The 70,627-nt window shown below is 46.6% G+C and overlaps 3 protein-coding genes across 4 annotated transcripts; all 3 read right to left on the bottom strand.

Moving 5' to 3' along the window:
* Positions 1 to 21,494: 21,494 nt before the first annotated feature.
* On the bottom strand, positions 21,495 to 25,773 carry RPS21 (ribosomal protein S21). The gene is made up of 6 exons (XM_082065523.1): positions 25,702 to 25,773; positions 25,403 to 25,487; positions 24,082 to 24,145; positions 22,423 to 22,494; positions 21,732 to 21,787; positions 21,495 to 21,557 (listed from the first exon to the last, which is right to left on the bottom strand). The coding sequence occupies exons 2-6, from the start codon at positions 25,450 to 25,452 to the stop codon at positions 21,548 to 21,550; spliced, it is 252 nt and encodes an 83-aa protein (XP_081921649.1). The 5' UTR covers positions 25,453 to 25,487; positions 25,702 to 25,773; the 3' UTR covers positions 21,495 to 21,547.
* Positions 25,774 to 26,576: 803 nt separating this feature from the next.
* CABLES2 (Cdk5 and Abl enzyme substrate 2) lies at positions 26,577 to 48,669 on the bottom strand (the record flags this gene model as incomplete). Of its 2 annotated transcripts, XM_082065085.1 has the most annotated exons (10): positions 26,577 to 29,637; positions 30,141 to 30,345; positions 31,659 to 31,765; positions 32,155 to 32,258; positions 32,956 to 33,121; positions 33,747 to 33,855; positions 35,325 to 35,402; positions 36,095 to 36,187; positions 36,369 to 36,440; positions 48,170 to 48,669. In XM_082065085.1, the coding sequence occupies 10 exons, from the start codon at positions 48,667 to 48,669 to the stop codon at positions 29,497 to 29,499; spliced, it is 1,575 nt and encodes a 524-aa protein (XP_081921211.1). In that variant the 3' UTR covers positions 26,577 to 29,496. The 2 variants fall into 2 exon arrangements, with proteins under 2 accessions (XP_081921211.1, XP_081921212.1); XM_082065086.1 differs by lacking the exon at positions 36,369 to 36,440.
* Positions 48,670 to 54,951: 6,282 nt separating this feature from the next.
* Positions 54,952 to 68,214, bottom strand: RBBP8NL (RBBP8 N-terminal like; the record flags this gene model as incomplete). Its single annotated transcript, XM_082065383.1, has 13 exons — positions 54,952 to 55,733; positions 56,326 to 56,452; positions 56,741 to 56,802; positions 58,753 to 58,861; positions 59,322 to 60,147; positions 61,176 to 61,339; positions 62,769 to 62,851; positions 63,354 to 63,520; positions 64,784 to 64,856; positions 65,933 to 66,045; positions 66,256 to 66,351; positions 66,804 to 66,846; positions 68,148 to 68,214. 13 exons carry the CDS (start codon positions 68,212 to 68,214, stop codon positions 55,615 to 55,617), a joined length of 2,049 nt encoding a protein of 682 aa, XP_081921509.1. The 3' UTR covers positions 54,952 to 55,614.
* Positions 68,215 to 70,627: the final 2,413 nt, after the last annotated feature.

The raw sequence follows: 70,627 nt of genomic DNA, 5'->3' as shown, positions 1-70,627 counted from the left end.
CCTGTGAGACTGCACAAGTCGTACGTCTGGAAACACAACTATTACTGTTAACACAGGTAAACACTAGAAGTTGTTGAAAGGGACATCCAGCTCTTGCTGATTTAAGACAGCAGTTCCTAATATTAAGAGCAATGTTGTAAAGCAAAGTGGAGTGTCACTATGACAGAACTGAAAGTGATCTGTCCATTTCAGGGGAGAGAAAGACAGGTCTGTGCACTTACAGCAGAGCTTTTAATTCTTGGAGCACGCATAAGTTGTGCTGTTTCAGCTAGCCTTACAGATCTTGATAGGGGAAAATCCCACATGTTTTGCTGGAGTAGACTCCAGCCAAATCCAAATTTGCAATAGGGATAGGAGGGTTAATCAGAAAAGACAAATCAGCTGCAGTGATCAGCAGCAAAAGAGAAAAAAAAAATTAAATGCTTATCTGGGTGCTGGATTGAGTCCTTGATTTCCATGAGTTTCCTACATAATCTTGGAGGAATTCTTGCCTGCACCCCAGTTTCCCAGCTGTAAGATGGGTTCAACAGCACTGCAGACACAGCAGTTGAGGCGCTAGATACTGAGGTAAAACACTCTCCTAAGGTAACTGAAGAAAAAGACTCATGTAACAGCACATGGTGTCAGCAGGGGACAGGGAGCTTGTACCCACTGCAGGGACAAGGTGGCCATGGGACCTCCTGACAGGAGTTTCGAAGCACAGCCATGTTCTCAGGGAGAGACCTGGGTGGTCTCTGATGCAGCTCACGCTGGTAATTTGCAATAAAACACTATCTTGGCAACATACCACAAACACCTTCCTACTAAATGAAAGCCCAACTTTGTCCCTGGAGCGTAGTGTTCAACCTGACACAGCTGCTCTGAACACGCTCCAAAGGCCCTGCAGAGGGTGGGAGGCACCTGGGAAAACCCAGCAGAAGTGTAGGTGAAACAACCTCCTCGTTTCTCCCAAATCCCTCGGTTTACAGCACAGCTGTGGCTTCTGCATTGGGGGTTTAACCACACCCCACTTGCTCCATGGGTTCTTCATTGCCAGATCTTCCCTGAGCCACCTGCACCACCTGGACCTGGGACCCTCACCCCCCTACCCATCCCATCCCAAAGGTTGGGAACATCTCTCTTGTTGAGCTGCATCCAAAGCCTCCCCAAAGCTGAGCTCTGTGAGATCACAAGCTTGGTGAAGCAGGAGCCAGCCAGAGGTTTAGTTCTTCTTTACCACCTGCTGTGCATTAGCAACTAATCATTAACCTCCTCCAATCCATCATGAACCTCCAGATACACTCTTACAGATGCATCTCAATATAAAAAATATCCTAACTCACAGGTGTGGGTAAAGACTCATTTGAATGCACTTTACCCTCCTCCAAATTACATTGCTATCACCGGTCAGTAGCTTATTTCAAATACAGCAAATCCCTCATATGTGCAACGGGCTGGACTTTTCAAAGGCTGCAGCCATCATAACCCAGTTCCTAAATATTCTGTTTTTTGGAAGATCAACCTTTGCACTTTTTAACCCCAGAGTAATTCACAAAATGTACTAAAAGATCAAGATTTTTTTTTTGAGAGATATGTGATTTGCAATCCAAATCTGTACACTGTAAAATGGTTACATTTTAAGGTAAGCCATAAACTTCTGAAAATCAGACATGCTACACCAGACACTCAAGATCAATAGCTCTTCAGAAGTGCTGCCCTGCATGCAGAAGATTAGAATAGGATCCTGCATGAATATGCAGAAATGTATAGAATGACAGAGGGTTGCTGTTCTGTCATATAACACTGAAGCTGCGCTGTCAAACTCCTTCCCTGAGAACATCACAGCACCATCAAGACAGTAGTAAATCCCCAATTATTTGACAAGGACATACATCCTGTTACTTTGCTTTACAACTGCAGAAATTAAGGCAAACAACAATCATGCCATTTACACAAGGTCACAGTGAGTCCATGCCAGATTTCCTTAAAAACAGTTGAAAATCCCCCATGAACATCTCCACTGTCTCCAGACAACAAGTTTGAAAGGAGATGAGTTGGGGAATAGCACGAACTCCACCAAAGAAAATGAATCCCTACAGAATTCCTCAAGAATGCAGAAAAACCCTGCAATCCTTCCCAATATTTTTTCTACTCTCTTGGTGATTACTAATCTTTATGGAGTTTACATTCCATCTATCATTTTTATAACCAGAGATCAAAAAGAGATTACGACTGGGGGCTGCAAGCTATTCACACAGGGACCCTGTTTATCTAAGCAAAGAGAGCAGCTCTCCCACTTTAACCATTTATACGGTGGCAGAAACATTACAACCCGGGACATGTGAAGAGGAAATTTGCTGTCCTGCACCAGCAATTTAGGTGGTGCCATTTATATCAGCAGAAAGATCTCTGAATATATAGCAGTCGCAAACAACAAGTGCGTGCCCTGAGCAGATTGCAATTTTTACACCCATTTTACATCCAACTTCTTTTTGAAATTAATATCAATAATTACCTCCCTTCTCCGGCACAGCCGGGAGCGCGCTGGGAGCTGGGAGCGCTCTGACGATGGAGCGCTGTGACCCGGAGACCCCTGGCAGGCATAATTTAGGAAAGTCAAAGCACTGATCTAAATTCATATTAAAGGTTAAATCATCCCCTTGGGGCTCACTGGAGCCAAAGCTCAGCTACAAGAACTCAGCTGCCCAGATTGACCAGAAAGTAACTGAAGTCCAGCCCACGCTGCTGGGTTGAGTGGGTCTCAATCACCAATGCCTACTCCCCTGGATGAAAAGGACGGTTATTTAAGATGTGGCTGAGACCTCTTAACCATAACAAACAATGATGTTGGAAAGAGTTCCTTTGATCCTCAGCAAAAATTACAGCCCTGATATCAGAAATACTTTAGTTTTTTTTTGAAGCAATAAGGGGTGTTACCTGGTTTCCCCTTCCTTTTGAGCTGGAAGGCTAAAAGAGACAAAAAATAACCACCACAACAATAAGGAGCAAGATCTTAAAAAAAAAGACAGTAAAATACCTGTAAATATTCAGTAGCTAAAAATGAAATTGATTCCTTGATGCATGACAGCATCTTCTTAAATACCATGAGGAACAGAGCCTGCTCTAGTCTAGAAAGTTATATATAATAAGAACAAAGCAACAGATGAAGGGAAGGAAAAGGGACCTCAGGAGACTTTCTGGAGCAGGAAGGGGTTTCCAGGTTACAGCAAAAAGAGAGAGTCCCGGATTTAATGCTTGTGAGGTCATTTTGCAGACTTTCTGAGGAGTGGATCCTGCCCTGGTATTTGCTTGCAGAGTGCCTTGGTACCACTGAAGTACTATATAAATTACACAATAACCGAGAGGAGTGGGACTGGCAGGCTTGATAGGCCTTTACCCTGGTTTAAAAACCACTCCCTCTACACAAATCCTTGCATATTACTTCAAAAAAAGCTGGCATCCACTCATTTTTTCCTGCCAGGTGTGTTTTTCATCTCCTGCTCCCATCCTCAGCAAACACCGGCACTGAGAGGGGCTGGGTATCAGCTGTCCTGCCTGTGCACAGCCAGGGAACGGGCACGGGATTCTTTTGTGCTTTGCTGCAAGATAAGCCACACACACAGAGCTGCTATAACAACTGGAAACTAACATTAAAAACACATATGAACATGCACATCCAGGTTTTCCATTGATGGGGAGAGGAAGAGTTAACTTCAAAAAGAAATCTGGCAGCCCCAACCTTTAGACAAGAGCTGTCTGCTTGCAGTAAGTCAGGTCTGGGAGGTGCTGTGCATCCCAGAAAGGTGACCAGTGATCTGCTGAAGCAGCTCTCACCCATCCTCAGCATGAGCAAACCCAGCACAGGGGATCCGTCCCCAAAAATTAATCTTTTGTGGGCTTGGCTTCAGCTAATGCCGGGACCCCCGGCGCAGAGATGGGCTGTGCTGCTCTGTGTACCAGGTGAAAGTCCCTTTGGCTACAGCACACCCCGCAACAGAGGAGCCCAGGCTTTCCAGGGTGCTCTCGGCAGCTCCCCGCTCCCACCCCTGCAGCTCTGAGCGCCCCCCCAAAATCCACAGCCCCTCCCCGCCTCCCCCGCAGCTCACTGCTGCCTTTGCCGTCAAAAGCAAGCCTTGGGGATAACCGCAGACAGCTCTGGGAGGCAAAGGTTACAGGTGTGCCCTGCGCTCCCTCCTGAGTGAACCCACATCGGCGGCAGAACGATGTCCAGGCCCCGGGGTGACAGCTTGACGAATGACATGCCACATCAAGGCTGGCAGCTTCTTTGCCTGGGAGGAGCAGAGAGGTTCATGAGCATTCTTCTCCGCTGAAATCATTCCCCTGCCTGACTGCCATTTCTAGCCCCTGTAGCTCACTTTTTTTTCCCCTAGTAAACTGTTGTAAGATAAAAGGTACCAGGAGGAGGTCCCCTCCTTGAGGTGAGGACAGTCGTCACTGCAGGGATCTCCCTGCTTCATGGCTGGGGGTTTTCTCACTCACCTCCTGCCACCAGGAGGTGGCTGTGGCAAAGGGGACAACTGCCATGGGGGACCTGGCACTTTCTTGTCACCCCTTTCATAGCTGTGCAACATGGAGAGGCAGGACAGATCCTCATCCCACAGGTCACTCCTGGTTCTTCAGAGCGCTGTAGTTAGTGGGTATCTGCTTTGTCTTCTTCCCACCTTGGACACTCTTTTAGCTCTGAAAAGAAGACGCAGGAGCTGTTCTGGAGGCTGGTAACTACCTTTCATCTCCAGAACTGGTGGGAGCAGAAATCACCAAAGCACAAGCCATTAACTCCCATCATTCTCTTACTCCAGGCAAAGCAGAGAGACGCTGCCGTATTAAAATATAACCCTTCAGAGTCCCTTTCTGCTACTTTCTCCCCTTCTCTAAGGTCAGCAGGAGACTCTCCAGCCACACCGGCATCTATGGATCAAACCTAAGGATTTGTTCTTTGTCGGATCCTGCCGCGTGTGTAGTGCAGAGCCATCAGCAGCACCACACAGCATGGCCATGCAGCCTCACAGGTCCTCAGCTCCCTGCTCCCTAAAGAATCTGCAAAAGAGTAAAGTCTGTGAAGAAAAATGTATATTAAAAAAAAAAAAAACCTGAAGATGTAAAACATGTGAGACTGCAGAACTCCTTTTACTAAAAGAAAGCAGGCAAAGCAAGAAATACCAAGGAAGAGCCCCGAGTCCTGAAGCTACAGGCATCGCTGTGTTGTAGCATGGACACCAAATGGATGGGAAAGTACAGCCTGCAGCTCTCCACCACATCCAGGAAGGACCAAGGCCCTTCCCCCTCTGTTTTGGCAGTTTCAAGTGACATATCCGACCATGGCTCATAAATCTCAGCTAACCAGGGCATTTCCTTAGGCCCCCGTATCTTTGTTTAATCACTTTCTCTAGACCTTGCTGACTTTCCAGATCTTGCATGCAACAGCTCAGCAGTTCCAGCAAGTGACATAAATGAATTCAGCGGCCCAAAATACCACCCCCACGGGCTTCGGTAGAGCTATTTCGCAGCAGTGCCCCACACCAAGAGCTGGCCTGGACAAAGGTTTACTGTTAGATATGTCCGCTTGTGAGGTTTAACATGCATCATCTACCATGCTGACAAAGATTAAATGAGTCATCCTTTAGCAAGTGTTCAGCTGGCCAAACTCAATCTCGTGGGGATCTTTGACTGTAACTCAAGCTACTTAAATCTGTTCTACATTAGACTCCTGTCAGCCAAAATGGCTTAATTTAAAACGTATGTTGGGGTGTAATCATGCTTTTCAAAGCAGGCTTGATAAAACCCAAAGGTGCTTGAAAACCCAAAGCGGTACAAATGACTTTTCACAAAAACCTCCTAAATATGTAAGCCAAACATTCTGCTCTTCTGAGAGAGCAGGAATCTGACTCAAAATGCACTTGGGTTACATCATGTCTCCATCTGATCCATGGGAAAAAGCTGGTATTAGTACAAGACACAGTAGCAAAGAGTTTAAATTGTCCATGTCTGGGGACTGTTCTTTGAGTTTTCAGTAAACGCCTGCTATTAAAAATCCCTGTGCTGTAAATGGTCCAAAATCAACTATAATTTTAGCCTGCGACTCAAGCAGATTTCAAAAACAAAAGATGCTTCACTTTCATTTCTGAGCTACAAAACAGCTGAGTTTGGATTGGGGGAGGGGACACTAATTCTCCTACAGAAATAATGAGATAGTGGGTTATATTTCACGGAGTTTTAAATATAATATGTTGGCCACGAAACTCCAGAGAATACAATGTCCCACACATCCTGGCATTTTCTATCATTGGAAGACTCTAGCCTAACATTTGAATATTAGCGGTTGGTATTTGTATGGGATAACAGTTTAATCTTTGTAAGAGTGGAAAGGCCTGGCTGGCAGTGGGGTGAGGATCAGGTATTAAGATGCATTGTTATAAATGGGGACAATCAGCGAGAGCTGTCAGGATGGCTTTTGTTAGGATTACCAAAGTAATATCCAGAAGTGAAGATGCTCATGGGAAACCAGATGCCAAACGCAGCAGTGTTTTGCATTGCACCAATTAGAAAAACTGGTGATGACTTGTTATGAAAGAGACTCACCATGTGCATACAGAGACACGCACATTTTCATAAACAGAAAAAAAAAATCACAAAATATACTGTCCTAATGACACTTTGAGAAAACATCTAGTATAGAACTTACACTTCTCCCAATCCCACCTACCTTAACGTTAGTTGCATATTTATACCAAGGTAAAACCCATTAAAAATTACGCCCTTTATGTTACTGAACCACACTATGATGTGATGAGCTATTTCTACATGCAAAGGACTTATATTTGAGCAATCAGCTGCACAGGCAGTTGTACCACATTTGCTTTTCCAGTTGGTCCCCTCTCGCGTGAATGTGCTTGGAAGGGGCTGTGCCACAGGCAGCAATCTCAGCCAGGACACAGCCACACCAGGATGAGGTGGAGAAGCTTTTGGACTCCAATGATGTCTCCTAGATCAGTTCCCGAAGCTGGCGTGAATTCCTGTGGGCATTTCTCCATTCAGTTCAAAGACATCACACTTGTCTGAGCGCAAGTTAGTTTTCTGAACACTTGGAAAAAAAACCCACCACAGATGGTGCAAAAAGGATACGCTCGCTTGCCTCCATACCAAACACTGAAGCAAAACCATAAAAACACACGAATGGGGTGAAGTCAGCTTACACAGGCAGTCGCTGTCTGTCATCAGCAGAGCAAGTGGCCCCTACAATTAAGAGCGCAGGCTCTGTCTGGTTTTGGCATCATTCATTTCTAATAGCTGCTGCCATATAACATACAGATGCTGTAGGTGAAATTAAACCTGGAACGCCACCACAATATATCATTTTTATCCCAATATCTGAAGTGAAAGGTATGCTCATGCTGGAATGCAACAATTTAAGTGTTGTTCCTGTCAATCTTGAAAAGCATTTGCAGTCAAATTGAGCTGCCCAAACTGCTTTATTCCATTTGAAAAAATATGAGTAATAAAAGTAGTGTTAGATGATGAGCACAGGAGACAGGTGATGCTGAAATGAATTAGCGTGTAAAGTCCCGGGGACTTATCTGTATCTCTTCATCCTGCAGGAACCTGATCCTTGTAATATTTTGATATATGTGGTCCTGCTTCAGGAGCACAGAGGCAAGTGGAAACAGTAGGAAAAAAAGCAGCATCTGAGTAAGTCTGTGTTTAAATAGTGGGAAACACTGGGGTGGAGGCAGAGAACAGCTTTTGTACAGTAGAATCTGATCCCTGCAGATCCTCTCCTCCACAGTGGTAGCCAAACAATTTCTGTTACAAAGGCAAGAGACTTTTCCTTCCGCACCATGGCCTCGATTAACCTGGGCGATGCAGGCAGCAGAGAGCACCCTGTGTTCATAGCCATGCACACTCCCATCCCCACACACCCTTGTCCACATGGGGAGACTGAGGGAGGCCAAACAAAGGGATTTTTCAGATTTCAAGTATGTACTGTTAGTACCACAGCTACAAACAGGATAAAAACAGGACCCAGCCCCTCTCTCCTCTCAAAAGCCACTGCCTGTGCCAGTACAGTTGCAAGTCCTTTATCTGTGCAAACAGTGTCCTCGGCTCCCCATTCAGCCTGTTATATCTAACGCAGGATTTAGTTAATCATATACAGCAAGAACACAGCCCTCTTTGTCAGAGCCCTGCAAGCGTAAAAGACTATTCAGGCAATGGGTGAGCATCACTTGAAATTATGATACTAACAAGGGTCAAACATTCCTTGTTTCCCTTCTGTTAGTCACATCGAGCCTGTGTAACGCAGTGGAAAATCTGCATCTGCCCACCTCTAGGTGCTGACCAGGCCAGTGCCCGTTGAGGGGTCTCCTAATGACCCCCCCACCACGCTGGGGGTGCCCTGCAGACCTGGGCAGGCTGGAAGCACATGGTGGCTACAGCTCCCATCCCCAGAAATGCACATGGCACCAGGAATCATAGAACCATAGAACACCAGGTTGGAAAGGACCACAAGGATCATCTGGTCAAACCTTTCTGGGAGAGGGCTACAGTCACTCTCAGGGCATTTGTCTTGGCAAGTAACTTTATGCACCTGTCACCAACGCTATGAGACTGGCTGCCACTGAAGCTGGTGCCTCAGAAGTACAAAGATCTGTGTACGCCTGCACCCGGTAGTGACCCTCCAGCACACAAGAGATGGAACAATTTGGATTCCTACTACAAGCAAACTGCAGCATTATTTCATCCCTCACTTTCCTGCCATATGTGTGGCCGCCCTGCTTTTGGGATGGGGCTTGAATGCATCAGTATCATACAGTGGGGTTTGATGTAAACTCCACCAACCTCTTCTCAACCAACTACATCATGACATCTCAGCTACTTAACTTGATCTCCACTTGGAAACTTAGAGGATTTGGTCTGCTAGAGTGGCAGCAACTCAAGCAGCAGTTTCCAGAAGCGCTTCTGTTGGGACTGAACCTCAAAACTGACAAAACCATTCCACAGATGCACCTCACACCCAAAATTAGGAATGAGCTTATGTTGTCTTGGGCTGGCAAATGGCCACAGGCTGCCCTGTGTGGGCCGACCTACTGTCATCCCAGGACCTACAACAGCCAGGAGAAATGTGCGTGGGCAGAATTCCTGAGTCCACAACCGGCCTCAAAAAACAGATAATATCATGGGAAAACACAGGGATGACCCCTGGGGGAAGCAATCCTGTATCCCCAACAGCCCTCTTGAGAGCAACTCTAAAGCTGTCTTCACTGTACATAATGCCATTAGCTTCTGTAACTGCAGTAAGTGATTAATGGTTTGAGAGCTGACTACCAAACACACTGCCTGGATCTGAGCAATTATTAAAAATAAAGTATATTCTACCAGCCAACCGCTTAATTATCAAGGGTATTAAGCACAGTGTGAAATTAATAGAAACGCTTCAGATTTTCAGAACGAGCTATTCGCTCTGCTCTGTTTATTGGAAAGAATCAGAGTACATAACAGGACATGAGTGTGGTTTACTCCTGTCCGTACCACCCATACCGTGGGCTGCGATGGAATTGCCGCAGGTCCAGGTACATGCTCTTCGATACACTCCCAAGGGAGAAAGTGGGCTGAACTTCCAAGAATCGGACAAGATTCCCATTATGGAGAGAATTCCCTTGGTAGGTTTGTACTGCTCCATTATCAGAGTCGGCTTTATGTCACCCCTCTGATCTGCAGAGGGGAGTTTCTGGTGGTCTGGAGGAGCGCAGTGCTGAGCTCTGTGGTTTTGGGGGGATCTCACCCTCCTCTGGCGCTGGAAGCTCTCCAGGGAGATAATGCTGTCACTGAGAGATGAGCCCACTAGGACTGCTGGCACAGCATTTCTTTTCAAATGTAAACAGTTGTTCATGGTCCAAGAAAGCATTTCACACTGCCCAGCCCAAACGTTTAGAAAAACCCCTCCTCTCCCTGAGTCTTGCTTAAGAATCTCAATTTAATTTTCATTAAGTTAATGAGCTCTGGTGCTTTTCATCTGCCTTTTGGTTTCTGGACCATCTTTGTGGTGTACTTCAAGTTTTTCCTCACAGACTTCAGGAGCATAAATGCAGCTTTAAATAAAACGAAAGCTAAAAATTAAGCTGCAAGCAAAACATCTGATATTGCAAGACATGATAAAATCACAGGAGCTGGCAGGACTGGCAGGCTGCCCTCTCCTCCTCCATTCCTGGCCTATGTCCCTTTGTGAATTGGCCTTTGTTTGCTACAGATCCACTCTAGCGGTTTCTCACACCAGAAATTAAGCCCTGTTTCATACAAACCTGGCCCAGAGGCCTTTTGGCTTCTAGCCAGAACATACATAGCATTTCATTTTATTTGCTCTTCCCTTCTCAATCTCTCTCCCTTCAGGGTTCTGTTTTTTTTTTTTTTTTTCTTAAAAAAATCCTGATTTTACTGATTAAAGTGCTTACTTTCATGTCGATACATTTGTTTTGTACTGCCTTTGGGGTCATAAGGAAGTACAAATCATTTTGCATTTAAAGGGAGCTGGGAGAAAGCTGAGGAGAAAAAGGGATATTATCAAGCATTCCTTTGGTACTGACACACAGACACTGATATTAGCCTGGTGATGATTCAGGACTGGCAAGGAGGGCAATGGTATTTTCATACAATGAGACGGCCTGTGATGTGCCTGCAGCGGGCTGAGGGAACACGCTGTTATCAGCAGGGCCGTGCCAAAGGACATGCTGCGAGTGTGGCGGGACACGGGGTCCTGTCACAGCTGCTGCACGCCTGGGGACAGGCATCCGAGACAGGGTACATGGCCACACACACCCACTGCAATACACACTGCCGTTTCCCGAAGTGCTGGAGCCTCAAAATTACAGGGAAAATAGCACCCAACAAGCTGGTCTCTCAGCACAAACCCTGCGGTCCAGAAGGGAGCCAGATGCCTGACACCAGAGACAGTCACTCCAGACCATGCCTCTGCCAGATGTAATCGCCTGCATCTGGCACACACGTGCAGCCAGGCAGGGCCAGATTTCTTGTCCTACCAGACGTGTCCGTGCTGCCAGCTGCTTCCCACAGGGCTGCTCCTCTCCTGCTGCAGAACGTTGTTGGTTGCTTGGCTTTGCTCCCAGTGAACTTCTAGGCTGCTGCTGGACACCATCACCTTCCCAGAGGCAGGCACAGAGTCCTTCGCTGTTTTGCTGAGAATTAAGAAAATATCGGGTGAGGAATCTCTAAATGGAGACTGAGCAAAGCTAAACCTGCCCTCGCAGCTCGGTATAAATGTAGGCGGCTTCACAGTGAGATGGAAATCTGCATCTGAGGGCAAATGAATCCTGTCCCTCTTCCAAATGTGGGGGTCTGAGATCAGAGACCTTTCTGGTGCGCAGCTCACAGATGCTGCCACCTTCCTAATTCCCAAGGTTTGCGGGACACAGGACCAGCGGTGACATCCCAGAATTCGTGTGCTGTCCCCTGCACGCTTGCTCTGTGCAAGCACCTGTGCTCCTCAGGGCTGCCAGCACTTTGCTCTGAGACTGGCCTGTCTTTCTGGCTCTGGTTGCTCTCAGAGATCCCAAGACATAGCGTGAAATCTCTGATGAAGGAGAATAACCAGAATCAAATTGGGAAATATTAGAGGACTGTAGGACAAGAAATGTTTTCTTGAAGATTTACAGGTCTTCCTTCCCATTCTCTTCTTTTGTGCTCAGTTTGGATCTAATTACCACTTCCACCTTCAAGTTCTCTTCCCTGATCCTAGAGATCTGTGTGCAGGCCACTTCCAACAGATAACTAGTCCCTACCAAACCTTAACCAGCCCATTTCTTTCTCTCCCTCCTGCCTGTGAGATGAAACTTGTGCAATTCCCTGGTTGCTCCTCCATAAGGGCTGGTTCTACCACCTTGTCAGCTGAGAAGACCTGGACCCCGAAAGCATTTGCTGAAAAACATGGGAAAAACAGTTAAATCTACAAAGACCTCAAGCAGGCTAGAGAATGGTACCTTTATCCAAATCTGGAGTCAACTGTCTTTTTAAATCAATTTAAACTGAAATAAGATCCATTCTTCCCTTGTTCCCTCTCCAAAAATCAGCCGTGATCACAGGACACTCTCAGTTTCACAAAGGCTGGAGACCAGAATGGGCCTCTGGCACAAGTATTGGGCAATTTATTACAGGAGATTACACTCGGCGAGGGTGCTCATGTGGTTAGGATTTAACAGTCAATTAAATAACACCGACATTCCTAACAAAGAAGCTGGGATTAAGGAAGGACTCCAAAACTACTCCTTTTCCTTCCCGACTCTGATGCCAACCTTGGGAATCTCCCTGTTATTAGCCCAGGTGTTCGATTAAAGCCAACCGGAACAAATAAAATTGCTTCTGTAATTTCACTACAATGGTGATCAGACGGTCAGGGCTGCCCTGGGGCAGCCAGGCCCTTTGGAAACGTGCAGAGGAAGCTGTGCTGTGTCTTGGACTTCACCACAAGGATTCCAGCCATGTGTTCAGTGCAAGTGACTACGCTGTTTCTGCTCAGGTCATTTCAAATGAGGAGATAGGGAGGAACTACTTCTTTTCAAAATTAACCACTACCAGACAGTGCAGATGAATGCGGTGCTGCTGGTTAGAAAATGCACATCCAGCTGTGATCACCCATGATTTGCAAAGAACACGTGCAGTGCTTGTGCAGTGATCTGGACATCTGGGTCCTACATAGTGTATAGATACACAAAACCTTTCCCTTGCCAATCCCTTCCAGCAGGCAGCAGTACCTCCCTCCAGATCTCAGTACTGCTCACATCTACATCATTCTTTAACCATAAATCCACAGTTTTCCATAAGAAAGCTGCGTGTTTTGCTTTCTTTTTTTTTTTTTCCAAGCACTAAATATGAATTTTATCCCAAACATCTGTCTCACTTTTATTGAGCCATGATACCTCACTACAAATGCTTGAGGCAAACCCAGAATTGAGACACATAGATTACCATGGTGTGGACTCATGTCCTTCTCCTCAAGTAACCGTCATCTGCCAAGGAGCAGGGCAGCTCTGCATCTACACTGATAACACCAAAAGGGTGACAATGACACAGGAAGGTGATGCTGTCCATGTGTTCATGCTTCAAGGAGCATGGGACTGTTAGGTGTCTAATTACAAATCCCAGGAGAGACACTGGCACTGTGTCTTAATGAAGACTTTTCTTATTCCAACAGACATTTATGATTAGAAAATCAGATCCCAAAGTCAACATTTAAACAACCCCCATATTTCTGACATGTCATTTTTGCCAATATATGTTGTCTTACTCATTAGTGCATTTCCCATCCACCCAAGTGACAGCCAAACAGTAGTTTGAGCTTGTTTATTGGAACAGAAACACATTCTGCTCCTTCTCCCTAAGGCCACACAGAACTAGCACCCCCCCCAAACATTTTCCAGGAAGTAATGACTTTTGGGAACCCAAAAGATAGAATGGAAGGGGTTGCTCAGAACAAGCAGCTGTAGATCCCTTGGGGCAACACACAATGCAGAACGGGATGCTGCCTGACACTCTGTTTAAATTGGGTGGATTTATGAGCTTCTCTGATAACAACTGTTATCTGGAGGTAGAATCAGTTACTGCCGCCCCCTTTTGTTGGAATTTCTCTTGGTTTGTTCTGTTCCCAGCTCTGAGCACTTCTGGAGAGCGTTTGCTGGAGCTTTGTCATTTGCAAATTCACGAAGATGGGAATTGAAGTCTAATGGTATTCTGTGAATTTGCATTAAAGGCTCTATTGACCTCAGAGATCCAAGAAGTCTTTAGACTGGGCCAGAGTAGTAGGACCAAAGGTGGCAGCCACAACCATGTGCCTTGGAGTAGCAGCGGGTTGTACAATGATCCGTCCTTCGTGCCATTTGTGACTCCTGAATCCCAGCTACTGATACAAGAAATGGGTGACTGAGAACAGACTCCCCACAAGCGTTGCTTTTTGCCATTTGGAGTCCCCAGATACCAGAGGCACTATCTCAAGCTGCAGAGTGTTGTAAATCAGAGTCACTATTTCCAGCAGGCAACTTTGATAAGACCCCCTCTCAATACCCACCTCCTTAAGGAAGAAAAAATGCTCAAACAGCCCTACCCCTATAAATGGTACTGGATTCAAAAAAGAGAAAAAAGATACCTGGATTATTTTATTTGCATGTCCAGGATGGTGTAAAAATTCCCTGAAGAAAGCATAAAACCAGTGGTTAAAATAGTAAATTAGGACACCTGCCTCTCTCTCAACTCTACTGAGCAGATCTTCTTTAAAGAATATATTCCTTGTGTAGCAGTTATTCAAATAACCATGCCGCCTCATATTACATTCTATGAACACTCTTCAAATTGATTCAAAGCTTCCTAATTTTTTCATAACATTCATTTTAGAGATGGGTAAATTCTAGTATAGGATGTAGCAGTCGACTGGTCTTGCTCAAAACAAACCTGACTGTCAGAAGTAGAAACGAGGTCTCCTGAGCCCTGGCCCCAGTGTTCTAGTTTTTGTGAATGCCTGTGATGCACACTTGATGGGAAGCATGCCAGGAACAGCTCTCTGCTCAGCACAAACCAACAGCACTCCTTTTTACTTACTTTTTTTGTTAAAGGCACTGAAATCAATGAGGGTTGAGTATCAGACCAGGGACAAGACACAAGATTTCTGGTAAAGTGACAGAATTTGACATTTTTACATAAGTGCATGGAAAGTTGTTACACACATATGTGTATGAGACTTTCCTGGATATTTGAAGTTTTCACGGAATTAAGACTTAGGGCAGTGAGTCAGCACTGGTTCAAGCTGAGGCAAGGATTGACTCTGCTGTCAGGATAGTCTCAAACCAGCTTGAACACTAAAGCCCACAGAGATACATGACAAACAATGCATCCTTGAAAATAAAAAAATCTGCATCTAGGGCCTTAAGAACAAGCTGGGTTTGATACCAACCACTCAGCAGCCAAGATCAGAAGCAAACATTGGCCACAGTGTCATTATGGGTACACTGGCACCTGTCCCACACCCCCAAAGCCCTGGTTCCTGAAACCAGTGCAGCGTTTGGGAGAACATTAAAAAAAGATCATAAAAAAATAAATAAAAATGAAAGGGTTTGTGCCTAATGTGGTCACACGTATCACTTGGCAAGAAGGTGCCTGCTGAGATGTCATTTTTCTCTGCAATCAAAAGATCCAAGGCTTGGCGGCGTGGCCTTCTGCAGGGTCTCCAAAAAGAGATGTTTCCAGGAATGGGAACTCCGTGCTACAATGATCAAGTTCCCTCTCAGGTAACACACTTTGCAGCCTGGAAGCTGCTTCCTCAATCTGCCTGTTGTACTTTGCGTTTTAATCAGCACCATTTGTGATCAGCTTCCTTTTGTTTACTTATTTTTGAGTACAGGCAGTCTTAGTTCCTCGGAATTTGGTCAGCTTGCCTGGAAACTCTTCCAAATTGGAGATGACCAGCTGATGTACAGAACCGATGGTTCCAGGCACTTGAGAGCAGACACAAGGCAGCAGCAAAGTGACCCATGGGCAGACAGCGAACTGCAGCATCGGCTTTTTAAGGTTGTTATTTCCTCAGCACAGCTGGCCCGGGGGCTGCAGAGTCACAGATCTGGCTCCTGCGCCCGGCTGAGCCATCCAGCACAAATGACCCCATTTTCCCAGGAATGCGGAGGGAGTTTGCTGCAAGCACGGCTCCATTGGCCAGAACAGAAATCAGGCTTGTAAATCCCTTTCTTTTAGCACCAAACTAGTCAAAGGCAGAATTAAATCCTCAGCCTTTCTAGTCCTTGTAGAGGAAAGAACTGAATGAACCAGGGACAAGCTGCAAGTAATGACCTCTGCCACCGCCCCAGTGCACTAGCCAATTTGTTTTGAAGTGCTATTTTTATTCAGCCTCAGACATTTGAAACACTTTGCCTAGAGCATGAACTATCACATTTCCCAGCTCAAAGAGCATTCCATGCAGAGTTGCGCTAAACGCTTTGTTTTCTGAAATAAAACATGCAGTACCTTAGCATTTTTACTTGGCTTTACTTACCTGACAGGCACTGCAACCCATGAGAGAGAGCAATGCTCTGATTCACTTTGATCCCCGTGAGGATGCCAGCACATTCCCTTCTGGTACACAGCAACAGATGGATCAAGGTGCTTCTCAGGACTCTGGTGCCCTGTGAAAGCAGCAAAAAGATTATTGCATTTAGAGCCAGACAAGAGACCTGGGTATGAAACAGCTCAATTTTGATGCACATGGTGTGTCCTAGCACACAGTTTACAATCAGCTCAAAATGCATCAAAATGCAAAGTGTGAATTTTAACTCCATCCCTGCAATAATCCCCGATCGATGTCCAGCAAGCCTGGCCTTGCTGCGCCAGGATCTTTGTTCATCTTCTCAGAAGAACATCTGTGCTGGGTTAACAGATAATAAACACACAGGTCTGGGGCTCCAACGATCTGCATTTCAATCCTGGTGCTATCAGATGGCTATGGATGGCCATAACTCACTTTCCTGGGTGCGAAACAAGGATAAATACACAGATGTCCCTACAAAGCTGGTGGGGATCAGCCATGGGAGAAGCACAACACAAAAGCAAGGCACAACACATACAAAACCCCAACACTGACCTTATTACCCTGTTTCCCCGAAAATAAGACCTACCCCAGAAGTAAGTCCTAGCATGATTTTTTCAAGACTTTTGAGGATGCTCAAAATATAAGCCCCACTCAAAAAATAAGCCATAGTTACAGTTAATTTAAAAGTCAATTTAAATAGTGTCCAGGCAGCTATACATGTAAAAAAGTAATAGGTTTTGGAGCAAAAATTAATATAAAACCCTGTCTTATTTTTGGGGAAACAGGGTAATTGCTCTTAATTATTAAAATCCAAGTACCTGCTGTTTCTACTGAGAATTTAGCCAAGAACTCCTGCACAATATTAAACAATAATGTATTTCCCAGCAGGAAAAAAATGCCTAATTAGTTTCCTATGTTTTTTTCCACAGCTGATTAGTCCAACATACATATGGGGAAGCTGCCTCCCCTGGGATGCGTCAACGCAAACAGTCAGCAATGAATTAACTAAAATCAAACCCTCGCTTAACCCGTTCACAGTAATATTTGTAGCAGAGGTGTTTTTATCTCTGTGTGGCACTAAGAGTGGCAGCAACCGAACAAAACAGGAGGTGGGAACAGACAGCTCTCCCTGATATCCAACTGAAAAAACAAAATCACTGGCAAATCCAGCACAACAGCTCAGCTCAGAGCTCTAGGTAGGCTTTCGGCAGCCTCCAGCATCACTGCATGCCTTAGCAAAATAAACCATACTCCTCCTCACATGCCATCCCGGCTTCTTCTCTGCAGGGAGCACTAGTGGGACAGGCTCTGCTCCACACTCCTGGGGTAATGGATACACATGAAGGCAGCCCCCCCCCCCATTTTTGGCCCTTTTAATTCCTCTTCTCCTTTATTCCCAGAGCTCCTTTGTGCAGCAGGGAAACACGCTGCTCCTTGTCTTCTCCCAGCCTTGGCAGCGTTTTCCCTGTTCGGCACCTTGCAAGCAGAGCTGATGTTATCAACGCTGCCAATTCCGTGCCTCTGACAACAGAAGATGCAGTGGCCTGCTAACCCCAGACCTCTGATCACAACACACAGCTGAGATTGGCTAAAGCAGCTTTTCGACACCACGCAGTTCATTAAAAGTACCTCAAGGCTTAAAAGAAACAAAATCGGTATTGAGACATCAACAAGCTCCCACCAACGAACAAGGTGCTTTAAGTAGACAGGCTCTGCCCAAGCAGCAAAATTTTGGCCAAAGACACTAAAATAGCCCCAGTGAAATCAGATGTCTTCAGGATGCCCCTGCCAAGTCCTCGTAAGTAACAGGAAAGAATTTCACGACTTGGTGCAATGTAACCATGTAAGGACAACTCTGTCCATCTTGTACAGTATGAGTACAGTTCATTCCCTTTCATGGCTCTGGAAGATCTGAACTATTCCTGTCTCAGGGAAACAAAGAACATTTTACATCACAATACTAGAAAATGCAACTCAACATGGAGTTTTAAAGGGACACATGTTCTGCCTTGCAGGGATTCTGCAGGAATTTTTATAAGACCTCACGTGCTGCACAGTCTTGCTGGTGAAGACTGAATTCAGGAACCCTTTAGCACAGCACTGACCCATTTCCCATTGAATGAGGTTTCAGGACACGGCACCATAATATTTCATAAGCTTATTTTGACATGAAGCTAATGAAAAAGTAATTTATTTCATTTTTTTTTTTAATTCTAAAAACAGCAAGCAGAATTACAAAGCAAAGTTTTAGATTACAAAGTAATTCTTAAATACTTAATCAAAACGGAATTGTTAATTTGGTTTTGCTGTACACTAATGGAGTTTTACTGCTTAAAAAGCCATCTGAGAGACCGTGAGTTCATCTTGAACTTTAAGCCGTCAGTTCCCTTTGCCTGATGCAGGAATTCCACTGAAATCCACAGGGATGAACAGAGTCCCAGGGGATTAGAAGCAAGTCAACAATATTTAAACTCTTTGGTAAACCACTCATTTATCAGCAGTAAACAGTTACTGGTTTTATTTAAAGTTCTACCCTAATGCCAAGGCAGAAGCAGCTAATTTAAGATATGTCAGAAAGAAACATCAAGTCCAATTAAAACTTATCTCCCTTTACTGTGTATAAAGGAAAGTAATGAGGCTTGGACATAAGCCAAGCTGAAATCACTCCAGTTTGGAGACTGTATTTGTCTTTCCAAAACATAACTCAAAACTGAAGCGTGGGTTCATTTTTTTTTTCCTGAATGTGGTATTTACAAGGTATCTCCCCTGTATTTCTGTGTTATGTTCAACATTGAATTCAACATGAAGCCTTTTTTTGGTCTTTTTGGCTGAGTTCCCCCTTACTTGAAACATCCAGGAGTTCATCTTTAAAAGTTCTATCAGTTTGGAGGACAACTAGTAAATTCAAGTGTTATCAGTGGGATGACAGAACGTGCAACCAAAGATCTCTTAGTTTATATCCAGACAGTGGCTTACGCTTGAAATCCTAATTCACTTAATGACTTGAAAGAAACATGATTCGAATTAAAAAACCACAGCACACTGCAGTGACACATTAAGATGGCCTGATTTGCTATGCCTTGGCTCAATAGATGTTCATGGTATCAAGACAGGACCTTCTAAAGAAATACGCTGCATTTTGACATGTCTGAGAAGTCAGAAAAATGCAGATAAGGAGAAAGATCCTACACTGGGGTAGTTCAGTCATCGTCCTCCTCGGTTCAGAGACGAGAGCATCCCTGTTCCGGGCTCTCCTGAGAGAAGCCCAAGGCTTTTCCCACACCCACGTGCACCCACAGCAACTTGCTAACAAGTCAGAAATAAGCCACATGGAAACCAGCTCTACACAGAGACAGCTTATGGTATAAACAGGAAAGCATCACCAAAACAGTTTCTATCACCAGAGAAAACTTTGAGAGAGGGACTATGCAGAGATCTGGGTACAGACAACCAAAAAGGTCATCCCAAGGATGATCACACAGGAGTGAACACAGTGTAATCTGCATATAACCTCTCTCGGCAATTCTTGAGAACGCATGATCTGAAGGACGGCCTGTGTATGGTTGTAGATATTACATAATGGGTAAAATTCAGCTGTCAATGGAAGTTTTCAATACCTGTCATATAATGCTGGCATATTTTAAAATTACCAACATCACATATACATTCTGCTGAAGTGACAAACTCCAGCTGAGAACCTGCTGTGCGCAAACAAAATCTACCAAGGCAGAAGCAGCACATGGCAGAAGAATCCAGCCATTTCCTCTTGCAACACGAAAATCAGAGACATGACACCACTATGCATTGAAGTCCTTGCGGAATTATAGCCAAAGTAAATCAGAAATCTCTTTTCCCAACAGAGGTGCTAATGATTTTAACTAGATGCTTTAAGACACAGAAGTATCTTCTCTGAATGTTCTTTCCCCTTCCTCGCACCTGTATCTCAGTGCAGCAGTTGCTTCTTGCTTAACACCTACTGCAATCCGGTTTCTCAATTTCTGCAGACAATATAGGAAACAGAAAATTGTGGAGAGATTTTGCTAGAGAGCTTAATGTTGTTAAGACAACAAATTCTTAATACTGCTGAAAGCACTTGGGCCCACTGGAATGATGCATGAGATCCCAAAGGTTCATTAGCACAGCTAGAGCACCTTAAGCATTGCACTGTCCAAACATGGTGATACCAAAGGTGAATGTGAAGAGCTCATGGAAGAAAAAACAAAACAAAGCACAATGAACAAAACCCAACAGCAAAAAAAACCCCATAAAGGCCATGAAACAACTTGTTTCTGGTGTTTCTGGCACACAAAGCAGGAGCAAGTTCGAGGTGTCAGGATCCAGCACTGCCAGGTCAGGATGTTTGTACATCTTTTAAACGCTTGTGTTCAACAGCCCATCTGTGCTCTCAGCCCTGCAGGATCACCAGCTTCTTTCTAACCCAATATCTGAAGTTAACTCCTGGCAGTGACTCAGCAAAGCTTGTGGTTTGAATATCTGTAGCCTGAGCCAAGAAATCACATTTTTCTTTCACAATCACTGCCTCAGAAGCTTTCCATTATCAGAAAACCAACCAGTTCCAATTGACACTAAAGACCTGACATACAACAGGTAAAACCCTGAAGCAGCTCTTTCCACCTACATTATAAAAACTTGTGTGTCAGGCCACAAGTGTGAAGTGATAGAAATCAGCCCAAGACAGGGAACCAACAGAGGCACTGTCAGCAGGTGTAGTCAGTTGAACTGCTTGCATCCTCTCTCAATCCCACTAGCACAATAGCTGAAAAAAATAACATATCAGCCAGTAGAAAGACTACCTACCCCTCAAAGGACTATGAAGTAATTTACTAAAATATTGCCAAATGTAGAGTTATTTATCCTGAAATTATTTGCCTGCTTTTTAACATCAAGGTCTTTTATATAAGAGTAAAAATGTAAAACTTTAAAGAGTCTCATATGGCAATCAGTCTGAAGTATTTCTGGTCTTTTCCATGAATTCCAGTTTTAATAATTTGCTTCGAGAATGTGTGTCAATGGCAGTGGAAACAGCGAGCCTCTACCAGCAGAAAAAGCACTACACTTTGATATAATAACCAAAAGAATCCCCTTAGTTTTTCCAGTGAAAAAGCAGCAAGCCAAATTAGATTGCTACATTGCAAAATGTTCCATTACAGACCCATAAAGAAGCTGAGCTGCACTTGCAAAACCTTTTAAATCCAGAAGGAAAGATACTAGTGAACCAAAGAGTGAAGCTGAAATTCTTGATTTTCAACTCTGGTACTGCTTTACAAGCCAATTTGTTTTAAGAATTCACAATCAGAATCTGTATTTCTTTTGAAGACACACATTTCTAACTCCTTTCAGACTAGCTACATTAAATCAAACAATGTTTACAACTTGAACAAAAGACACAACACAATGTAGGTTGGTTTGAACTCTTTATTTTACATCAGATGTTCCATATTCGAGTTGCTTCGGTTAGAAGTTCCTAGAAGAAAATGAAACAAACATTGTTATTAGTTTGCTTCAACAGCTCAAGTAAATATTTTTGACCAACTGTGTAATCATCCTATAAACAGTCTATATATTTTAATCCTAAAAGTTGGATTTGGCTGTGGAAGTTACCCCTGCAAGAGTGAGAGGATAAGATAAACATACATACTTGGAAACAATTCCATCATTTTTTGCCAGACGCAGAATGGAGTCATCTGATTCACCCTTTAAAAAAAATAAAAGATGATTCTGAAGTGACCAAATAATTGCTGATACACATGAAAAAGAAAGACAGCTGCAGTGTTTAATGCTGGTAGGGAAATGCACAACGCTTTCCACAGATCACTATGTTTTGTATGCACAGATCAGCGTTTTCCAAACAAGCTGTTAAAATTCTTTGTCGTTGTTTAGGATAAGAAACAGTCTTAACTTGGTAGAATATGCACTTGCATTAACAAGATAATACTTCTGGGTAAGCAGACTACTGATGAACTCTAGGAAGATTGAACAAAATTCATTCACGGTAGCATCATCTCTAATAATTATAAAAAATAGGTATTAGTACCTTGGTACACTCTTATAAGAAAAAAAAAAAATCACATGCACCCTTCAGTGATTAAAAAACTAAACATAGGTAATTCTACAAATCAAAGGATTGAGGAAAAAAACAGAAGAAACAGATTCTTGCAAATGAATTTGTTCCCATCTTCACTCTGCCTTCATTATTCCCACAAAACACGCTTCCTCCAGAACGTGCTGAAGGCAGAATGTGTTTCAGGACCAAACAGAAATCTAAAAAAGTACTTACTAATCAATATAAAAGGAAGCACAATAATATTGTATGTCAAGAAAATACTTACCATTCTACGAATTGCTCCACAGATGGCGTATGTTTTGAACTGGCCATTTACTCTGCCTGTTACCTTGTCAACCTGTAATGACAAGTAAGTTACTCTACACAGATTCTCACAAGATTTTATATTTACATCACATTTGTCAAGCACCCAAAGATGCAAATGGCTTGTTAAATTCTGCAAACTACAAACGTCAAGGAAAACACTGAAGTTAAAGATAATTATAGAATATATTTTCACAGTGAATTTATAGTTTATTAGATAGTGCAGCTATAAAATTGAATAACAAGAACGCCGTAGAACACGGTAGCCAAATAGAAAATATCTGAGTTCTCAAAAACTAGAAAAGTTAAGTATAAAGTCTACCTGTGGATCCTACTGCCTTTGTTATTTTTTTTAATGTTTCTTTTAAGGTCAGAGTTATGGAAAACTGAAGTGAAGGAGGGAAAATGATGGTCTTGTTGGGCAGAAAAACAACCAACTTGAGAGAGACAAATTATCTCACTTCCTCCAATTGCTGAGAAATTTAACAGAAAAAAAGACTGAGCAATATAAATACTGAAATTAAACAGTGCAGTAAAGCCAGTAATATCATGTGGGTTTGTTTTCAAGATCTGCTAATCTCTGATCCTTTGAAGGTAAGAAATAGGGATCACTGAAGGAACAAAGCAGTGAATAAGAAAAGTATTTGCCTTATCACTTACAGGAAATTGCAAACAGCATTTTCAAAAACTATTTTTTAAGTCAGACAGATAACACAAGACATCCAGTTGTTTAAAAATACGGGAATGTAGTCTTGTGGTCTCCTATTCGAGAAGAAATAAATCAAGCTATATAGCTCACATAGGATAAGAACATTGTGTACACAGAATTCCTGCAAGATTAATACCAATAAACAAATGAAGGGGAAAAAAGCATGCTAAAAGGAGTTTAAATTAACTGGAGCCCATGTGCATTTGCTGGGATCCTGCAGGAGTCAAGGTTTTCTCAGCACATGTGTTAAGCTTGGAGGGATCCACAATAATTCTACCATGAGAAGATGAAATTAAACTCAGACAAGAACAAATTCCTTATGTTACAGAAAGAAAACCAGATACATGAATACCAAGTCGATGCAAATAGCCAGCCTGCCTCAGGAAAAATTCTAAGCATATAACATCCCAAGCGCTGAATTAATCAAACTGGATGCACACAAAACATAAGCAACTTCATTTGTCACCTAACAAGAGCAGCAGTGTCAAGTATTAACAGGAATGATTGAAGCAGAACACGGAAGATGGCATTTTAGTTAAGCAAAGAGGAACAGAAGTAGAGTTCTGCACTGGAAACTGTATCTTAAAAGTTTGGACAAACTAGAAAAAAGCACAAAGAATATCAACAAAAATACAAAATTAAAAAGGAGGGTGCACAGGGACAGACTGAAGAGCGGTTCTTTTTTAGACAGGTGAAGGTACAAGGAATAAGAATCAGCCAGAAGCAAACATTTCTTCTTTCCTTCTGGACAAGGAACTCTCTAATTCATAACTAAATGTCTAGTGTTCGGAAGTTGTGTTTAGTCAAACAGTGAAGCAGAGCTTTGTGCAGTTCCCTCTGCTTCTTAACCTCTATCAAAAGTTTAAAAGTGTGGCTGGCTCTCTCATCACATAGTTCTGTTACGGAACTTACCTCAGAAATGTTTATCTGGATAGAAGCATGATCCTTAGCACCAATTATTCGGTTGCTAGCAGAGCTAAGGAATAAAATCACAAGATATATTTAAACAAAGCCAAATCTACAGCAGCTAATTAAAGCTGCACAAGAAGTTTAGAGAACAGTTTAAGCTTTCAGAGCTCAGCAAATTTAAATGCAGTTTTAAGTAGATTTAAATGAGACTGTCACTTGGTAGCATCAGGCTAAGCTGCCAAATATCCCTTCACTTTGGTTTCCATGTGCCCAGTTCACCCCTATACAGTGCACACAGCAGCATGGTCCTTTAACACACAAAATATCAAGTTTTTCTTCTATAAAGTGCAAGGAAATACAGCAACCAAGGTCATTAATGAGAATGCAGTTTCTGTGCTTTTCATTGGGAGCAGCAGTTGGAAAAATCTTAGAAATCACAGGTTGCAAAAAATATTTGACTTGAATCTAATAAAACACATCCAAATGATTTATTTTCCAGTGACTTTTTAACACACACATTTACAAAAAGCTCCTCGCTCTCCATTTGCTGTAATCTCAAAATTGTACTTAAGATGTGCTACCAAGGTAATAAGCCATCACTCAAGAGGGTCATTATGAGCTTGTAGCACAGAAGTGTTCGTTTGCTTCTGAAACAAACCCTACAGGAGCTGCCACTGAATCATTTTGGTTGGAAGCGACCTTCAAGATTACCAAGTCCAACCATAGCCCAACTATAGCACTAAACCATGTCCCTAAGAACATCTGAACACCCTTTAAACCCCTCCAGGGATGGTGACTCCACCACTGCCCTGGGCAGCCTGTTCCAATGCCTGACAACCCTTTTGGTAAAGAATTTCTTCCCAATATCCAACCTCAACCTCCCCTGGTGCAACTTGAGGCCATTTCCTCTCATCCTGTCCCTTGTTCCTTGGGAGCAGAACCCAACCCCCCCTGGCTCCAAGCTCCTTTCAGGCAGTTCAGAGATCAGAAGGTCTCCCCTCAGCTCCTGTTCTCCAGCTGAACCCCCCAAGTCCCTCAGCCGCTCCCATCGCACTTGTGCTCCAGCCCCTCACCAGCTTTGTCACCTCCTCTGCACTCTCTTAGTATTTCAATGTCCTTCTTATGGTGAGGGGCCCAAAACTGAACAAAAGATTCAACTTAACCAAGGTATACTTATACTTTTTATACGTATACGTAATACTTATATTTATTTGGCAGCTTCTCTTCACTACTACAAAAAAAGAGGCTCTGGCACAGATCGTCCGGGCCTTGTGTCCCGGGTACAGATGCTGCAAACCCGCCGCCCGCTCAGGAAACCGCTCACCATTTCCGCGGCACGTAGAGGTCCACGAACTCCCCGGCGTCGTTCTGCATCTCGCTGCTGAGGCACCGGCGCCGAGCGGTAACTCCTGCAGGTGACAAGGCCGAGCTCAAGGGCCGGCCCCTACGGGAACCCGCCCCGCGGCGAGCGGGCCCAGCCCGGGACACGCCGCCCCATTCCCCGGCCTCACGGCAGCCCGGGAACCGAGGAGGGAACCGAGGAAGGCGCCTCCCCCGCCCCGCGGCGCCGCTCGGGCCGCCCCAAACGCTCCCCCCACGGCAGCGACACGACCGCGCTCCTACCTCGCGTGTGCGGCGGCGGAAAAGGATGAGCGGCAGAGGAACCGGAAATACGTCACGAGGGAGGAGAGCGCTTCCGGCGTGCCGCTGCGACGTCACAGGGCGGCAGCGCGGCCGTTAAATGTCCGTTAAACGGTCTCCATGGCTCCCCCTGCCCCCGCCCCTCCGGGAGCGGCATCGGCGCCGCCGCTGGGCCTCGTCCCGGCGGCCGGGGGGTTCGGAAAGGGGACCCACGCCCATCCGCCCCGGGGTCGCCGTTAGTGACCGGACGGCCATGGCTCCGTGAACGTGAGGGGACTCACAGAATGTGAGGGGTTGGAAGGGCCCTGGAAAGCTCATCCAGTCCAGTCCCCCCATGGAGCAGGAACACCCAGATGAGGTTACACAGGAAGGTGTCCAGGCGGGTTGGAATGTCTGCACAGAAGGAGACTCCACAACCTCCCTGGGCAGCCTGGGCCAGGCTCTGGCACTCTCACCATGAAGAAGTTTCTTCTCCTATTTAAGCGGAACCTCCTGTGTTGCAGTTTGTACCCATTGCCCCTTGTCCTTGTCCTCTTGTCCAGCTCCAGAGCCCCAGCTCCCTCAGCCTTTCCTCACACGGGAGATGCTCCACTCCCTTCAGCATCTTGGTGGCTGCGCTGGACTCTCTCCAGCAGTTCCCTGTCCTGCTGGAACTGAGGGGCCACAACTGGACACAATATTCCAGATGCGGTCTCACCAGGGCAGAGTAGTAATATAGAGTAATACACCCCAGGGTGCCATTGGCCTTCCTGGCTGCCAGGCCCCCCAGGTCCCTTTCCCCTACACTGCTCTCAAACGGGTCATTCCCAACCCGCCCCGGTGCACGTAAAAAACACTCCGAAAGAAGCCGTTTGGTTACAAAACATGTATCAAAACAGTGTTTATTTCACAGCGTCTTAACCTCACAAGTTCATGGGGAAAATACGGAATGGGCTACAAAGACCTTTAAATAATGGAGTAAGACAAACCCAGTATTGTTGACGTGACAAGGTACAACAGCCTCTTCTCCAGAGAGTTCTCCAGCATCTGTACACAGCGCCAGAAACACCCTTGGCATAAACCAGTGCTTCTCTGCAAAGCAAGAGGAGTTGGGCTGGGAAAATGTCAGGCCAGCATATTATTAATATTTTGGGTCCCAGTTTATTAATGGACAAGGTAGTAATAGTCCTTTGCCACACGGTGGCAGCTTTTAGGTGAAAATAGATTCCAACACAAGACTGCAAGCTATGCTCCAGAAACAGAAAAATCAACACATAGACAGACACAAGTTACCACATCCCTGCAGAAGGGCTGTTTCTGCACAGACTCCGATGTACGAGGCACAGACCAATGCCACGGGACGGCATCGGCCCCAAACCCGCGCTCTGCCAGAGACACCGGCCCGGTGTTTGCTACACCAGGTTGGTTTTGGCCTGTGCTCCAAGCAGCTTTTTATGCTCAGGAACACTGCACGTGCCCAAGCTGACGTTTAGAGTAACCTTTAGATAACATAAAGCATCCTGTAATTTAGTGCTCCTTATCCTAACTTGTTCTTCTGAAAAAGAAAACAAAAGCTTGCCGGTTTATAATGAGAAACTGTAACTTCAGGGAGTATAACTCCAGCCTGATACCCACTGCAGCTAGACAAGCTTCCACTGAATAGAGACCGCAAAGTGTTGCAAACCAAAGTGTATTTTTTTTCCTTAGATGGTGAGAAAGGAAAGTTAATTTCATTACAGAAAACTCTTCATACACTAAACAAAGAGGTTCCCAGAGAAAGACAATTTCTTATTCATACTAACCTAAGCGTTTTACTAGTTCTCGAGATACCTTGTAAGAAATTTCTTTGCTCAGTTCTACTTCTTTAGGAAGTGGTGGGCCACTTCTCTCTACTAATTTGAAGGTCATTATACACTAGATGTTTAGTATGTCACTATTTCTTGCATGCAAAGACAGTTATATTCAGTAGAAAGTTTAACTAGTAGGCAATTTTTTAAACCTTTTGGAAGATAACTGGCAAGCTTGTCTAACTTACGAGCTACTATCTCACTTATGGAGACTGGAAAGCCCTTCCGTGTTAGAGAGAAGTCACAAGCATATTGAATTTTACACAAATAACTTGAAGCTACATACAGCTGAACACAGTTACAAAGGATTTCATAGTGACTCTAATTACGATATACAAAAAAATACATTTTGAGCCCTAAAGAGGAAAGGGCTCCAGTAAAGTTTGCTGCAATTCTAATGAAGCCAAATTAGCTTCAGATAAAACACAGCTGAAGCACAAAGATTCAGCTTTGGTTTTGGCTACAACCAACACTTAATACAAGGAACAGGAATTTACATTACTTTACATATTGGATAGCAGGTCTCTCACCTCAGTCCAAGGTCTAGTATTTCACTTAGGAGTCAAACTCAAATTACAAATTTCTCAGTCGTAATAGCCAAGCATCAGTTTTGTTCCTTGCAAATGGACACAGTTACTTGTACCCCAATATTGCTTCAGAAAATAAACCCTAGAGCCAATATCACAGGAGGTTCCGCATAAAATCAAGAGTTCATTCCCAACACGGACATTTTAAAAATAAATGAAGGAATAACCAATGGTCAGAGAAGTTATTTAACCTCTGCGTAAGCATCAGAGCACTGCTGGGCACCAGCCATTTAAAGTGGCTGTTCAGATGTGCAACAAATGCCAGTTTTATGAGGACCACCACAGTGATGCAATGCTTGGAACAGAGTGAAAACAAATAAAATAAAGCATTTTAAATATTGAGCATGCTTTGTTTCATTGGCTTAGTTTGGCAGCAGCAGCTCTACTGACTTAGGTATTTGCTCAGAGCATGTAAGACCATATATAATACAGTCGTACTAAAAAGGTGCTTATTTCAGACTACAAACACTGAAACAGATAAAAATCATTATACATTTGACAGAAAATTGCTCTTAGTCCAGGGCTAATCTCCCACTGAAGAGTGAATTAGGATGGCAATCACTTTGCTGCAACTACCTTGTTCAACACGTGGTACTTCATAACACATTTTCAAACAATCCTTCCTTTTAAAATAAATGTTCTTAAAGTATTAATAGTTAACTAAATTGGAACAGAGTAGTTTCAATTTTGCTACTTATAGACCTACAGTATAGTAGAGAATAGATGCCCTGTGTATCATTAGTGCAGATATACTGGAATTGTTTTCCTTATACGCAAGGCCAATGCAGGTAAAGAATAAATGGCTATACAAATTCGTGATTCCTCACTAAATAACATAACTAACTTAAAAAGCACTGGTACCAGACCAGCCAGTTTTAGGCACATCTTTAAAAAAATAAAGTATGCATTTCATTAATGTAAAAATGCGAGAGGATTCTTGGAAACATCTGAACTTCATGGTGCACTGGAATGGAAGTGACGCTTCCTTTAGTTTCAAGGAATACAATAAAAGCATAAAAAAAAAAAAAGGAAACAATACCATAGTATTCTTCATAGGGAAGAACAGTTTTAGTAAAACCAAAAAGATAAATAAGGAATAATAAGCAGCCATGACAGCTGACAGGTGAATATTTGTGCTTTAAATGTCCGAAGAAAATATCAATGACTGTTCTCGTACCATCCCCCAGGCTTGGCACACGTGTCCATAAAACACACCTCGACAGTTCAATCACAGCCCACAGGCTCCAAACTGCGCCGCAGCTGTGGCAGGATGTGCACAGCAGCGCAGAAAGGCCAGTGGCGATGTCCCCAGCGCTCAGTGACGTCCCCAGCACTGTTGGCTGTCAGCTGCAATGCGGCTTTGGTTACGACTGTTGCGTGAGCCGTCTGTAATGAGGTAAAACTTGGTTTTCAGGAAGATAGAGAGCCAGTTCCAAAGCTACAAGGACGGTGAATTCAAAACCGATGAGATCTCTTCTGTTGAATCTGAATCGCTCTTCTAGTTTCTATGATAGTTATTAAAAAAGAGAGGGAGAGAAAGAACGAGTTAATCCACAAGATACCAATGCACTGTTAAATTACGTCAGCATAAAAAAGGAGTCAGTGATATGCACTGTTAAATTAAGTCAGCATAAAATAGGAGTCAGTGATGCACAGTCAGGGCTGCACCTACAGAATCAAAGGTGTTGCCAAGGATCAGACAAGTAAACCAGCTTATCAGCTCAGCTGTGACACCCACACAACAGCTACGTATGTTTGCCTGAGAAGCAGTCAATGTAAAAATAACCTCGCTGTAGGATCAGTAGGACATTAAAACTACCTGACTGGTGCAGTGTAATGAATTAAAATAAAGAAAAATCATGGAAGAGCCCTAATGAGACATAAAACTGACTGAAAGGGCTGGTCTTAAATGCAAACATACACTGCTGCAAATCTTGGCTTTAATCCTTGTCTTGTTCTATGGAATAGAGGGTTTTGACAACACCTGAAACAAATCTCCTCTACTTACATCTATAAGGTGTTTAACTTCATGTTTCCTGAGATCGCTGCTGATCTTGGCTGCGAGCAGAACACAAGCACCAGCGCACAGTTTGCGGTTCTGTTTGTTGAGTTTGCCTTGGAGGACGAGCTTCTCAAAGTAAACATAAGCCATGGAGACGGTAACCGGCTCCAGATTGCACTCTTCACTCAGGTTCCGCATCTCTCTCTTTAAACTGGGAACAGGAAAAGAGGACACCTTCTCAAACACAATGGCTTTTATGAAATGCTGTAGAAATACTGCAGCCTGGGAACTCAGAAGAGCATCTGGGCAAGGCTCCTCTTTGGAAAACTGTGATGTGGATTATCCCAGAGTGGAGAAGCCCAGCTGGCAGCAAGCTGGAGCTGATGCACAGATTTAACCCTGCTGACAACACCTGCTGTGGGAGAACAGCTCTCCACCTGCCCATAAACCCCAGGGGCTTGGCGACCTCACTGACACACAGGCTACTCCTGGGTGGTTGCCTATGGGCTCCCAAACTGGTTTGTGATTCGTAAGACCGAACACCCCTGACCTACAGAACACCACATCAAAGCCGTATGTGTCACAGCAGTTGCTGCAATGAGGCCTGTCTGCTCCCCACCTCATGGAGGAACCAGGTCTGCGGGGGAAGGCAGACTGGTTTACACCCTTCCCAAAACAGCTGGCCTTTCACTTCGGCACTAAAGCAGACTTTACGGTGTGTGCTGCCCCTCAGGGCTGCCATCCGTGCTGCACCTGCAGGAAGCTCTCTGTGCAAGGACACCACTCAAAGCAGCTACAGAGGAGTATGCAGGATGCCGGCAGCACACAGACTCTGCCTGAGTGTCTGCTCAGCACTGAGAGTTACACAGAGCTCTGGTGATTCAGCAGAGTCATGGTTAAGCTGGCTGTTTCAGAAGGCCCCGACTGCATTAACTGTGATACTGGAAGGACTACAGCTCCTGGGAAGTGCAATACTGCATCTCGCTGATGAGCAGCCAGATACATTTCCAGGAAAACGAGGAATTCAGTGTGGCATAGTCCTGCCTTCATGAAATGCTTTTCTTTCTTACAACTCCCCAGACCTAATGTTCTTCTTTATCCTATAATCTTATTAGAGTTCATGGTCATCAGTGAGCCTGGTAATTGAAAGGAGGGAATAGCCCAGGGGTCCAGAAAGACAACTCAGAGCAGGACTGCACTACAGCCAGCCAAGCAGGTTACAATATTTGTTTCAAGGCTAATGCTGCTCCACTGTTAATTGGCTATGAATGTTAGTCCACCACAGTTGGTGAAACAAAACCCTTTTAGACTGAACTATGAAAACCAACTGTTACCCTTTCTCATCATCCTAAAGATTCCTGTACGGGGTTGTCATCCTACACTCAGCTCAACTGGCAACAGAAAGATTAGTGTTTAATCATATATACTATTAATAGATCTAGTATTTGCTCCACACAAGTGGAAGATAAAAGCAGCCTTGTACAGCACAGAAGATGTTCTTGTTATTTGATGCTTGTCTCTTACCTTCTAATTTTGCTCAGTGTCAACTTGATATGAGGAAACTTCTCTCTAAAGGTTTCATTCATATCCTTTTTAAGGTCCGAGGGTTTCACATATTCTATGACTGTAGTCTGAAACACAAAAGGCAAAATTTACCATTTCTCTTGTGAACAGTACTAACAGCCAAGTCTTCCAAAGACACTAATGCAAAGGCAAACCCGAGTTTAACATTTCTATAATGTCCTAAGTTACAGAACATGTTGAATCTCAACCACAGACAATCTTAAAAAAATAGTAAGTGAATGGTTACAAGAAGCAAATGACAATATGGAGATACATGTGAGGTTGGTCCTCAACAAGCTGAGTGTACAAACCCAAATATTTGTATTTTTCTTAATCAATTAACAAAAAGCCACAACCTTTTCTTCCTACTGGAAGTTTTCTTCCTTGAGGAAGTTACTTATAGGAGGACGTTCCAGGCACGCTCTCACTCCCCTGTTCAGGTATGCCAGTCACTCACCATGTAAGAGGCAAAGATGAGCACACGTTTATGTTTTCCACAGGGCCACTGAGGATCATCCAGAAGATTTGGATCATACTCTGCAGCGTCCCCAGCTTCACTTCCTGAGTGGATGAGGAAAGCAAAACAGACAGAGCTTTAAATTCCATTTCCTCTTAAAAAAATTTTCAAACAGCAAACATTAAGTGTGTTGGCAGACCCCGTGGCACAGGCAAACTGCAGCTACAGTCACCTGTTTGCATTCCATGAATGCACCAGTCAGGTATTAGAATTATTAAAAACCCCCACAAGCTCTTTCTCCAGCATGTGCCTGACCAACCATTTTAGACTTAGAGCAAACCAACAGTTTGTCATCCACAAATATGCACAGAGAACAACTGCACGAGACTGAATTCTTTCACCTATTATCTAGCAGACAGCTAGGGATTGCTGTCACAAGCTCTTTGACTCATACATTGTTACAGTGCTAGAAGACCGGGAGAATCACCTGTACCAACCTACACCAAATGTTGCTTGTTGAGTAATATGAAACTTTGCATTTCCAAGGAAATGGCATTGTGCTCCTTGAATTGTGTGAACAGAACTAGGCCAGATATATGGAGGATATAAGGAGTGTGTTCAAGTCTTAGTCCTCAACCTCATGCTTCATTAACAAGCCTGCTTTACTAGGCTGCACTAAAACCAGTCTCCTTCCAGCTGCAGCACATCCTTCCTAAATAACACACTTTATCACTTGCAATTGTTTCAGAAAACATTTTCTGCTGTGTGCGCAGCAATGACAAGGCTGGCCGCTGTCCTTACCAATGTCTGTCCCTGCTGGTATCGTTTTTCCTGTCACAGGTTTATATCTTGATCCAGGAAGACTCCGTGAAGCACTAGCTCGACATGAGGGAACAACACAATGGCTGTCGGCTTTGCGGACAACTAGGGCATTGGTGGGATACAAGAATTTTGCATAGGAGACAACCTTAAAGAAGAGAAAGTTGTAGTAGTTTCAAAAGAAAATTTATTGAAAACCTTATTTCCAGACATTTATGATTTCCCAGCTCAGAGACCCCTGGAATTTGTATTTGGGAGTGGGGGCCTTGAAAATGTGAGACAGGAAGAAAGAAAAAAGTTGACTGAGGAACGCCTTGCTTCCATGATGCAGTGTGCAAGTGTTGTAACAGATTTTGTGGGATGGCAAAGAGAAGGGGAAAAAAAAAAAAAAAATCACATCAGTAAAATTCTGGTAGTGCATAAATTTAACTAAAGAGGTATAAATTTCACCCATGTTTCTCTCAAAACATCACTCACATGTTGCCTGAGGTACCAGAATTAAATCAGTTCCCCAAAAACAGAAGCAGAAGCGATCACGGCCTCCAACAGCCTCCTCGGAAGCAGTTTTATCACAGGCCAAACAGTTCAAAGTTTAAAGAACAAAACAAACTTCAACTGCTCCAAAAAGTTACAGCTTTCGCTTCACAGATGGCAAAGTACTGCATAAATGAAGGGATCTGCCCCAGCATGAAATGGTTCTGCTGCCTGCAGCTCCAGTCAGCTGTTTGGCCATTGGCATTGCAGATCAAGAGACCAAAAAAGAAACTCCTTACCTTGCCATCAGCACCCAGCTCTACACCTTCCAGTCCAAGCACCATCTCAGTGGAGACTGAAACTCCCCCAGAAGGATGTCGTTGCTTCTGTCCTTCCATTTTTAGATCGCTAAATGCGGATAAGAAAAGGCAGTATTGGAAAATGCAGCATAAGCCCAGGCTCCTCTATGACAAACACCAGAGTCCACCCACTACCTACAGCCAACGCTGCCAGGTCAGAGTTCTGTGTGAGAACAGTGCATCCCTCAACCCCATCTCCAAGAAAGCCTTAATTAAAGTATTTCTTTCAAAATTTAGAGATGTCAATTAACTGAAGAATCAGATTTAGCCTCATTTTAACTCAAATCTGTACCAATATACATCTTAAAAGCAAACTTTTAATACAGTCTTTACGCACAAGACCATACCATTTATAACACTCTAATGCTCAAACACTTAACAGCCAATATGACTTATATTAACTAGTTTTCCAGGATTAGAAACTTGCCTTTTCAACTACAATTTTCCAACCCTTGTGCACACAAGCTCAAATTCAGAATCAGGGCTGTGAGCAGAACTCTGCACGCAGCTTTGTCACCTATATTCCAATGCGAAAAAGCAGCTTTCAGTTGAAGAACTGCATTGCCAGCTTACATGCAGAACAACAGCGCTCAGAACTGCTCTAAAATAGCTCCAGTGACCTCGCTGCTTTTCTATGAAGTGAGAGAATATTTTCCCATCAACTATTTTTGCAGCAAGTGTATTTACATACAATACAATTCCCACCACTAAACATCCGTTTCCTTCCTCCATAAGTTACATACAGGACAGAAGTGACAACACAATTGTTTTGCCAAAAGTGGATTAGAACAAAACTCAGTATTTTCTATGGTATACTTGTAGATCATAGACTTTCACAGAATCAACTTTGACTCCACAAAGCAAAGCTGCAGAGAAATCCAGTGAGTGGTTTCATTTCCCGTAAGTGATCATACTGACAGTTCTATACAAAAACGTAGAACACACACTGAAAGCAATATCAGTGTAAACTGCTGCTGTTTTTCTCAGACTGCAAACAGTGACATTCATGGCTTAGGAGAGCTGAAAAAAAAACCCAAAAGCGTTCTAAATTTCCTGAGATGGAATTTCACTATAAAACCTTGAAGGGTTTCCAGTGAAGGTGGCAGCATCCTTCTCTGATGCTCTGTAGGCTTTTATGCTGAAAAAAATGGTTTGTTGGACGAAAGACAGTTGATTTCTGATCATTTTAGGAGCATAGGAAGTCCTACAAACCACATCATCTGTTCAGAGTTGGTTTCAGGGATTTCACAGGACTGGAGTGCTTTAATTGTGAATAAATATCTGAAGAAAAGTTTACTTTTCCACTGTTTTTCTCTTGGAGTTTGGACACTTTCACACTGTGGCAATGTCTGATTTTCCTGCTCTGATAACAAGCTCTTGTCCTTACATATAAGCCATAAGCTAAGTAAGTTCACCTGCTTCAAAACAGGAGACCTACACCAACCATAAACATTTGAAAATAAGATCTTTTGCAAACAACAGACCAGGCATTTCACAAAACCATTAAAGACAACTCACCTGATCCGTAAACTCTCCCCATAAGGTAGGATAGAAAAAGCCACACACAGTGTTCGTTTAGCACAGATTAACACTATCCTGTAAGCAGACGGGAAAAGATCAGGATCAAAATTAAGATGCAGAAGTTACAACACAGCTTTTTGTGGAGCACAAACACAGAACTCTTAAATTGTTCTGTAAATTACACAGATACTGCTATGGATTTTATGGTTCCAGAAAGCAGAGGTTTCATTCTGACTCTGCAGATCCTTAAAGTTGAGCTCTGCATCAAACCTCAGCGTTCAGGAACCGCCATCACCTTGAGAGCTTCTCAGAGGAGATCCCAGTCTTTAAATATATACCTATATTTATGTCATTTTTACATAAACCTCATGAAAAGATATAGATATTATTTTCAATTTAGATGAAGTTTCACACCTCAATAATAAATATGAACGCAGCTCCCCCTTCTGCCCAGCAAATACGAGCTAAGAATTTGGCTAAATCAAACCATCCTCCTTACACCCCCCTCAGCTCTAATATTTCTATGTGCCGGAGATAAGGAGGAGAATGATTTAACCTCCTTGGAGCAGGATGGCAGAACCATCACAATATTGCTGCAGATGTAGCAGATATGAGCACCTACCGCCTTTGATAGATGTCGGTATGAAATTACCAAGAGCCCAAGGACATCCCCTAATTAAATGGCTAATTGTGTTGAACTACAATCTACTTCTGAGCACATCCTATTGCACCTGAGCCCAGGAGGCACCTGGATCTCCACAACTTACCTGCTGTTCTTGGTGTCGTACTGCCTCATGTTCTTGATGAAGTGCATCTTCTTCAAACTTTTGTGTCTTGGAGACCCAGATATATGCTTGGTTCTGCAATTATAGAAAAAACCCAACAAAAACTGTTAAGAGCTCTGAAAACAGTCCTGCCAGTTGTATGATCAGATGGCAGCACTAGCATGCAGGACCTCATATTGGCGTGGAAGAGGGTGGAGGGAGGAGAGGACTGCATGCAACGAGTTGAGATTAATGCTGCTTTTGAAAATACAAGTACCTTCGTACACTGGCATATTCCACTACGTCTTCTAAAAAGTCTAGAGAGCAGCGCTGGGAGATAAAACGCCTTCTGTAAAATGTACAACACCATGAAGAGTGAACAGTATTAGTTCATGGCCTCTGAGTTTATGAACTGCAACAGATCTATGAGCTCTTAGGACAAATGGCAGGTTTTCTGGATTTTTTTGTTGCTATTGGAAGAATGTTTAACCAAGAGTTTCGAGTTCCTAAAAAGGCCAAGAACTTGTCTCCCCCTCCAGGATCCCTACAGTACATACGCCAACTGCATTAACGAGCATTCACTATCTTCAACGTATAAGAACACCTACCTATAACTTCAACACCTAAAAAGCTTTCAAATACTCATTTAAAATCCTACAAGAAATATCACAAAAAGCGCAACCCCCTCATCAAGGCAGGGGAATAAGTAATTTCCTATCAGTCTGTGGACAGATACAGATATATCTGGATGATGAGTGAACATCTGTGTATGTTCTCTATTCAGAACACAGCTGTGTCCAGCTGCAGGAGGCGACAGACCGAGATAGCTCAATAAAATTGACAGATCTCTCTGGAAAACAACAGAGAGGGCTATTAGGGAAAGCAAAGAGTACTCGGTACCCATCTGAAATCCCAGAAGGGAAGATGCAAGGAGAATAATAGTAGGAATCAGGCGAGTTAGTGTAACAATAATAGGATATTACATTTAAGAAAGAAAAAAAAGTAAACTTTGACAAAGTAGGATACATGACAATTGTCAAAGTCAAGTAATTCTTTGTTGGTATAGATTTCCAAATGAATTGTGAATTTCTTAAAAGAAAAAAAGATCACAGCTCAAACAGGTAGGAGGATGAAAAATTAGTGCTCCTTTCTGTAAACACAAGAGAGGTAAATCCTCCCACAGGACTAACAGCTTCAGAATTGCCAGAGACTGCCTCCTACAAATCAACAGCACTAAGGGTGCTACTGGAAAACATTCCTGGCACAGCTTCAACGCCCTTCATCTGCACTTCAGTTTTAAAATTATTATTTATATATATATATTTTGCTTTTCAGCAAGAACTGCACAGGAAATTTTAATGCTTTCACATATACACAGCTCTCCAGTGTACTTTGGCATCTAACCTGGGATAAAAACCAAAAAACCTTCATGAAATGTGAAGGCAAATCTCAAACCTCCTGGCACGAACGCAGTTGGTAACACCCAGAGTCCTCCTGCCCTCCTGGGGAGACCTGGCGAGATGCAGATGAAGATGCCATGTGTAGAGAGCAAAGGGAAAACACAGCTCAGGCCAATGATAATCGGCATTGGTATGAAAAAAAGCACATCGTTCTGTAAAAGGATGCTGGTGTCAGTAACTGGGTGGACTGGGAGAGACATGGCAAGACCTTCACCATTAACTCCAGCTGCCCATGGGACCCGTCCGGAGCGTTACACCTGCTGAACATCACGTCGTTTTCTCAGTAACGGGGACAAGGGTGACAGTCACCCCAACCTGCTGCTCTAAGAGCACATCTAGAAGTCAAAACCTGCTGCAGGGAAGGGAAGATGCTGCCCCTCCTCCCCAAACCACGATGACTCATCCCCACTCTGCCAACAGGAAACTTCATTTTTAGCTACGCCTGTAAAGAATATTTTCTGTTCTCAAGTGAAGCTGTCACCTTGGAGGAATCCCAGATGCCAAGCAAGACACTTTCTCTCAAATCTCAAAACAAGGCGTACAGAAAGATCTCTCACTAATCCAGTTAGAGCACTTGGAACAGTTTTTGTGCTCACACTGATGTTTTATAGAAACAGCTCCCCACTGCAGCCCAGGAGAGTCTTGCTGGATTCCTTATTACCACTCATGTACAGAACTTCTTTATTAGGTAGCACAGTACTTGGAGTGCATTGCAACATTTCACACTTTTTGAGTAGTCTGCACTTATATATATATATTAATAAATACACTCATTTTTTTAGTTTGAATGCTCTCCTCATGCAGCTAATCCATATTCCAACAACAAGCAGCACAGTATCATTCCAGCAGCTCCTGGTTTTGATGACAAAAAGACGCTGAGTCACTTATCCTGTGCAAAGCAGCTTCACCTGGGATAACACTTCTTGCTTGTGCTCTGACCCACTGGAATTCAAAGGATTTTAAGTAGTTTACACAAAGCATTTGTTGCCAAGTGCAACCTAAATACTAAACCAGAATACTAAAAGTTACACACATGGTGTATGTTACCTTACACACATCCTTAGCGACATGCTACTTGATAACTAGAAATCAAAGTATCCAATGTTAAAGCGTTAATGAGTTCTGTGTAATTTCAACAGCATCCTAAAGAAAGTCCAAACACTTGTTAGCCAATACCCGCTATTTCCTTGACTATTTCTAGGGGGTTTTCTTGCTGCTATGTCCTTGGCCAAGAGCTCACTTGTGGGTGCTTTCCCCCACTAATTTAGGAGCCAGTAAAGCAAGACCCTCCCAGGACTTGAACCTTAAAACCAGCAACTGTGTTTACACAGCCAGAATCTCCGAGGGACCCACAGAGAGAAAACAAGTGCGGCACATGCTCCGAGATAAGGGGCTATCACACACAGGAATTCTGGATTACGCCTCATCTTATCTCCACGTGCACGCATGGACACACGCAATCCAAACCCGCTGCCGAATCCCTGGGGAGCTAAACATGCACTTTTAGAAGCCCACAAAAGCCCTTGTGTTCAGGTAGAACCCCATAAAACTAAGTCCAGAGCTGCATTTTGACTCCCATCCTGGGAAGCAGCAGCCAGCCCGCACGTTTATCCTTTCTGATGGATTTCCCACTGGGGAAACCCCAACTTCTGAGAGCTTCCAGCTCTGGAGTCATCCTCTTCTGCTCTGGCCAGGGGGCAAACAATAGACAAGAAACACTCAGGATCCCTGTCCCTGGGGCTGACACAGCTCTCAAGTGTTCCCAGCAGAACAGGACACAGCTAAGAACAACCTATGTATAGCACCGGTAATCCCTGCGTGTCCTGTCTTATTAATTGAATGGAAAAAGCTGGTTAGGTCGCAGCTCCAGATGAAAGAGCAGTGACCTTTCCGACAGCTTGCCAAGAGTAATTTTCCCCTTCCTGCCCACGGGCTGGGCTACCTGCAGGCACCCACGAGGACCAGGGTGAAGTCTGAAGGTAGTTGGAAACGTCAAAGATGGCCATTCTTTGGGAGATAATAAGTAGAATGCAAAAGAGATATTAACCCTGTGCTATCAGATGTGGCTTCAGGCACACGCCAGCCTTGTCCACACCTGCTCCTGGGCCTCTGTGTGCTCCAAGGGACAGCCCTTCGTGTCCCTGCTCAGCACTCCCACGCTTTGCAACAGCCCTCGTCAACATCATTTTAACTTCTAATATCAGTCTCTAAATTGCAGCGGTCACTGATGTTAAGCCACTGCGTGCAGCTGCCATTTGGCTGTTTTGAAGCTTTTGTCTGTTTTGCCCTTCTGGTTCCTACATTTCTGCTAATTTCTTCTTTATTTTTCTTCTTTCTAAAACCTTACCGGGATTCTCCCCAGCAACCCAGTTAACCCCCACCTGTTGCACGGACAGGTTTGCACTCTGAGCCCAGCACACACCCAGAGTTCAATCAGCATCCGGCTGTTCTCACCAACACAGCAGCTCGACTTCATCTTCTGCCCTGACTTCTCATCCTCATCACTCCCAGGATCACTGAGCAACACGAGCCTCCCAAGACTCTGCCAAAGCCAGACAGTGACACGATCTGAGGCCTCTGGGCAGGGGACTGATTTTTGTCACACGGAGCCACATCCATGCAACCCTAGAACAGAATCCATCGCCGTTCTGCAGTTCACAGCACGCAGCCCCGGGCTCCGCGCTCACAGCAGCAGCCAGGCTCATGACCTCTGTTGCTCTTCAGCCATATGCACTGTTAATATTATAGATGGGCAGAATGCGGGAGGCCAAGGATTTCTAATTACCATGTAAAATTAGGGGCTGATAGATTTTGGTTTCTTATTTCTCCCTGGAAAGAGTTTTATTTTAAGACAGATGCCCCTTTGTAAGGTCCTTTACATGCCTTGGTATAATCACAGCTGTCAAGGGGTTGAGTTATTAATATAACAAAGACAAAAATAATTTATTGTTTTTGGGAAGCACTAGCTTAGTAACAACTGTCAAAGGTAATTTGCACAAGAAATCCAGATCCCAAATCCTGTTTACAATAGGAAGACATACCTGTCAGATTTGTTTTGCCAAGACATATTTTAAAGATTAAGCTGTATAGCTTTCCTTTCTCACGGGCAAGCCAGCAATCCAATATGAACTGCACTTCAGTTAGGCTACGTGAAATACTGGCGTCGAGGGATTAAGAAAAACAGTTCCAGTTTTTAAGCTTAATTTTCCACAACAGCCATTACTCACGCAGCCCAGGAGCCATTTATTGTTTCCAGGCTTGCATCTCGGAGTGTGAGCATCCCTGAGCTCGTCCCCGTGCCCCACATCTTCCCACCCCAGCGCTCACGTTAACGAGTTCCAGCTCACAAGCACACTGAGTGCAGCTCACCGGTAGCAGCAAGCTCTCAGTAATTAACACCAAAACGAGTCAGAGACCACGTTTATACTAAATCACCATCAAAACCACTTATTTGGTGAAACAAATGACTTCAACAAAGAACCTACACCATGAAGTGCCCAGCACTGAACAAGCTGTTTTCATGGACAGATGGTTTCAGTTCTGATGTTCAACGAGAGGCAGAGAAGACACCCTGCATAAATGATAGTAAGCGTACAGCCAAGTGGTCCTTCTTTAAAAATCAACTACTCACTGTTTTATGGCACCGCAAATGTGCCGTTTGGATCGCAGGCCATCATCCTGAGAGTTTGTTCTGACATTTGTTTAAGTATCAGACTGCCAGAAAGTAAATACAAGTCCCACAGCAGGGTTAGTTTAAGTTATTCCTCCAGTAATCTTCATTTTAAAGAGAAAACCCAAATTAGCCACATGAGCATGGGAAGAACTCAATGCTTCAGAGCAGGTCCCTCTGTGAGACCTCAGGATGAGGGAGGAGGCCCAATTCCTCCACCTTTGTGCTCTTAGTCAAGGTTTGTTTGCAAAACTGAAGGGGTCCCAGGGGCTTTCCTGCAGGTCCCCAGCAGCCAGGAGAAAATCCTGCACTCGGCCACGTGTAAGGAAAATAATGTGGCACACGCCGTATAGCACAGGAGAGAAGGAACAGAAATGAAGCATAATTTGAGTGAAGGTGGAGGCAGAGTAAGTGGGAAGCTCACTAAGCCTGGAGAGTTTTAAACACTAACAAGGAAAGAAATTAGACGCTCTTCACAGCAGCTGCTGCTTCACTGCTGATTCACAACCACATATGATTAAGACGTAATTCTACTAAGAGACGAGCTTTGTATTCATTGCCCTTCATAAATCACATTGTTTTGGTGCTAAGAGTGTTTAGACAATCTAAGGATAAAACAATGCCTTCCAGTAAGGATTATGAAAGCCATCTGTTGCAACAGAGCCACCAAAGCAGATGTAAGGTTTGCTCTGCCCTGAGCCCACTTCTAAAGCCCACTCCTAAAATCCCTGCTGCTTCTCACAAGGCAAACTAGATGTGCTGGCCAGGACACAACCACTAACCACATTTCTCCAGATTCCTACCAGTTTGCGGAGATGTTCTGAGCTCACCAACCTGCTTCCCTCTGCGCTTTGTGCTCTGCTCACCAAGCACTGAGCCGCTGACTGAATCAGGTGAGTGAATGTGAAGCGTGTCCTTGATAACCCTGTGGGCATTACGCTAGAAATATTCATGCACTTTCCCGAAAGATGATTCTGATGCTGTCATTTCATCATGTACCTTATTAGAATAAAAGCGATCAGCTTTAAAAAAAAAAAAAGAAAATAAATGAAGGAAGAAAAAAAAGAGAGAAGCTTCTAACTGAGAAGGAGAATAAAAAACAGGTGACTGGAGGAAACCCTGTCAAAGACAGTTTAGAGTGTTTTTATGGGCACTTGTTTCTTCCCACCACCACATCACTCATCTCCTCCAGCCCACAATCAAAAGGCTGTAGCCTCAGCAGTGCAAAATTTTATGCTTAAATTGCAGCAACCACAACAGAGCAAGTGCAAATCTGTCCGTACTGGTGAGGGAACCGCTCTGACCAGCCGCAGTTCAGCCTGTGCTGCGGGTGGCAAACATCTGCCCAGCTCAGAGGCAGCTCTGGATGCTGGGCTGAGCTGGGCAGCAGCACACGGAGCCCAAGCTGGCCCAGGAGGGACGCTCCCAGCAGAAGGTGGCTGCACATTCGGGGTATTCAGACCCCCGGGATCTCAGCCTCAGGCAGCGGGGTCAGCTGGCAGCAAACTTTGTGTGTTAAAGACTCGATACATCTCAGGAATCAGAGGGATATCTCATGAAATGCTTCATTTGCACTTATGAGAACAGTCAAAGGTTCTCATTTAACATCTTTTTTCAGAGGTCATACTATAATAATTTACAGTTAATTATACACACAACAGCTATAAACCAAAGGTTAGGAACTTAAAGCTTTGCATTTGAATAGCAAGTGTGAGTGGCTTTAGCTGAGCACCCTCCATCTGCAGTCACCTGCTTAACAACAATACCTCGTCCTCATTAAATAATCCAAATTTCATTATGCTTGTGTGCATGTCAGATTTTTCATTTTTAAACTCCAACTACAGAGCCAGAAGACTTCAGAACAGCCTTCAAAAGAAGGCTCACAAGCATCTGCAAGCTCGCTCAGTCTGACAGCCCCACAGCTTTAACTGGGTGACAGATGGGAAAAGGAGAAACACGGGACAACTGAGGTTAGGTCTTCAAGATTTAATAACTCAAACAAATACAGCAGGAAATTAAAAAATAAAAAGAGAATTATGCAAGAGTCTCTTCCTCTCCCTCTACCTTCCCCCCGCCTGCTTCTAAAGCAAACCAACCATACCCAAACCCAGAGAAGAATCCATCTGTAGCTCAGAACTACTCTTGAAAAGGGAAAGCAAAGATCTTTCCCTCCTTGCCTCATCCCACAGTTCACAGAAGCTTGTAGAAACAGCTCACCACCGCTGGGAACTCTTCTGAACTGGTTCAGCCACAATGCCAAGAGCACACAACAGCCCTGAAGAAGCTTCACCTACAGCCAAGTGAGGCAGCTGTCTGGTTGGCAAAGCACATGTAAGTCTGGGCAGCCCACGTCTCTGCAATTGTCAAGGAGTTTGAGGCTCAGCAAAGTCACGGTAAGGATCACCAAGAACCTAAACATGTCCTTCTCACTGATCATAAGACTCCTATGGGACTTGCTTACTGGAGGTCTCAAACGGGACCCCACCAATTCCTCTCTGAAATTGAGCTATTTGGCTTTTGACCTGCATTTGGTAGCATTTTCCCCTCTGCTGATGACTTGTTGACTTGAAGAAGCAAGACAGTATCATTCCAACAACCCTCATCACCTCCTGCTCAGAGGAACTGGGAGCTGGAGCAAAGGAAAAGGTGGAAATGGCACTTCCAGAGCATCCCCAAACCCGCAGCATCCCCAAACCCACTGCTGTGAAAAGCTGGTGAAATAACTGCAATTACAGTTAATTCTGTACAGACTCCTCCTGCCTGGAGATCCACATTACTTTAAAAGCCTCTGGACTCTTCTAAATGAAGATGTCAACCTCGGTGTTAGCAGTGTTTAGCAGAGGTGTGCAGGATACCAAGACATGCAATTTCTGATCTCCAAGTCTCCTGCTAGGCATACAATTGACTTCTGATTAATGTACCTGGCTGGGAATGCCAGATAACAAATACTACAGGCAGCTATAAATTACAAACATTTAATACTGGACCCACGTAATTCACCTGCAGTTGCAAATACAAGAGAAAACTGCCGAAGCAAACTGTGTGTGCCAAGGAGGAAACTGCAGCCTTAACTTTTCAGCTGACCTTTAAGTAAAGTTCAGGTTTCGAATATGTTCATTTTCAGCCCTGAGCAGCACATCCCAGTCTGCTCTTCTGTGACCTGAAGGATCAAAGCTCACAGGCTCTGACAGATCTTGCTGCTTCCTAAAAAGCACCATGTGTGCTCAAGTTATTCCAAATAAGGCTTAGAAATTAAAAGTAAGGCAATTTTTTTGGTAAATATTTATAGTTCTCAAAGTGAAAGCAGCAGCTAAGCTGACAGAACAAAACAACACATTAACCATCATAAGCATAAAAGTCTGACCAAGCATTCCTGCCATTCCACCCAAGAAACTAATTTGCTTACACCTATGTCAGCAATCTGGCATCCAATTAACACTTAAAAGCAGAGTTGGTCCAAAGTGTTGCTGTTATCAACTGCTATTTAAACTCCCACCCTTAAAATGATCTAAATTAGCTCAGTCATTTCTGATTTATCAGCAACCACAAACCTGAGTGTTTGGCTCCCTGACCACTGAACACCAAGGACATTACAGCATCAGATGCATATAATTCAGTCTCTATTTATTCTTAGGCCCAGCAAAATGCATCAAATATATGGCAAAACCAGCTGCTTTACATTGCACTGTAGGGAAACCTCAGAAGCACAAGCAGCATTGACATTCTGGTCTGTTGTTCCCATTCTTCCTGCTCTCATAACCTGGCTATTTTCGGGGCTCTGTTATCTGTGTTTCCTCAGAAAGCTCTACCAGTTTCAGACCCAGCTGCAGAAATTCATTAAAAATCTGTGAATGCCGGTTTGTTCGCTGTTTGCTGCCACCCTCCACTGCTTTTTGTGAGGCTTGTTCTTTGAAAGAACAAAAGAATGGGGCAAGATGGAAAAGGAGAAGGCATGGCAGGCAGATTAAGCAAGCTAGTATAATAACACAGTTGTAATTTCAGATCCTGTAAACAGAACATTCCTTAGGAAAACAAAAGTAAAAGGTTAAAGTCATTAAGCTCATAACACTCAGCCAGCAGCACAATGAAACAGATTGAACGGTGCCTCCGTGGGAGCACAAACTGCCAAAGTTTCCATCCTAAAGGACCTGACAGCTCCAGAGCAACTGAGAAACTCCACCTTGTGTCAGCTGAGCAGATCACCCATTCCTTGGGCTCTACCAAAGATCCCACCTGTTGCTAATAAATAAGCACGAGCTGTAGCAGAGGTGCCGTCACATCTGTGCTGCCGCTCTCATCACCTTCTTGCAACTTCGCAAGCACGTTGAACAAGATCAAGTTTTGCAATAAAACTCTGCCCAGTGAAACCATCAGTTGTAGATAAAACCATCTCCATGGATCAGGGCAAGCCCCAGCGTGATGAAATCACCAGGCACAGCACTGCTCACCAAACACAGATGGAGCAAATCTAGAGACCCCTCAGCCCGTGTTCCTGCTGTGTTTACAGGAGGCTCCACCGAGGGCGATTCGAAGCAGCTTGTGACAGTGACTAAAAAAGGACTCAGAGGAAACAGCTGCCTTAAGTGGGCACCACAGATTAGATGTCCAGAGTCACAGCGCGGATTTCGCCTCCCACTTCCCTCTGATGACTTCGTACGCCTGTATGTTTGCACGATGCACAGTTAACCTATCTGGAGTGTAGCAACATCACTGTATGGCACAGGGATGCCCAGATTCCTGAGTCCAAATGAAAGGAAACCCATTTTGCAACCATTTGTTGATTTCTGAACCTTATTTTTCAAACAGCACATCATACACAGAAATGGAAACAGCATAAGCACCACTGTCCCACAGAAAAGTCCCTGAACTGTTCCTCGTGTATTTGCAACAAGAGGAGACACCGCCATCCCGCAAGGATGAAGGGATGCTCAATGCAGAGCAAGCCACGGAACCATCCAGAGAAAATAATAAAGTGCTCCAAGTCGCATGTGAAATTGCAATTACAGAGGGATGGTCCATCTTACCCACTCCTGTGCCCAGTGTGGCTGGGAGCAGACGCCTTGGGTCTAGCACATCCCCACAGGCAGCGTAAAACTGTCCTTGCATCAGAAAATGTGGATCTTCTGCCCGATAGCTTTGGCAGATGTTCTCCACTCTTTTCTTCTTTAAAGACAAAAAATAGATGAACTCTCACTCCAAATCACCCTCATAAGTGGTATACAAAATGATTAATGCCATACAATATACCCTTTCAGTCACCTCTTCCAAGCTGAAAATTCATGGTCTGTTCTGTCATTACTCAGACACAAGCTCTTTTATTCCCTCACTCCTCACACTTATCTCTACCTTTTATTTCTGATTTATCATTCTTTTCAGGTGGATTGATTAGAGTTACTATAATGGAACATAACAACTAAAGTGAGATGCCAAGGAAAGAAGCAAGAAGGACATCATATGAGATGATCCTAGGAACATTTTCTTAGTATCCTACTGACTTAGACATGGGAAGGGGAAAGGATTGAACCATTTACACAAACTCCATCAGCCCAGAACTCAGTATATACAGGCGCACCGAATGTCACACACTTGATGCAAAACTTGCCTTCAAGAGCTCTATCTACAATATTAAAGCAATTAAACTAATTGGACAGCAGCTACTGGTCTGGCTTTTGTGGACCAAGGGTGCTAGGAAGGAGCTGTGCCACAGCAACTCCCTTGCTTCAGGCTTTCCTGCTCAACAAGCAGTACACTACAGCGCAACCTGTGCACACAGGGCATCCATCGAGCACCCCCAGCTTCAGTTTCTGGAAGAAGTACAGAAAGACCTCTTCCATTACAAGAAGAAAAGCAATGGGTGGCAAATGACAGTTCAAGAAGGAAAATACCCAGTAGGGATGACACACAAGAGGACTGACCAACAGCTACTTCTCTTTAAATTCACTTGACCCTCCAAGGAGACATTTCCTTAGGATACTCAGAACATCTCCACTGTGAGATGTATACTGAAAGGTAACACCCATTAGGGCATTAGCAAAGCTCCCCAGCTTTAAAGCACAGACAACATCTCTATTTCAGCTCACTAACAAAGCTCTGGAAGACACTACAAAGACCACAGAGACTTTGATACTGCTCTGCCTATCTGCAAGCTTAAAGGGCCAGCTCACTTTACAAAGCTGTTTATGCAAGGAACGGCCTGAAAAGAGTTCCTTCAGAGCTCAAATCCCCAAGACCTGAGCGAGGGCCCACCTTCCAGTCGACTAGAAAACCTACACTGTCAGGCTGACAGAAGTCCCTTGGAAATGCGATGGTAATCCTGCACTGAAGGCCAGAACATCCTCCCTGAGGCTGACTCAAAGTTCCCAGCGTAAAAGCGTTTATTAATATCTAGAGTTACTGCACAGACAAGCAGCAGAGATTAGAAGGCTCTACACCAGCACTGTGGCCATTGCACCGAGGAAGAGTCCTACTGAGCAATGACTCCATCGGCTTCATCTGTAAACGGAAAAATGCAAAAACCGAGCTCGGGAAAAGCAGGAGGCAGGGTTCAGGATACGGCAGAACTGCAGCCAGAGACTCAGCAAGTGAAATACTCTGCAAATCCCCCTCACCAGGCGCTCCCGCCAGCTGGGCAATCCTCCGCGCAGGCAGCCGCACATCCAGCGGCAGCGCTCCCCGGCTCCTGCAAGGCCGAATCTCCCCGGGCCAGGTGCTCCCTCCCGAGGCCGGCGCCGCCTGCCAGGGCCGCTCTCCCCTGCGGGCAGCCGTTTCCCAACCTCCGCTCCCCACGCCCCGGAGCCGCCGGCCGGCCGAGGGCCCTGGGAAAGTCCGTCTCTTCCCAGGGCCCCGGGGGGTCCCGCCGCTTCCCACGGCCCGCGGGGTCAGGACGGCCCCGCCGGCGGGGGCGGAGGGTGTGCGGGCTGGCCCAGCGTGCCCCGTCCCCTCACTCACCTCTGCCGCTGCGCCTCCAGCGTGAAGCCGCCGCCCGCCGCGCTCTGCGTGGGGCTCAGCAGCCCCGGGGCGCCCGGCTTGGCGGGCACCAGCATCCCCGGCAGGGCGGGCGGCGCCGGCGGGCACAGCGGGCCGCCCAGCAGCTGCGGCAGGAAGATGCCCCCGCGGGGGGGGTCCGCCTCCCTATTAGCTCCGGCGGTGGCGAGAGGGGGGACGCCGGGCAGCAGCAGGGCGGGAGGCGACTGGCAGGCGGGCGGCAGGGACAGCAGGCGCGGGGGCGCTCCGGCCGGCTCCGCCGCCGCCTCTTCCCCCTCGCCCGGGCCGGCGGGCGACGGCTGTTTGTCGGCAGGCGGGCAGGGCGGTCGGCCGTCCAGAGAGATGTTGTTGAGGAAGAAGAGGGCGGCCTGTCGCCGCCGGGAGTCGCCCCGCTTCCGCGGCGGCGGCTGCTGCTCGCGGGGCGGGCGGGGAGGCGGGGAGCCGCACGCCGTGGCCGCGGCCATTCTCCGAATGAGCCGCGACCGCCTCGGCCGCCCGGGCGGGGAGGCGGCGAGCGCAGCGCGGCCGGCAACTCGCACGCTCATTGGATGCGTCGCGCCGGGATGTAAATGAGTCCGGCAGCGGCCCAGCGCTTATTGGCTCGGATTGTCATCACGGGTAGCCCCACCCTCTCCTCGCCGACCGGTGAGGCTCGGCTGGGTCCTAGCGCCGGAGCACAACGGCTCCGTGGGCCCGGGCAGCTCGGTGGTGCCCCCGCCAGGCCGGGAGGGGCTGCCCCGGTAGCCGGGCTGGCCGCGGCCCGGGACACCCCTCCCTGACCTTCTCTCCGAGGCTGTCATGCAAACAGCCCCTTCCTCCCTCAGGTACTCCCTACCACAGCCACAATCCCACCGAGTCCCCACCCACCATGTCCCCACACAAACACCCGCCATGTGTCTTCATATGACTTTTTAAAAACTTCCCCCCGTCTCCCCACCCAAACCCCCAGTGACTCCAGTGGTCACCCGTTCCCAAGGTCTCCTGGCCTTCCTGCACGCAGGGAGGACACATCTGCTAAAACCATCAGCAGGCGGTTGTGTGCATCCGACTGCTCCTACAAAAGCAGATGAAGATGGTTGTTCCTCATGCTCCAGCCCGGCAGTCTGGGACCCAGCCATCCAGTTTGCGGGGCCGGCACGGACCTGAGGGCGCAGATCCCTGTGTGTGGCATGGATACCCATGCGCAGCCCTGTGACTCACTGGCAGCCCCCAAAACCCCCGCGGAGGGATGAATCCACATGTCTCCTGGCCCCTGAAGCAAAGCCAAGGCAGCACTGATCGTGGACCGTATATGGGCAAAGCAGACCCGGATTTGGGAGAGCATAAACTTAGTATTTATATCCACAAAGTGACTCAAGGCATTTCTGCGCAGCATGCCGCTTCCCGGACTGGTGTGTTTATAGTGCACGGAATAAACATATCCCTTAGGCAGTTGAACCAATGTCTACCGCACCCAGGGATGATGCTCTGACCGCTTGCCAAGTCAGAAAGCTCTGCCCTTTCCACTGTCCTCAGAGGACGCTGATGTGCAGTGACGGTGTCTGTGCCACAGGGCCTGGCAGAGGAGGTTTGGGAGCTTTGCTGGGTGTGACGGAGCCTCTGGTGACGAAGCAAGATGTGGGTGCTGATGGCCTCAATGTTCCTCTGAAACCGAAATGGCCCTTGCAGACTCCTGTGCTTCCCACCTCGTGTGCTGCAAAATCCGAGCAGGATTTTGCCCATAGACTCGGGCAGATCAGACCCAATTTACCATTAATGAAGGACTACTAAGATGTTTATAATTAAACGTATTAATGTATTTGCAACACAGGACCCTTAGAATGGTCAATTCTTTTGAAAAATATGTTTAAAGAAGCTACGTGACAACTCTTAATATTGCTTGCAGTTTATAACAGCAAACTAATGTCTGATGATACAACTTGAAATATGGGCACTGAATAAAAGAGAGATTTTGAAACTGTCCTGTAAAACACACACAGGTTCTATGCCTTTCCATATGGCTGTTTCATAAGATCCTTTATTTTTTTTTTTGGAAACTGTTTCAAGCAGGACATCAACACTTGTCTAATATTATTAATAATATTTAATAATAATAATAATAGGATTAGGATAGGAAACATAGACAATGTTTTCTTGTGGGCTTCCATTTAAAAGCCTACAGTGAAATATAAACTCTCCCCTTAAAATCCCAAGAATATCCTGAGTATCTTATGCTATTCAATATAGGTCAGATTTTGAGCCTAAATTGTTTGGCAGAATCATCTCATATCACAGCTGTGGAACAAATATTTTGGGATAAAAGGGAATTAAAATCCTTCCTACTGGCAAGCTCATCAAATAAGCCAAGGGATAAGTGGGCATGGAAACCTCGCTAGGCTTGCTGCAAACAATTCTCTAGAACCCAAGATTGGTTTTTAAAAACATATTTTTTTTTCATATTTTCCTTGTAAAAGCAGCTGTGGGATGTAAATCGTCCCACTGAGTCAGCGCAGGATGAAGCAGCCTCCATAGCTTACTGGGTTGCTAACTTCAAAGCTGAATTTAGCGGTTTGAATGTCGCTGCTGTTAGTGCTGGGGAGCTTTCATCTTCATCTGACAAGAGAACTAGCTCGCAGCATATGAGTACAGTGGGCATGTTGCTGTGTTTCAAGGAATCTGACACTAAAACGGGTGGCACATCAGCATCATTTCTACAAAAAGTAGGGCCTGGGTATAACCCAGAACAACCTTTGCTCCCCCTTCCCTGCACCGAGGGAATCCCTGCAGAGGGGGCACAGAAGGAGCCTGAGCTCTGTTTTGACTGGAGATGCTCCTAATTCATACACAGGGATGCTGTTTTGGAGAAAGGCTGGACTCATCACAGTCTTGCTTTAAGTTCTGGGCCAAAGCACGCTCCAGTCTTCTGCAACCCCCGGACAAATGGGAAGACAGGCAGTTTTGCATTTACAACAGCATTATTGCACGAATGTCAAGTGTTACTCCGACTCTCCAATGCTCAACTCATGCTCGTTTTGCTCCCGGAGCTCCTGCTCTACCTTAAAAAGCCCTGGGCTGTGTGGTTACATGTCTGAGCAGTCAGGGGTTGCTGGAATAAGGAGCTGGTCTGCAGTGGACCAAGCCTGTGAGTCCTTATTCCAATATTATGATGGGAATAGAGCCACCGAAGTCATCGAGATTTTTCTACAAGCAGGAACTGCAGGATTTGGTCTAAGCATCTGATATGAGACAGCACTTTAAAGTACATATGTGGGCTGGGTGTTATATTTTGTGCAAAATCATGGCCCAAAATCAAGCAAAGATAAACAGGTCATGAATATATTTAGGCTGGGAACCAGAAGAACAGCCTTTCAGTTGGAGGAACTGCTAGTATTAAGATAAGGCACCAGAAATTTCTGAACACATTTTTCCAGCCTAAGCAGGGTGTGAATGGGAATCCAAGAGACAGGGGATCAGGGGGGTCTCTGGAGGACTGGGAGGATGATGAGTAAATCCAGAGCTTACTGTCCCCTCTCTCCAGAACAGGCTCTAACCCAAGGACCTTGTCCAAAGGATCCTACCACAGTTCACCCCTGGTAAATCCTCTCCTAAATCAGCACAGCCAGGGGGACCAGGGCTCTTTGGAGTTCATCGTCACACTCACCACATCCCCCTAAAGACCAGCTGCTGCATTTTTGGGACTATGTGTTCTCCTGAGCTCATCTTCCCCCTCCTATTTAGTATGTCTCAGAAAATCCTTGGAGGTACCATTCCCTACGTGTGTTATACATGTAAGAAAAATATATATATGAAAAATTCTAATTGCATTCATACTTTGGACCACTGCTGCTCTCCACTGGCACATCCATCTCCATCGCTCTCCTCCTGCATCCGAAACCCATGAGCCAGGTTTGACTCAAGCTGTTGGCCCCACCAATACAGTAGTGACCTTCAATGGTTTTAATCTGCCTCCAGTCGGTTCCATTTGGGAGTCCTGGTTTCTCATGGCTGCTGATGGAACGGAGTGACCATGTCCCCTGGGTGCTCACCCGCAGTGGGTGACACAATCCTCTGCTCTGACTGCAGATTTCCAGTTACAGCAAAATAGATTGTTGAGCCCCAGGAGGCCAACATTGCCAGCAGACCTCTGCGCTAATAACAGTGTGCCTGGAAAATGACTCAGACTCTCCTGCGCGATACGAAGTATTTAAAAAACCATGGATCTGATTGATTTAATTGTATAGCTCTGTGCCTCTGCACTCAGGAGGGATGTGTGCTCGAGTTGTGAAAAATGAATGTGAGGAATTGTGAATGAATGAATCAAGCCCTCTTCCCTGAACCACGTGGCACCTCACTACATGCTGTTATTAATAGATGGATAATTTTCATGGGGGAATTCTGCAAAATGTGTTTTCTGGAGAGGTCCCTGGAGATCAGCACCTCTAACAGATGATTCGGTAAGAGCAATGTGTGCAGCAGAGCGGAGCCGCAGCTGGGGAACACTCAAAGGGTTGATGACAGTGTTCAAGGCAGAACAATAAGTCATGATGCCCAAGGGCTGCAGGAGGAACATGCGCTTTGGCTCAAAAATTCCTACAATAAACTTTGCTTGAGATAAAAGAGAAAAAACTCCCCAAATCTCTCCCTTCCACGAACCACCACTGCATGTTGGACAGGCTAAATCTGTCCACGACTTCACAGCCTCCTGTCAGCAACATACAGCATTGCTGTCAACAATCCAATTGTCCCTGTCCCTTTCAACCCCCCGGCCACACACCACAGAGCCGCACATGAGGCTGCCTGGGCATGTGCTGCTTCTTTCACACGTGCAGGGTACATCTGAACTTGGGAAGGACCTGTGCAAAACAGCCAGCCCACTTAAATCCCCCCAACGGGACTTAAGCAAGACTTCAGTAATGCCTGGAATGAGTTTTCCTACGGTGAACTGAGGAATGAAGCTGCATTTCCAAAGCCAGCACTATAAATGGGCATTGCTTACTGCTCAGATCTCGCTTTAAAGGAATTCACTGCAGAGAAAGCGGTGCTCAGTCTCATGAAAGGGCATAAATTAAGCCAGCTTCGAAATATCAATTGCCATAGAGGCGATACCACCACAGAAAACTGTAAGCGGGAAGAATCTGATGTGAATTTCTCTATTTTTGTGGCTTTTGGTTCCTGCATGGCAGGCAGCTGCGTCCACGGCACAGTTCCCTTTTGCTTTGAGCTTGTTGCACTTCCCACTTTGCTGCTCAGCACCATCTCTGTTACACACGTAACAGAGGAACCTTCGTGTGGTGGCATTTTTTTTTTTTTGAGTTGGAGGTGTGTACTCACAGCTAGACTTGCACAAACTTATTTCTTATGCAATTTTTCAAATAAAGTCCAGAGAGTAGCTGAAAATGTTTAGGGGGGGGCTGATGTGCAGGGAGGAGCAGGGGCGTCTGTGTTGTGGGAGTGATCCAGTAAGCACAGTAATTTAACGATCAACGAGCAAAAGAGTTGTGATGGTCTGTTACCGGAATTGCTTTGCATGATGGGCGATAAGGGAGCCAGTTGTTGCTCTTTTGGATGGTCTAAAAGCAAACAAATGCTGAGGCACTTGCTCTTTCAGATTTGTTTGGGATTTCAAATCCAGCCCCTGGCCTGGGCAAACCCAAGTGTGCTCTGAGCCTGGTTCTCTGGGAAACCAGTTCACCGGCCCAGGCGTCCTACCTGCATCATGTCACCAATGACATCAGAGCTATAATTTCTCTGAACAAAACAAACGTTAGCTGCCAGTCTGCCAGCAGGACTGGTCTGCTCACAGGACAACTTCTCTTTGGCTGGGTTGTGACTCTAAGGGTAATTTGAGTGGCTCTTTTGGAGACCATTGTGTAAAATAGTTCTTGTGCTGAACAGAAGTGCGGCAACAAAAGTGGTTTATCTCTGCAAAAAGCACAGATTGCTGGGTCTGGGCCACAGATGCCCCTTGAGATCATCAGCCAGACACCAGTGAAGTCACGTTCCTGCTCTCAGGGACAGCAGGATCAGCCCAGGGGATGAGCCCACCCAGAGTGTTCCTGCAAACACCGCAGCTCCAGCAGAACTGAACCTGCACATCAAAAACCTCCTGGGCTCCTTGCAGGTCTCAGATTTCTTCCTTAGAGCAGAGGAGTTCCAGTCTGAGGCTGGCTGCATATCACCAAATCAATAGGTGTGTTTATCTGTCAAGAATGACTTGAACAAGAGACTGACAAGCATAATTATGAGAATTAATGACTTCAGCAATTACCTGCGATTCTGCGACGTGGTGTGGAGGGGTAAGAGCAAGCCAGGGACTAGGTTGAAGCAGTGTTTCCAGGGCTGGATCAAATGCAGTGTATAAAGTTTATTTTACTTCAGCCACTTGCTCAGAGGAGCCCTTTACACAGAGCTGACAAAACCATTACTTGTTTTTACAGTTATGGGATTGCCCTAACTATGAAATATGTGTCCCTGCCAGCCCCTCACACACGTCCTGCACAGAGATATGGGGCACCAGCTGAAAACGGCAAGAAAAAATAGAAAAGAAAATAGAAGTCCCATAAACAACGGTCAAACCTGTGGTGGTCTTGTGCAAGTGGAGGAAAAAAAAATCTCCTTAAAAAACCCAGAAATTGAAGAGTTCATTATTTTTGGCATGACGTCTGCACAGTTTGCTTATCAAGGGATTGTCACAGGGAGGAGATTATTTTATAGTCGCATAAAAGTTCCCTCCCTCCCCCAGTTCTCCCAATCCCAGGCTGCCTCCCTGCAGTCTGAGGGGCTGGGGCTCCCACACCCGCCTCTTCCAGCAGGACACCTTGGGACCACCACGCCCTGCCATCCCATGCTCTTCTCCCTGCCATCTCGAGGGCCATGTTCCACCTCCCTGCCCATGTCCTTGCTCTTCACTTAACTAGAAAACCATGAGTTTTCTCTCCAGGCCAAATAAGATCCACATGTGTATGAGCCCTGGGTAGGGATTTAATCAATGCAGGTTTGTGCGTGGGGCCCTGCTGTGTCCAGCTTGGTCACCACCCTTCAACCAGCCACCTGGATTATGTCCATGGAGGGTGGGGTCTAGATAGTCCACTCTCCTTGCATGAAATCCTAGGGAGAAACATGGTGCTGATGCAGGGTGAGTGCTGTAAAGGTGTCTCCTGTTCCTAGCACCAGTCTGAAGGTCACGGCACTGCTCCATCAGCAGTGACCTGCCAGCTCCAGGTACCACCTACACCTTGCCCAGCCCCTCCCAGGGCACCGACTGAGGATTTTCAGGGTGTTTTACTCCTTGATGAGTCCTTACGAAATGCCCAGCGCCTGGCCCGGCTCAGCAGGAGGAGCCACTCTCCCAGCCTGGGTGGGATGCTGAGGTCTCCAAGCCCTCTCCTTTGGTCGGCAGCGTCGGTGCCGCTGCTCATCCCGCCCCGCTGCTAGCTCTCCTCAGAGGTGTCGTTGTGGGAAGCAGAGCAATTCTCTGGTTCCTTTGTGATCCCCAGTGAGCACTGCTCCACTTTGACTTTCTTTCTTCCTCTCATTGACTTCTTAGCTCCTGCAAACAGCAAGGTGACCGCAGGAGTTAACCACTTATCTCAGCGAAATGAAAGATTCCACTGTATCACCTTGGGCAAGCATTTTTTTGCAGTGTGAAATGTTGTTCAGCCTGAAGAACAGAAGGCTGAGGGGAGACCTTCTTGCTCTCTACAACTACCTGAAAGGAGGTTGTAGCATGGAGGGTGTTGGTCTCTTCTCCCAAGTAACAAGCAATAGGACCAGAGGAAATGGCCTCAAGTTGTGCCAGGGAGGTTTAGATTAGATATTGTGAAAAATTTCTTCCTGGAAGGGGCTGTTGGACATTGAAACAGACTGCCCAGGGCAGTGGTGGAGTCACTATCCCTGGAGGGATTGAACAGACGTATAGATGAGGTTCTTAGGGATGTGGTTTAGTGACAGTGTTATGTTAATGGTTGGACTCGATAATAATGAGGGTCTTTTCCAACCAAAATGATTCTATGCACTCAGCAGAAGAGCACCCTCCTCTCTGTGACAGGAAGGTGGCCGGTGCCCTCGGGCGTTTCTCACAGGAGCCCCTTGGGAAGCAGCAGAAGTTGTAGCCCTGAGCATAATGAACTCCTCTTCCCTACCTTTTGTCCAGGGATCCTGTCCTCTTTTTCTCTTCTTCTGCAGTGCATGAGCTTTGTCTTTGGTGCAAAAATATTTCCCATCAGCCTGGGCTTCTTGTAGGATGTCATCTTCATACGGGGCAGCCACCTACATCAACAAGAAGAGCAGTTCATCTACAAATTAACCCGCTTTCCCTGGGAGCTGATGACCTGGTGGCATGGCTGGGGACCTTTGTGACCATTGCTACAGAGTGGTGACAAATATTCAGAAACCTTTATCCTTCAGCAGCAAGTTGGGTAACAGTGAGGAAATGGGGTTTGGCACCTTGTGTAGGAAGGGCTGTCACCTCCCAGAGTGAGCTTGGGTCAGGACAACCTGTCTTACACCTCTTGGACCTGATGGCTCAAGCTAATGGGCTGGGGAGAGCAAACGCACCTCGCTGTCCGTTGTGTCTGGCTCATCAGATTCCTGCTTCCCAGACTCAGCATCATCATCATCTAAGGAAACACAAAAAGAAGGGTTTTCTTTTGGCTGTCAGGGAACCCGACAAGCTCACAAGCAGATGCAGAGCTGGTGGTACAGCCTCTGGGAGCCATCAGGGCAGAAAACAGATTCAGTAATAAACTGCGTTGCAAAGCAAAGGCACTTTGAGCTACATGGCTTGAGATGAAATTTTATGGGAGGTCCAACAGGGCTCTGTTGGGGAACCAGCTCCCAGTGAATCAGTATCTGTAGGACTTTACCACCCCAAGGTTGCAAGCGCTGCCCTGAAATCCATGGCCACATGCAGATTGGGAACCTGAGGTGTATTTAAAACCCCCAACTGTGCCATCTCATTTGAGAACCAGATGAGGAGGAGCATGTCTGGGTAAAGAGGCCAAAATGGACAACCCTCAAGTTTGCTGCCCATGCTGGTCGATGGCTCTTGGCAGGGCACATGTGCCAATGAGCAGAGGAAGGAAAGGTGGGGAAGCTGCTTCCCTGCACAGCAAAAGGATTTTTCTGCATGCAGGCCCTGGGGCTACACAACCCCAGACATGCACCTGCATGCACCAGACACGCACCCAACCTTTGCACAGAGCCAAGCTGCCCTGGTCAGTGGCCGAGCCTTGCTGGCGGTGCCATCACCCTGTCTGCACACACAGCAGCAACCCGTGCTGGCTGTGGAGGGCAGAAAGGGCTGGGGATGGAGCTGTGCCCTCCTCCGAGGGGCGGGAATATTCTAGGACCTCCACATTTCTTGCTCCTGACACCCACGTCTATGCAGGATGGGACTGTCGGCAGAGCTGCTCCTGCCCAGCTGGGAGAGCAGATGCTGCTGCTTTCAGGCACTCCCAGAGCCCCTGTATTCTGATCCCATCCTCACTTTATCCTTCCATGGGTTAAGGTTCACTAGAAAGTGCAGAAGTATTTGTGTATTGTTTCCTCGGTTTTCTGTCAAGCTTCAGGTGAGAACTGAAGAAAGTCCTGTATTCCCACACCCAGAATGTAATCAGCTGAAATTCTTCTGCTATGATGATATCTCCTTAGCATGTAAATCATGGAGGACTCTTTTTTTTTTTCCTACCGTGCAAAATCCTGCTCTGGAGAGTGTTCCCAAACTGCTCCGACACGCCCAGACCGACTAATCCAGGTGAGCTCAACTTTCTGGCCGAGCTGGTAAGGCTGGTTCTGAGCAGCTCTCAGCAGACGTGCGTCCTGCTCTGCTCCCCATGGCTGCTGCCTCTCACCCACCCGGCAAACCTGCTGCCCACATCCCACTGCAATCGGACAAGGAGAAAGCACCCTGTGTCCCCAGATTGCAGACACTGCTAGTTTGGGGAAAGGAAAGGGCTTCTACATGGGATGGAGCAGGGAAAGGGAGGAGAGGAACCTCTCCAACCTGCTGCAGGTACCAGCATTCCTCCCTTCATGCTCAACACTCTGTGCTGTGCCAGCACAGGGCATTCTTTGGAGCAAGGGGACACAGACAGGGATGTTTTTTTCAGGGTTTTGCCAATAGGTCAATGCTAAACCAATCTCTTTAGCTGCTGGAAAACTCCATGCCACCCAGAAGCTGGGTGCAGGGTGCTCTGTAAGGTGTGCAAGGGCACCCCATGGGTGGCTCCTGCTCTGTGCGGGGCAGAGATGTTGAGCTTTACTCCAGAACAGCCAGGGTTTTCTCCCTACAGGTACTGAGCCTAAGTTTTGAGCATCCCTAGGTTTGAAAACTGAGCCCTCAAGGACAAAAGTGTCAAACTCAAGAGTTTCCTCAATGTTCCAAAAGAGCTGGGAGCACCTGCATCCCTGGAAGGGTGTCCCATGTGGGGTGACTATTGCTTCAGTCAGCAGGGATTGCAGGTGGTGCAGAGCTCAGCACAGAGAGCTCCCAGTTGTGAGGTACCTTCACCAAAATGCACCTTTTGCTCTTGCTGTCTCCAGCGTCACATTTGCTTGAAGCTTTTTACCTGGTTCTGCTTTCTGTGCGCTGACAGTCAGTCTCACCCCGGTCTCTGGAAGAGCCTCTGGTTTGCTCAGCATGGACTTGTTTGTTGGATGTGCCCGTGAGAAAGTGAGCTGTAAGACAGAGGGAGGGCAGCAGTCCCATCAACACCAGATATTATCTCAGCTATCGAAACCCTGCCTTTGCCAGGCAGGACAAAAGGGCAGTTCCCAGCCCCTGCATCATGACTGTGACACCCGTGTGGATGAGCATCGCAGAGGCATTTCTATGTTACAGGGGAGCCCAGCACCCTCCTGCACTGACTGGCAGGGACGGGTGCAGGTGCTGCTGCATACTGGTCCTTGGACCTGGATGGAAACTCATGGATGGGCACCAGAGGGGAAGGTGGGTAGGGAACAACAACCAGGGCTGGACAGCCATGGCTTTACCATGTGCAATACATTCCTATTGGCTTCACATGCAGCAAAGCCATCTTTCCCACAGGGATATTCACAGTGGTCAAAACAGCACCAGCACCAGGGCTGGAATCCCCGGGAAAGGACCACAGTTGATGTCAATAGGAACTGTACTCACCACAGCTGCTGCCTCCTCCTCCTCCTCCTCTTCTTCCTCCTCCTTGACAGCATCAGGCAGTGCCCGGGTGGCATTGGGCCAGTGGCAGGGTAAACACAAGTTGTCCTTCTCTGCCCTGTGTCTCCCGCAGGGGCCACGGTCTGCTGGCAAGGCAGGGCTCTCCCTGGGGCTCAGCCATGGGCTACCAGCCCCCTGGGGCTCCCGCCGGTTTTGCCAGCCCGTTTCCCTGCCACGGCCGGAGTCTGACAGATCCAGCGGTGCGTCTGCACCATCGTCTCTTGTTGCCTCCACCTTTCCTTGGAGCTTGATGCTGTCTCGGCTCAGCAAAAGATCCTTCTCTGCTTTCCCATCCATGGCATCCTCCAGGAAGGACCTTTCCTCCTTGCATGCCGGTGTGATGCTCAGCCATGGGGAGAGTGGCCGCTCCTCTTGGACGGGCTTTGGGTCTCCATCAGCCCGCTGATCGGGCTGGCACTGCTGCATGAGGAAATGCTGGAGCCGCTCCCTGTGCTTGAGGAGCTGCAGCTTCTCCTCCAGGTGCTGATCCCTCACGTACACCATGGTGGCAGGAAGCTTCAGCAAGGCTGCGTGGTCTTCCCAGCCGTCATGCGACCTCATCCTCCCATCGGCATCTTTGGACCTGAGCAAATGGCTGGAGAAGCTGCTGCCATCCCGGTCGGCTGAGGTGCAGCTGCTCACCAGCCCCAGCTGGTGCAGGGAAAGGTGCTTGTGCAGGAGACAGAGCTGCTCTCTCCGTGCAGTCATTTTTAGGCTTTCATATGATGGAGCAACCTTGGGGGAGTCTGGCTTGCTTGCTGTTAAATAACTAAAAGAAGGAGGAAAAAAATAATCAGGTTAATTAGAGATTTTTAATGTGATTTCTCAGCTCCAGCAGGTAATGTGTGGTTTCTCCTGCTCTTTCTGTGCCCTGTGGCAGCCCTTGGCCTGTGCATCACACCTGCCTTTGGGTGCTGTGCTGGGGAGAAGGGTTCTGGTGGCCGTGGGGGTCAGGCAGCCACAGCAGGTCTCCATGTCACCATCCAGCAGTGCTCTCCTGTCCCTGGGTCACAGCAGCTCCAGGCAGGGGGTTGAGCGAGTGGGGGACGCGGTGATGGCTCACGGCAGTGCTGCTGTTGAGGAGTCACTTGTCAAACCTTGCCTTACACCTGGAAGCATCTTAACTACCCCCACTTTGGGCTTTCCTAGTCCCTTGGTGGGCCTGAACACCTCCAGGACAGAGGAACAGCCCACCCTTCCCTAATCTCACTCAATAGAAGATTTGTACGGCCATGGTAAGAAGGTTGATATGGTGTAAGAACCTGTCCTGCAAACCCAGCTCCTGCTGTCGCTGGTTATTTGGCAGCTTCCATGTGTGTGAGCTTTCCCCAGGAACTCTCAGCAGATCTGCTCCCAGCTCTGAGAAACTGGCTGGCTCTACAGGTGAACTCACTAGCTTTGTTCATCCCTCTGCACTCCTTGGGCAGGATAAGCCTGGGGACATGCTGAGCCCTGCAGAAAAGCCCATTAGAATAGATAAGAAGGAGCTGGGATTGCTGCCTCCTGGGGGGGCAAGTCCTTCTCCTCCCCGAGGTGGGGGCACCCCATTCGCTTTACGGGTCTGTCTGACAAAACCGGAGCAACAAGAGGCTGATTTCGTCAGACTGAATTCCAGTCATTTTTTGCTGGTGTAAACTGGGAGATCCCCCCTGCCCCCACAAGGCTGTGGGAGAAGTCTGGAGAAGAAGCTGGGCAGATACGGAAAATACTGACCACCGCATTGCCATCTGCCTGGTGGGACACCTGCAACGGGCCATAGGTCAACCCCACACCACCAGCCCCGGGGCAGGGACTCACCTCTCGAGGCTGGGGCTGTGCTCACGCTCGGGCGGGAGAGGCGGCTTCCTCACGGGAGGGGACACTGCTGCCCCTGAAGGACTTTTCTCCAGGGGGCAGGGTCTGGAGCCAGGTCTCACCAGGGCGATGGTTCCGTGCAGCTGGTTGGCGATCCTCTGGGATGCCTGGAGCACGGGGGAGAAAGGCCATGTGAACTGTTCTGCTGCGCACCCTGGGCTGGAGGGAGCCTCGCCGAGCAGAGACGCAGCTCTTCACCAGTGTCAAGTGCTCTGACATAATTCTGGCCAACAGCTCAACTGTATTTGTATTGGTTTTCCCAGGAAATTTCCGCCTTCATGTTTTCTAGCAGGATTTGCAGTAGTCTTTATTTTCTGATTGCACTGATTTGTAGTTCAGGATGTCTTGCGCCTCTTCTCAAGTCAAGCCATGATTCAGTGGCTTAACCAAGATAAGATCCTGAAAATTCCCCGACCCCTAGTCAGGCCACTAGACTTTATTTATGCGATCTTCTGGGCACGCACTGGTTTGATGGGTCTATTTCCAGTGGAGTACCCAGCTGTGAGGCCAGGACATTATCATCTCCATCTGCTGTCATCAAAGGCTCACCACATGTTCTGACTTGATTTTTCCCTGCCCACCTGGAGATGTCACCAGCCCTTCCTGCAATCCCTATTAATTATCCTCACAGCCTGCCTGCAGCCTTACCAAAACCCCTTTTCACCTGCTCTTTCAAGTTTTCTCTGGAGTTCAGGTAAGTGAATCCTGTGCCAAAACAGAAGCGTCTTTGTGGGTGAGTGTGTGGGCTCGAGTTCCCACGATGGGGAACAGGGCTCCAGGTCCTGCAGTCTTATTTCCCACTGCCCAATATCACTCAGCATCCCTGAGCTGACACATAGTCTTTCTGATTTAAAGGCATAGCAGGCTTGCATCAATGCACTAAACAGCAACCACTGAATTCCAGGCCCTCTGAAAATACCAATATTCATTATACTGCAGATGAAGAGACATCTGCAATGGTCTTGGGCAGGGCTGCTGTGGTGTATTTGTTCTCAGTAGCCACAGCTCCCACGGTTTACATGTTCTCCAGGCTTTTTCCATTCATAGTGCTCCAGCTTCTTGTCTGCCCAGATAATGGAGAGCTGACTCTGTAACTCAGAATAAGCTACACTAAGAGGTGGCTCAGCCCAATCTCCCTGGGTCCTTCATTCCTCAGAGCTTTCTCCAGCGAGATACCCAAGAGAGGAACCAGCGTGGTGGGCAGAGGATATAAGGATGCTAGATGTGTTGTCATGGAGGATAAACAAGGGAGCAAACAGAGATGTATATGCCTACAGTGGGGACAGGAGCCTTTGCTGAACTGCAAATACTTCGCTTGCAGTGAGTGGCAATTTCTACGGAGAGGATGCATCTGGCATTTAGTAGATGCCCTCCTTGGTTCTGGCAACTGCAAACAGCCCAAGTCTGGCTAATTGTTTTACCCCCTAAGTGCCTCCTACTCATTCTCTATCCTAGTCTACCTGCCTTGATCCAGATCAGATGACCACAGTGTTGGGGAGAAGGCCTGAGGACACCAGGCTGCCTCCAGCAACTCACCATTTCTGCAAGGCTGACTTCTTGGAGGACAGTGCTTGGGGAAGTCCTACTGCTTGGAGACCTTCTCTGTCCCGCAGGCTTTTCTGCAAAAAAAGACACAACCAGCCACTGTGACGGTTCCGCAGAGCTGTTGTGGGCTGCCCTGCAGCGTGCTAGAGTCTCACAGCCTCCTGAGGATGCTGCTGGCTGGCACCAACCACCTCCTCTTGAGGATTTCCAGCCAAAATTTCTGTCTGGCTCGAGCCAGCACCTGAAATAACGTTCCCTCCATTTCATGTGTGGGCAGCAGCAAGGCAACGACATGGTCTCTACATGAAATGGGTAGCAGGTCCACACCTGCAGAGCACTCGTCTTACAGTGAGGGCACTCAAGCACCCTTTTGCTCTAACACAGAGCAATGTGTTTGTCCCTTGACATACAGTTTCCCCCCTAACAGCTATTCTGGCCATGGCAATGTCCATCTGAGCTGCCAACAGCTTGGTCTTTGCTCTCCAGACTCTTTCCCAGAGCAGCTTTGCCCTGTGGCTCATGTCACTCTTCCCATCCCCAGGTCCCTTGAGGGTGGTGGGAGGCAGCAGCACCCACCTTCTCCCAGCTCGGGGCTCGGCACATCATGATGGGCTTCTTCTGCTCCCCTGTGAGCTGCTTTCTCTGTGCCAGCATTCCTGCTTGTGGGGGACAGTAACGCCAAGGGGGAGTTGGAGGTGGAGCTGCTTTCTCTGGAGGTGACTCCTGGGTGTTTCGTCCCATCCCTATTGAAAGGAGAAGAACATGAGTGAAAGAGAAGGGGCAGGAGTAGGAAATCACTGCTTTGAGAGCCACCACACTGGGAGTTCTGAGTTACAGAGCCCAATATATAAATATACGCATTTATATATATATGTATGTGGATATACCGTATCCTCAGACTCACCTCCTTGCGTAGCAGCTTATTGCTGGCTCAGCTGCAGTCTGGAGCATGGGGCAGAGCCAGTGCGACAGCTCAGGCTCTCATTTCCCCACCTGGCTGTGGGTAACGTCACAGGAAGCCACCACGTTGGGCAAGCCAAAACCCAGCTGCAGCTATTGCAAAAGCTCTGTGAGAACCTGTACATCCCTGACTGAGCTTTCAGCCTGTGTAGGGGTGGATTCAGCACAGGGAAATGGGGACGGTCACCCTGTACCTTACTGAGCTAGTGGGGCTGATGCTTTTGGTCACTATGAGGGAGTCACTGAGTCTCAAAGCCCCACGCTTAGGGCACGGACAAAGTCCTGGCTGGACCCTGATGCTGAGACGTGGGTGTTTGGCTGGAAATCTTCCTATCCAGAAGAGCAGAGCAGAAACTCTCAGTGCTCAGCAAACACAGCCCGATCTAGAGCTCCAGAACTCCTTGGGCGTTGGGGAGCACCAGGGAGCAAAAGCAGGAGTTTTTCTTTAAGAGGATGATGCTCTGTGCTCCAAAGAAAACACATTTCTAAACTAATCTCTTGGTGCTAATTCCTCTGGACTTTAAACCCTTGAGGAATGAGCTGATTTGTATATATTGGCCAGCCTGGCATGTTCCTTAGCTTTCAGCACAACACGCTGCTGGAATATGAACCTGTTGGTACAGATCTCTCCTCCCTCCTAACTCTGGCACAGTCCCCGCTCTCTCCTTCCCCCAAAACACAACCTGCTCCCTGCAGACCCTCCCTGGCTGCTGCAGGAGGGAGCTGGTGCAATGGAAAAGACATAGAAGCCCCTGGTCATGTCCATGGCTGAGGTGAGCAGCCCCCCACGGAAGGATGTTGAATACCCTTGTTCCCCAAAAACTGAATTATTGCCTGCAAGTGAACAGAGAATAAGCAAAGGTCAACAAGGACTTAGAGACCATTACAGGTGTTTTGGTGTCTAGCATCTACAGGAATCTGTGGGAATTAGATGCTAAAATATCCCTGATAATGGCACAGCCTGGACACAACTCTGCTCAGCTGCAGGGATGCTTCTGTCCTTACCAGCACTCCTCATAATGAATAAAACCCAGGTGAGTGCTTACTCAAGACTCCGGAGCCTCTTCAGTTCTTCCTTGAGAGTTTTGTTCTCTTCCCTCAGGCGGTTCGTCTCGTTAGCTGCAGAGACACAAGTTGTGCTGTGGATTCAGGCTCTGCAAGGAGAGAGCTGATGCCCCTCACATCTCACTGGGGTGGGCGGAGGAGGAGGGAATGGCACTGGGCTTTGGAGGGATACTGACCTTCCTTCCTTCTCTGAAAACACGCTGGGCGCTAAGGGATAAAAAGGAGCAACTTTCCAACTCGGGTTTGCTCAGGACTAGGGGTCTGCTTGGTGAGGAGAGTGTGACCCAGATGGGAAGGTGGCTGTGGCACGGTGGGACGGGCACAGCTGGCATCCTTACAGTGGGTACCATGGCCGCATCCCATGAGAGGGTGCTGTGTTCAGGGGAGAGCTGGGGGCCTCAGGGGTGATGGGATGAAGAGCAGAGGGAGCTGTGAGTACCCAGCAGCCAGGCTGCAGCAAGCGAGAGCAGACACGCTCCCAGGCAGGGTGGGCGGCTGCTGCAGAGTGCTTCTGCTCCAAAGCAGCACTTGGGGAGTGATGGCATAATAGGGGAGATAAACCACGGGCTGCTGGCACTTCTCCATCCCTCCTAAATGCCTTATCTCCTTTACCCCCATGAGCCTCCCTGGGCCAACCAGATCCCCAGGGAAACACACCCTGAGCTGGAGTGGTGCTGGGAGCTCTGCCAAAGGCTTGGGAGAGGATCCATTGCACGTGCTGCCTGATTTCCATTTAACCATCCTGAGCTGCTGCTGGGACTTCCCTGTCTTTGCCAGTGTTGCTTCTGTGATGCTGAATGCATCTTTTACCCAAGCAGCTGACATGACCTGGTCAGCCCAGGGCTGCTCTCCGCATGAGCATCTCTCATTTTTCTGGAGGTGCAGAGGGCTGTGACCCCCCCAGCTCTGCCACTTCGTGCGAGCAGTTACCTCTGCTCGGAGAGGGCATGGGCTGCCATCTGCAGTCCTGGCCAGCTCTGATTTTTCAAGGTCCACACACTCAAACTGGCTCCCTCCCTTCTCCCCATCCCCAAGCCCCTCCTGGTTGCCCAGTCACTGGCTTATGTGCAAATGTTTGGGAGAGGCATTAACTGAGGAAAGTCCCAGCCAGCCAAAGCAGTGGTGCTTACTGAGGATGAAGATGTGCTGCAGGCTCTGGAAATGCGAGGTCTCATACTCATTCTGCTTCTTTTTCGCCAGCTCCTGGGTGACCATGCATCTGTCACAGAGACCCGCTCGCAGCCTGGAGGAAAACCCACGGTTCCCATCAGGGAAATAAGCTCCTGCCCTCCCCACAGAGAAGTGTGGACACCCAGCCCATCACTCAGAATTGCTGAGAGGGGTTATCACCCATGCAACCCAGCCCTGGCCCTTCCAAGCTCCCCAGATCCAGCCCCACCATCATCAGCATTCACTGCCACCAAACAGCACTCTGCTGAAAAAGAAATCTTACCTGTTTTCTAACACCTTCACATTTTCTTTAAGGACCTTCTGTTGTTCCCTTAATTGGTGATTTTTAGCAAACAGCTCTTCAATTCTCTGAGCATCGCTAATTGAAGAAACAGAACAAAGAAAAGAGGGTTGTTAAATTTCTCCCTCAAATCTGTGCCTTTATCTGCAGTGCCCTCTCTGAGCCCCCTGTGCTGCTCATATGGCTGAAATGCTTTTGCTTGTGTGACAGGAGGGAAAACAAATGTATTAGAATCCAGATGCTGCCCTGTGACACCCACCCTTGGAGTTAGCACCTTGCTTTGTCCCAGTTTATTGCTTCCCAAGAGATCATGCACCCCTCAGAATGAGCATCACTTGGTGGGAAGGGAAGGTAAACTGGAGGTGGGCAGCGATCAATGGAAGCCCTGCCTGCGCTGGGGACTTGAAGGGCAAAAGTCACCAGTCTGAATTGGCAGGGCCAGAAAGGCAAATGACGCTCTCTAAACCGGGGGAGCAGAAAATGAAGTGGTGTAACCTCCGTCCACCCCCGTCCCACTCGGCATCGCTCACCGGCACTTCTCCGTCGTCAGCTCCATCAGCTTGCTCTGCAGACCTGCGATCACGAACAAAGAGGTGGGGATTTGTTTATTGCCAGTTCCCCAGCTCTTCAGAGATAAAATACACCCATGGAATATCAGGAAGGTACCTGGCTTTGCTGAAACCTCATCAATTTACAAACCTTATTTCTCAGAAGGAATAACACATTGCCTGTGTTAAGTAACACCACAGTGTAGTATAGCTGGAAAAATTGTACAAAACATGAGCACATTTTGTATTTCCACTATTTAATGAGTCTGCATTTCCCTCCCACCTCCAAAAAGTTTGTTTCAGTTTTGTTTCTACTTATTTCTCATTACAACATGCATTTCCCAGGTGGGCAGTATTTTATAACTCTCAGTGCTGCAAAGCGTCTTGGAGAATATTTACAGCTCAACGAGAACGGCTTTCATTGATGGATCTGCAGACGTTACATCTTGTCAAATCCATTTTATGCAAAGTAGATGTAAACATGTGGTTTAAATTGCTCAACAGTTTCTTCTAACTCTCACATAGCTGGAAATTACACAAGAGAAGAATGAATTCATAAGCCAGAATCCTCCAAAAGTGCTGTTGTTTTGTTCATAATTTTGATATTGGGAATTATTCTAGTAGAAAAATAATTGGATTTGGCATTTGTTTGCTTAACCTGATGGTTCTTATTTTAATAATACATGACCTGAGGAATAATTTATTCTTTAGAGGCATAAACTATCCAACCTGTCTCTAAGGTTTTCTTCAGCAGAATCTCACACTCCTACTGCTTCTGTTTTATAGATTATTACATCTTTCCACTCTCCCTTTGATCCTTCAGTATCCAAATATACTCCAATCCATGTGGCGCAGAAAAGATGCCCAGTGGGTGTGCGTGTCACTTCTGCAAAGCTCCCAATTCCCCTTTATCACAGACCAGAGCAGCAGGAAAGGAGTCCAATCCCCTGTGATTAATCCTTGGAGCAACTGGGATTCCTGCAGGTGGGATATCTCCAGGGATATCAGATGCAGGAATGCCTCCCCTCCCCCTTCTGCTCCTCCTCCTCATCTAAAAAATTACTGATTTTATCAGTAAACCTCATTGTCCACCAGGATAAGACAGATAAACTGTAGCAAGGTGCCACTGGATGGTGTGGTGCCCTGAGGGCTGTGACCTTGCATCCTCATCCATCCCTGTGGGTGATGCTCGCTCAGCCCTCATTTCCCAAAACTCCCCCATCCACATCCCGCTCCTGCCTTCAGGTGATTTGAAACCAAACAGATCGAGGTGGCCTTACAAAGGAATGGACCTCGTTTTTAATAAGACTTCTTGTATCTTCTTACCTTGGACCTCTTTCTCATGGATTTCTTTGAGTTTATTCAGGAACTCTGCAAAACTCTCTGTGGTCATGTTCAAGGCTGTGCCACACGTCGGGCTGCTTCGAGTGCGAGGATGTCCTTTCGTTTCAAATTATTCAAGTTTCAGTCTAAAATAGAAACAAAAAGTCCAATAAAAGGGAAGTATCTTGTGTATGTGGTGTTTTGCAAAGTCCTAGAAAGTGGAATCATTTGCTAAACCACATGCATGCATAAAGCAGCAGGCTCACCCAAGGATGTGTTTTCAGACCTGTCCACCCTGCCTCAGCCCCAGCCTGGGGGCACCAGAAAAGTGGAAGAACACCAAAAGCCCAGCTGAAAAAGAATAATAATAATAAAAATCAGGCTTTCCCTCTACTTTTTGAGCTATTTAAATCACATTTATCTGGGATGAGAAGGGGGCATCTTCTTGAGGAAGAGACTGCAGGGCTTGTATAGGTACCACAGTGCTGGGGATGGATTATAGGAAAACCCGCAGCATCTTGGCGCTTGAATCGTTATGGTGTTATTAACGCTCCATCATGCTGAATGCCATCACTTAGTGCTGGTAATAGTGTTCAACAATCCCTGAGAACAGATAAAGTGCTCTGCTTTCTAAAAAAAACTCAAAAACTTTGCTTTTTCCTTTTTCAGTTGAAAACACCCCCAAACAACATGAAGACATGGAGAGAAACCCATGGCACCCCCAGCTCTGTATGATGGGAAAGGTAAACAAACAGTCTGGTAGTAAAGTGGTTGTTTTGTAAGAATGTTGCCCTACTTTTAAAAATTTTTGCCCTAATTTTAAGAATTTTGCCCTCCCCTAAAGGTCATACAGGGTTACCGAGTGGCAGCCAGCAATCCTGTTACTGATAAAGCACTCAGGCACTCAGCCTTCAACCCTGCAGAGGTGTTCGGGGGGGGAAAACCTCCCTCTGACATTGGAAGGTGAAAGGCTGGGCTGGGACCTGGGTTTTGCAGCCCCCCGGCAGCACGGGGCGGTTTCTGCTGGGCTCCAGCACGCTCCCAGCCGGCTCCCTGCCGACAGCCCGCCCGTGCCTTTATCTGCATGCAGAGGTGTGCCAGATCGCCTGCATATGCAAGATGTGGGCACGCAGAGCTGGAAGAAGAAACTTGCCCCTAAAGCGCCTGATTTTCAAAAGAAATGAGGCACGCGCCGGCGAGCAGAAGCAGGGAGCTCGGCTTGTGTGCTTTTGCCATGGTTGGATCAGCGAAATAACTTCATTGCCTTTTGAGCAAACAAGCAGAGGTTTCACTGTCTGCGGAAACAATTAGAAAGAAAATATTCATTACTCCCACTTCCCTGGGCACAACCCACCCTTTTCCAGGGCTGGGTGATCTTTGCCAGCAAGGAAAAGCCACGCGAGGCACGGCACAGCTTGGCATGGCTCGTGCAGCTTGGGATCAGATCAGCTGCCGTGAAATGCGATTGGGAATCAACCTCTGCTCCAAGAGCCATAGCTGAGTAATGAGCTAGGAGAAATAATACCCAGCTCTACTCCAAAACAGAAAAAAAATCAGCCCCCTGATGTTAACGGGAAGCACTTCCCGGGATTGTTGAGTCCTAAATCCAGCTCTACCTGGGCAAAGCACCTCCCTGGTGCTGAAGAGGGGTGTGACACCCACAGCTGCCATCACAGGGCTGGAACCACCAGTGCCAGCTGGGGAGGATTTGAAGTGCTCAGCCACCGATTCCCATTGCTTTGCCCAGCGCTGCAATCTGGGAAGGGACTGCAACTGGGAGCAGAGCCAGTGGCAGCTGCGTGGGCTCCACATGGTGCTCATGGTGCTGGATCAGCCCCCACCCACCCCATCACTGCCCAAGGGCTGGAGTCTGAGCAGCAGCCAGCATTTCGGGCCAGGGGCCTCCAGCTGGGACATCCCGGGGAGGCAATATCCTGAGAAGGTGACATCCCATCTGGGGCTTGTACCAGCCTGTGGTTGAGCCCAGCAGAGCCAGATTTGGGTCTGGGGTGTGGGCAGGAGCTTCGTCCTCAACACATGGCTGCAATGTCAGCAGGGCTGATTTTCTTTTCCTCAGATTGCCCAGGTCAGCTGAGATCTGTGACCTGCTGGGGATCTGATCAGTGGGGAAAAGCTATTGCCTTTTTTGGTGCTTTTTGAGATGCTAGCATCTATCCCTGCCTGCAGACGGGACACCCACTCTGCAGCAAACCTGGTGAGGACGTTGGGTCTCTGGTCCACACATACACACACAGTTACAGAGATGTTGCATGAGCATCATCCTCCATGTATCTCTACCCAGGATTCAGACTTTTGCTGCAGCACATCAAATCTGCAGACAGCCCAGGATGTCTGGGGCTTTGGCTTTGCTCCTTTCCTGCCCCATGTGGACTGGCCAAGGCATGAAGCAGTGGCCCCCTGCTCAAGAGGATTTATTGAGGGAGATTTACTGATGAAGACCAGACCACAGAGTTCCTCAGTGT

Source organism: Streptopelia decaocto (assembly GCF_964273445.1).
Source record: "Streptopelia decaocto genome assembly, chromosome: 14".
Lineage (NCBI taxonomy): Eukaryota > Metazoa > Chordata > Aves > Columbiformes > Columbidae > Streptopelia > Streptopelia decaocto.
The sequence above is the reverse complement of the archived record's forward strand: the minus strand, read 5'-3'. Positions and strand labels throughout refer to the sequence as shown.

Excerpts from the sequence above, each read along its gene's own strand:
- RPS21 (XM_082065523.1), bottom strand. The coding sequence starts at position 25,452 with ATGCAGAACGACGCCGGGGAGTTCGTGGACCTCTACGTGCCGCGGAAA. Across the intron at positions 22,495-24,081 it reads TCCAGATAAACATTTCTGAG|GTTGACAAGGTAACAGGCAG; the intron begins GTAAGTTCCGTA and ends TTGTCATTACAG. Across the intron at positions 21,788-22,422 it reads GTGGAGCAATTCGTAGAATG|GGTGAATCAGATGACTCCAT; the intron begins GTAAGTATTTTC and ends TTTTTTTTAAAG.